This window comes from Armigeres subalbatus, chromosome 3 (genome assembly GCF_024139115.2).
Source record: "Armigeres subalbatus isolate Guangzhou_Male chromosome 3, GZ_Asu_2, whole genome shotgun sequence".
NCBI lineage: Eukaryota > Metazoa > Arthropoda > Insecta > Diptera > Culicidae > Armigeres > Armigeres subalbatus.
This window is the reverse complement of record NC_085141.1, coordinates 64013806-64085313: the sequence shown is the minus strand read 5'-3', so window position 1 is coordinate 64085313 and position 71508 is coordinate 64013806. Positions and strand designations below refer to the sequence as shown.

General features: G+C 40.5%; 6 protein-coding genes and 2 long non-coding RNA genes across 15 annotated transcripts in view; 5 read left to right on the top strand and 3 right to left on the bottom strand.

Annotated features, from left to right (window-relative positions):
• Window positions 1-621, top strand: part of LOC134223602 (furin-like protease 1) — an 800923-nt gene extending 800302 nt beyond the window's left edge. For all 8 annotated transcript variants that reach the window (XM_062702787.1, XM_062702791.1, XM_062702786.1 and 5 more), the window contains one exon: window positions 1-621. This exon is cut by the window's left edge and continues 499 nt beyond it. In XM_062702787.1, coding sequence (XP_062558771.1) covers window positions 1-361 — 361 coding nt within the window. In that variant the 3' untranslated portion in view covers window positions 362-621.
• A 3087-nt stretch (window positions 622-3708) lies between these two features.
• On the top strand, window positions 3709-23922 carry LOC134227681 (protein scarlet-like). The gene is made up of 6 exons (XM_062709339.1): window positions 3709-4203; window positions 21904-22772; window positions 22841-23068; window positions 23125-23366; window positions 23427-23527; window positions 23673-23922. The coding sequence occupies exons 1-6, from the start codon at window positions 3966-3968 to the stop codon at window positions 23843-23845; spliced, it is 1851 nt and encodes a 616-aa protein (XP_062565323.1). The 5' UTR covers window positions 3709-3965; the 3' UTR covers window positions 23846-23922.
• An 18638-nt stretch (window positions 23923-42560) lies between these two features.
• On the top strand, window positions 42561-44257 carry LOC134228114 (uncharacterized). Its single transcript, XR_009983840.1, has 3 exons — window positions 42561-42857; window positions 43006-43178; window positions 44108-44257. It is a non-coding gene; the product is annotated as an uncharacterized LOC134228114 (long non-coding RNA).
• Window positions 44258-55146: 10889 nt separating this feature from the next.
• Window positions 55147-56487, bottom strand: LOC134227964 (JNK1/MAPK8-associated membrane protein). Its single transcript, XM_062709679.1, has 3 exons — window positions 55768-56487; window positions 55521-55655; window positions 55147-55453 (listed from the first exon to the last, which is right to left on the bottom strand). Exons 1-3 carry the CDS (start codon window positions 56432-56434, stop codon window positions 55314-55316), a joined length of 942 nt encoding a protein of 313 aa, XP_062565663.1. The 5' UTR covers window positions 56435-56487; the 3' UTR covers window positions 55147-55313.
• Window positions 56488-57560: 1073 nt separating this feature from the next.
• On the top strand, window positions 57561-58422 carry LOC134220142 (uncharacterized). Its single transcript, XR_009981775.1, has 3 exons — window positions 57561-57687; window positions 58055-58133; window positions 58298-58422. It is a non-coding gene; the product is annotated as an uncharacterized LOC134220142 (long non-coding RNA).
• Window positions 58423-59675: 1253 nt separating this feature from the next.
• LOC134221678 (uncharacterized) lies at window positions 59676-62219 on the bottom strand. The gene is made up of 2 exons (XM_062700866.1): window positions 60121-62219; window positions 59676-60054 (listed from the first exon to the last, which is right to left on the bottom strand). Exons 1-2 carry the CDS (start codon window positions 62217-62219, stop codon window positions 59676-59678), a joined length of 2478 nt encoding a protein of 825 aa, XP_062556850.1.
• Window positions 62220-62496: 277 nt separating this feature from the next.
• Window positions 62497-64323, bottom strand: LOC134221677 (uncharacterized). The gene has a single exon (XM_062700864.1). The coding sequence runs from the start codon at window positions 64321-64323 to the stop codon at window positions 62497-62499; it is 1827 nt and encodes a 608-aa protein (XP_062556848.1).
• Window positions 64324-66569: 2246 nt separating this feature from the next.
• Window positions 66570-71230, top strand: LOC134223922 (myelin expression factor 2). Its single transcript, XM_062703146.1, has 6 exons — window positions 66570-66725; window positions 67005-67533; window positions 67856-67976; window positions 69295-70149; window positions 70216-70351; window positions 70419-71230. The coding sequence occupies exons 2-6, from the start codon at window positions 67073-67075 to the stop codon at window positions 70472-70474; spliced, it is 1629 nt and encodes a 542-aa protein (XP_062559130.1). The 5' UTR covers window positions 66570-66725; window positions 67005-67072; the 3' UTR covers window positions 70475-71230.
• Window positions 71231-71508: the final 278 nt, after the last annotated feature.

Here is a 71508-nt window from a genome sequence, read left to right as displayed (position 1 = left end):
GCCTAATGCCACACTATCCTACCAGGCTGATAGTCAAAAGTCCGATAAGAGCTGGCAATCGACTGACTACCTCATTATGATAACTGTCGTAGGGGCTACACTGCTGGTGGCGTTTGTGGTCATCTATCTACTATGGAGGCGTTGCTTCAGGGGTGTCCTGATAGGAGCCGGTGCAGGCGTCGGTGGCACAGGCGATTACCAGTACGATCGGGTGCAAACCGACGAAGCCAATGTTGGTTCTGAACCATCCTACGCCGAGCTGGTTCGAGACGAGATTGATGACATTTTGGCCGAGAGCTCGAGCGACGAGTCGGGCAGAAATTTTATGGCCACCCGAATCATTGCACCACTGGAGCGATAGGGGTGCAACGTGATTATATGCGCCTGGAGCACTTTATCCAGTATTCGAAAATGTATCGAACCGGTAGTGATAACAGGTGCTGTACGAAGTGTGTAGTTGATTGTGTATCCAATAGTCACAGGTGAAAGTGCGATGCAAAGGATTGATTGAACGCGATTGAATTCAAATGAACCAGTGTTTTAATGAAGCTTTTAAATTAGTAGAGTAGGGTTACGAAACAAAAATGATCTGATTAAAGTAGAAATCTATTTTTAAAAATATTTCGTTACTTTGTCTTGTTTCTTTGGGTGAAAAATATCACAAATCATTCTATCGATTAAAGTTCAAATCAATTTGAAATGAACTTTGCGCATTATACTGGGATTTTAATGTAGTTGAGAGGAAATTATTCAGACTAAGGCCGAAGTGGCCTGTGCGGTATATAAGAGTCTTCTCCATTCGGCTCGGTCCATGGCTACACGTCGCCAACCACGCAGTCTACGGAGGGTCCGCAAGTCATCTTCCACCTGATCGATCCACCTTGCCCGCTGCGCACCTCGCCTTCTTGTGCCCGTCGGATCGTTGTCGAGAACCATTTTCACCGGGTTGCTGTCCGACATTCTGGCTACGTACCCGGCCCACCGCAGTCGTCCGATTTTCGCGGTGTGAACGATGGATGGTTCTCCCAACAGCTGATGCAACTCGTGGTTCATTCGCCTCCTCCACGTACCGTCCGCCATCTGCACCCCACCATAGATGGTACGCAGCACTTTCCTTTCGAAAACACCAGGTCACGTGTTCGTAGAGGACTACCGGTCTAATGAGCGTTTTGTAGATTGTCAGTTTGGTACGGCGGCGAACTCTATTCGATCGGAGCGTCTTGCGGAGTCCAAAGTACGTACGATTTCCAGCCACTATGCGTCTCCGAATTTCTCTGGTAGAATTATGTCCTGCGCGCGTTCCCCCAGGTCCATCACCATACCGCCATCTTCGTCTGCCACATCGCCGTTCAGGTGCTCTTCGTAGTGCTGCCGCCACCTTTGGATCACCTCACGCTCGTTCGTAAGAAGGTTCCCGTTTATGTCCTTACACATATCAGGCTGTGGCACGTGGCCCTTACGTGAACGGTTCAGCTTCTCATAGAACTTTCGTGTATTAATAGCGCGGTACAGTTGCTCCATCTCTTCACGGTCTCGATCTTCCTACTGACGCTTTTTCCTCCGGAAAATCGAGTTTTGTCTGTTCCGCGCCTGTTTATATCGTGCCTCGTTCGCCCTCGTGCGGTGTTGCAGCAATCTCGTCCATGCTGCATTCTTTTCTTCTACTAACTGCTCACATTCGCCGTCATACCAGTCGTTTCTCTGATCCGGGGGCACCGTGCCAAATGCAGCGGTTGCGGTGCTACCAATGGCGGATCTTCAAGAGACGCTGCGCCTAGCTGCTCTTCCGTTGGAAGTGCCACTTCCAGCTGCTGCGCGTATTCTTGGGCTAGTCTACCGTCTTGTAGCCGCCCAATGTTAAGCCGCGGCGTCCGACTTCGACGCGTGTTGTACACCGTCGAGAGTTTTGAGCGCAGGCATACTGCAACGAGGTAGTGGTCGGATTCAATATTCGCACTGCGGTAAGTGCGGACGTTCGTGATGTCGGAGAAGAATTTACCGTCGATTAGAACGTGATCGATTTGGTTTTCCGTTTCTTGGTTAGGTGATCTCCATGTAGCCGTGTGGATATTTTTGCGGGGAAAGAAGGTGCTTCGGACTACCATTCCGCGGGAGGCTGCGAAGTTTATGCATAGTTGGCCGTTGTCATTCGATACGGTGTGCAGACTATCCGGTCCGATGACCGGTCTATACATTTCCTCCCTTCCTACCTGCGCGTTCATGTCATCGATGACGATTTTGACGTCCCGCAGTAGGTATCCATCGTATGTCTGCTCCAGCTGTGCGTAGAACGCTTCTTTCTCGTCGTTGGGTCTCCCTTCGTGTGGGCAGTGCACGTTGATGATGCTATAGTTGAAGAAACGGCCTTTAATCCTCAGCTTGCACATCCTTGCGTTGATTGGCTGCCACCCAATCACGCGTTAGCGCATCTTACCTAGCACTGTGAAGCCGGTTCCCAGTTCCCAGCTCGTTGGTGGTGCCACAGCTTTGGTAGAAGGTAGTCGCCCGATGCCCGCTTTTCCACACTTTCTGTCCTGTCCAGCAAATCTCCTGCAGCGCCACGACGTCGAAGTTTCGGGGATGTAATTCATCGTAGATCATCCTGTCGCAACCTGCTAAACCTAGTGACTTGCAGTTCCATGTTCCAAGCTTCCAATCTTGATCCTTTATTCGTCGCCTGGGTCCTTGCCGATCATATCAAGTCGCATTATCTCTTATATTGTTCGTAATTATTGGTTTTCCAGGCGGCTTATTGGGCCTGCGCAAACCTCCTGTCTCGCCGGAGGGCCGTGGTGTCAGGGCTGTTTAGCGTCCCACCTAACACCAGGACTTGGGCTTGTGCGCTTTGAGCGGCACACGGTCGCTTTGGCGGAGCCTACTTGCGGATACATGCAGCTTTTTATAGAGGTTTAACAGGGCCCACTGTCAAAGCCCACCACATCCTAGGCAGGTGCCACAACTCGCAGATGGCCTGGGGAGGTATCGTCAAGCCCTTGGACATAGTCCCTGCTGCCCGCTGTCCAGATTATTCATAAATATATTGTTATTGAATATGCGAATAGAGTAAACACGAAAAATATTTCTCCACTCGGTATAGTCTGTTTTTTTTATGCCAATCGTGAAATCTAAATTGAGGAAGTGCGACCACGAGCAGTATTAAAAAATGCCATTTCCGTATCATAAGGAACATATTTAAACGCCCATTTTTTCTCAGAAGGTATATACAGTTATTGATATTTTATGAACATGTTACGCTTAATGGAACCTTTAAGCACTGAACAAATATTATTTTCTTCTTTTGTCTATGACCACCCCCTCCCCTCACGTGTAGTGATGAACTTACATGTAAATATTCTCAATCCAGTTGAAAAACGGAATTGGGGGATAGTGAAGTTGGATTTTTCTCATAATCCGTACGTTAAACCTAACTTCGGAAGTGGTGCGCTGTTTTCATATCGCGAAGCGCTATTCAGCGCACCACTTCCGAAGTTAGGTTTAACGTACGGATTGTGAGGAAAATCCAACTTCGATAGCACCCTATTTCGGGTTTCAACTGGATTGAGTATAAAAAATACACTAAGCAATCCCATGAACCCGAAATGACATTTCTCAACACTGACCACGAGCCAAGGAAACATCACCGACCTAGGTAACTGATTGATAAACCTATCGGACCGAAAGTGAATGTATTTTTTTTTGTTACGTTCAAGAGCCGACTGAGATAATGTTTTCTTTCGAGAAGAAAGTATAATCGTACTTCCTAAGTAAACAAAAAAAAAAAGAATAAGCGATAATTGAACTTGGGGTAATCAAGGAAAAATTTGGGAATGCATCACAGTACTGTTTTGCTATCAGCCGTGCATGCACACTTGCCTCTCAAGTTGAAATAACTCTTAGCTTTTTACTTTAGTTTTCGAAAAATTTTCGAATAAGACAGTGAAAATTGATTTGCGCATTAGAGAAAGATGGACGCGACCACAAGACCATCTGAATCGACGAATATTAAAATAAGCACAACGGTTAACGATACGGCTACTTTAGTTTGGCAGGATTTGACCATCAGCAGCCAAACGCAGAACAGTGGAACTACAATTGTGCACAATGTGAGCGGGTCACTGCTTCCGGGAAGTTTAGTGGCACTAATGGGGCCCAGTGGAGCTGGAAAAAGTACTCTGATGGCAGCATTGGCACATCGAAGTTCAGGTAAGTTTTCGACGGTGGACAGCGTCTTAGCTGGGTGTCAAATGGGTATCAAATCAGAATCTAAATGTGAGGACCGTCACTATTTTTTTAAAGATTTTGAACGTTCATAGCACCTTTATCTTTCTATGACCAGGAGCTCTAAAAAAATTGTCAAGTCCATTGAAACTCAAAGTTATTGACGATAAACTATTGAAAATTCCAATTATTGTCCAGTAAAAATTTAAGAATCATCCAATCCCGTTCATTTATTCCCAACACGGACATCAGATTAATGTAAGATTTTATTTGTGTAAAAAAGAAACAGTGCCTCCCGTACGCGAGTCAGTCATTCAGGGATGAATGACCCCGAAGATAAATATCCCTTAAACAATAGACCGGTCCAGGGGTTCATCAAAATCACTCACCCAATGGATTTCGAGCTTTGAGCACGGGTTTGCTGTGTTGATTGTATCTATGGAACTGTCACTGCGGACCACATCTATCTCTTTCCCGTCCGATGTAACCCTCAGGGTCAGTGTCAATGTTGGCTACGAAACTAGCTGTGTTGGTGGAATACAAGTGTCATTCTCCCGCCGTTGACGGAGTCAGTGGAAAGTACTAAACTGTCAAAAAAGTTCATTCTACGAGGACCAAATTCATTCGTGACGCCATGCTGCAGAATGTAATTAGTGCATTAACGGGAGATACAACAAATCTCGCGTGATTTTTGAAAACGTCGTAAGTCCAAATGAGAGACTCTCTTTCATTACGCTCTCTTTTGCTAATATCTAGGCTAGTTTAAAATTTGTTGCAATATTTTCACCTCAGCACACTAGCCAAAGCTATTTTCTTCAGATCGGTACTGGAAAATCCAATGTAAATGTTAGTATGGCTTTGTAATAATCGAAAGAGAAAGTAAACAAAGAGAGCCTCTCTTTTGAACTTACGACGTTTTCAAAAATCACGCGAGAAATGATCTAACTGGTGAACTCAACGAAGCATGTGATAGATAGTGAATTTGATTTTCCTGGCTCAATGCGATGAAATAAAAAAAAACTTTTGCTTGATTGAAATAAACAGTGAGCAGTACTGTTTATGGTCACTTGAGATAAAATCAGATATCAATAGGAAATTACGTAACGCTTAAAGATGGATGGAGGTTGCGAGAAGCCTAACGATCCCACTAAATGTTCATTTGCTTTATACAAAATGTGTGACACAGGAAGAAGGGAGATAAAATTGGATTAGTGTTGTGTCACGCAGTTAATGGTCCTTCCAATATGAATTGACGAGACAGATATGTGGCAAATCTAAAGCCCGTAGTACATATCATACAACTTGACACATATTTGTCAGTTTGGTAAATAGTGTACTGATAGCCCAAAGGCATGTTTAGTTTTTACAAAGTGCCCTAGCAACACAATTGAGGCCGATTTGGTTGCAGCAACTTATATATGACTGGATTTAGTCGTAAATTTATTCAGACTAAGACCGAAGTGACCTGTGCAGTACATAAGAGTCTGCTCCATTCGGATCGGTCCATTGCTGCACGTCACCAACCACGCAGTTAACGGAGGGTCCGCGAGTCACCTTCCACCTGATCAATCCGCCTTGCCCGCTGCGCACCTCGCCTTCTTGTGCCCGTTGCATCTTTGTCGAGAACCATTTTCACCGGGTTGCTATCCGACATTCTGGCTACGTGCCCGGCCCACCGCAGTCGTCCGATTTTCGCGGTGTGCGTTGGTCCTCCACGAGTATCGTCCAGGTTTCGTGTCCGTAGAGGACTACAGGTCTAATGACCGTTTTCTACAGTCAGTTTGGTACAACGGCGACCTCTACTCGATCGGAGCGTCTTCTGGAGTCCAAAGCACGTACGATTTCCAGCCACTATGCGTCTCCGAATTTCTCTGCTTGTATCATTTTCGCCAGTCACCAGTGAGCCCAAGTACACAAATGCTTCTACCACCTCGATTTCGTCACCAAAGATGTAAACTCGCAGTGGATGGCTCACATTGTCTTCTCTTGAACCTCTTTCTATCATATACTTCGTCTTCAACGTGGTGATGATTAGTCCGATCCGCTTAGCTTCCCTCTTCAGTCTGATGTAGGCAATTTGGTCGTACATAGGTCACAGTAATTCTTCAATGATAATTGGGCTGCTAGGGTGAGTAGAGGAAGAGGCTCCAAAATGCATAACCCTCTTTTATTCATAACCCCTTGTTAATATTAAAAAGTCTAAACCACGCAAATTTGATCCTCTTGATTTAATTTTATTTTCTTAATTTTTATTTACTTGAAGGGTTGTGATGCTTCCAGTGTGGACATTGTGCTCCTAGTTTCAGTTAAAACTGCATCATCCTCATACTAAAAAAATCCAGTTTAATCCACCTAGCAGTGATGATGCATTTCCCGTGAATTATAAAATATATTGAAAAAATCACATAACAAAGGTCAGGAAAGCTCTTTAGGGGAATAGATCACATTTTATCGATCATTTTACATGTTTTTGCATTGATTAAAATGCATTGCCACCATTTCCGATTTTTTGTTCTATTTTTAAGTTTGTTTTCCAAAAAATAATGATTTTACAATAACTTCGAAATGCAATGTCCTATTGAACCAATTTTCAATAGCAAACAATGGGACCGCATTCTTCGTCGAATGCAACTTGTTGCGAGTAAATCGGATATTGCCAAGTTCAAAAAATACACACACACATGCAGACATCACCTCAGTTCGTCGAGCTGAGTCGATCGGTATACAACACTATGGGTCTCCGGGCCTTCTATCAGAAGCAGAGTTTCGACTTTTCGTTTCAATGAGACCAAAGCAAGCGTTTTTCGGGCCAATGGAGAATCTTTTTTCTTTGTTTATGTTGAGGATCATCTTTCACCCATCAATCTTTCTCCAGAATTAGCCTGGGAAGATAAACGAAAATCTTGCCTATTAGGGTCTCGCCGATATTTCTCACCAACACGAACGCAGGTTCGTGGTTGCAAACAATCCCATTTGATTTTGCCGTGACAGCTGCTCGTGGTTGCAAACAAACCGAGTAAAAGTGTGAGTGAAACGTGCGTGTACGTACACGATCGCTGAAAGCCTAATTAGATGAAAATCCTTTTTCGTTTCATCACTTTTACCCTCTCATTCACTTTTCGCGAGAATTATCGCAGAACAATTACAAAATTGTATGGCCGCGCCGGGATTCGAACCCAGAATAGTAACAATAATAGCTGTGGGGATGCGCTTACTCTAGCCACACCACCACGTTATCTGTATGAAAGCATTAAGTTATTTGGTCCACATAAGCTACTATCATTTGCATTTATGGTGCCACGAAAAGACTCGAATATGAAAGAAAAAGAACAAATCAACGTTTGGCAGCAATCGACGTGAGCGAAAAAGGCTGTTTTTCATTCCCGAAAAGCGATTTCTCCCCGAAAATTTTGGTGAGGGAGCATCCTGTGCTCCTGAGATTGAGTGAGCATTACGAACCCTGATCAGAAGTTATTTTTTGGAGCAATCATATAGACTTTTGGTACAACTTTGTTGTACGAGAAAGGCAAAACTATTAATCAACTTTTTACCAACTTTTTTCTGCCATGTTTTTATGCAGGTCACTGAGATAACCCTTACCGAAATTGGCTATCATCAAACGCAAACGGGAGGCAACCAGTAGCAAGTTAGGTTAGGCTTCTAACAGATAACGGCAACTACAAACATCACAGAGAGCGCTTGGGTAGTATCAGTCGCTCCAGGTTCAGACCACCACGTTATCAATTAGTTATGTGCATTTTGAGTTGAATGATTTTTATTTAATTTATGTTGTCTTCCCGATTCATTGCACAGTGGAACAGTTATACGGAAGAAGATGTTTCGAAGAATTTAAGAAACACTGTTGAATTCTTGGTTGAATTTAATCTTTTTTTGGTGGCGCAAAAAATCTGCTATATTTTACTCGGGCTCATCGTTTATATTTCACATAACTCAAAAAGTACTCGTTGGGAATTCAAGCAATTTTTATATTGCGTTATAGAAATTTTGAAACAATAATTTTTTTCTTTGTGGACTGTCAATCGGAAGATATTTAACAAAAAATTCGGACGGCCGAGTTGCCGAATAATATGCAACTAATCGTAAACTCAAGTTAAATTTACTTTATATGAGTAATTGTGTAAATGCAGATAAGAACACTTATTCACAAGCCAGAATAAATCCCAGTAGAAAAATAAAGCCACGGAAGTAAACAGATTAAAAGAAGAACAAGGAAACAAAGATAATACATAATGTAGCCATTTGATTCTACTGTGATCCCTGTGCGATATTTGCACGCTGGAACCACACTGTCACGGTCGGGTCGTTTTGTTTGTATACTGTTCTGTGGAGTCAGCATGATGATTTGTATTTTATTAGGTGAAGGGTGACCCCCCCGGAGCGATCCTTTGAAAAATGAGTTCAAAACATTTTAAATGGACACAGTTGAATTGAATACAACAAAATTTAAACAAAATTAAGGATTATCAAAATAACAACAAAGGCATATATAAATTAAGTATCTAATCTGAGGATTTCGGTTTTTAAAAAATTATAAACTGAACTACACGCTTTCGCTGTCGAAACTGGAATGATTTATTGAATACTATACAAAGCCTAAGTGCCCTGCCTTCGTACCTAAAACTGCTGACTTGACGCCTAGCAACGATGGTCCTCCGGTGGTCACGTAGTCCAGGTGGATATTGCTGATGTTGGGTGTCGTATTGCGTCCGTTCCACTTCGATGTTGCTGACTCCGCTGTAGCACTGACTTCTATCGGTTGTCCGGGTATTGCTGATTTGTCGTTTATGTTCGATTGAGGAGTATCGTGTTTAACTACTCGTCCCGAGCAATTTCCTGTTTTTGTGTATTTCCAGTATTTGCTGATGCCGATGGCCAATAGTATGATTATGAGAGTGATGACGGTGCCGAATGCTATGGATCCGATTCGGTATTTGAACTCTATGGTTTTCAAGTGTTGTCTGTTTTCCATGTAGTTCCGAAAGGTTTATGTGTCTTTCTACGTGCAACGTTTCGATTTTTGTAAGTTGCAACGGAAGGATTGATGGCTGTTCAAATCTTAGTTCATAATTCTCGAAAAGTTCGTTTTTGATGAACAGCGAACAGTTGTGAAACGTGACTAGATGAATTCCTCTCAACGTTTCTGGTTGAATGCCGCAGGTGCTATTAATGATTACGTCTTGGTGAACGGTTTGCACTAATAGTGTTCCTGGAGCTATCGTTTTAGTATTCGTTGATGGTGGTTTTTCTAATACCGGGCATTGCCCATATTGTCCTCTTAGGAGTGGAGCTTCACATGCATTGTTGCTGATGTCCACTAGTTGATTCCTCTCACAGATCGTTACTTGGTTGGCTTCTCGACATTGGGATGTAATAGCTAGTATTTGTTCCGGGTTTATGAAAACTGTGTTATGTGTCAGCATTACCGAATGGTTGTTACGGAATAACGGTTCGATGATAACTTTCTCGTAGGATGTAGGTTGTAGTCTGGGGATGTTCACGCATATGATGGTTGATGAGCCTTTATGTAATGTGGTGGTCGTTAGGTAGTTGCTAGCGTCGTCGAAGTGTTGAATTCTGAGGCCCTGATCTACGATCTCCTGAACAATAATTTGTATTTCTTTTGGTGTGAGTAAAAATTTACTGACAATATTTAATTTTGATAACATAATTGCGTATTCTATTGCTTTTAAATTTTCTAAGAATGCATCTAGTTGAAAAGCTATTGAAATTTTTTGATTCTCTGACAGAATGTAATCATCGTTTTTCAAAATTGAGTTTAACATGTTTTGGTGGTTTCTGATTTCTTTGTTCACTAGGTTAAGCCTGTTTTCAAATTTAGAATTGATTTTAATTTGCCTATTATTTTGTTTTATGAAGGAATTGCCTGATTTTCTCAATTCGTCTAAATTATTATTGATTATTTTAAGATCTTCTGCGTCAAGATTACCTGTTATGAATTTGATAGTACTTCCTAAAATGTCAATAGACCTCCTGTATCTATTTGATTTCGTGTTAAGTGTGCTGTAAATGAATTTCACTTCCCTGAGATTCATATGAATTATTTCCGAAAAATTACTTGACGAATTTTTTTTTTGGCTAATTACATTTTCTAAAATAGATATCGAAATTTCAAATTCTGAGAAATCAATCACATGCAATAATCTGTCGTATCCTGCAACCACTCGTCCGTCCCCCCTTTTAAGAAGCAACGCTCCTGCGTTGTTCGTAATATCGTGAATCTGTATGGATTGCGCATGGGATGGAATGAGGAGTGTGAAGGCGGTGTAAAGAAATAGAATCCATTGCTCGCTTGCCATATTGTCCTTCCTGAAATTAAATTCATGTTAGTTTGTTCTTTTAATGTTTTCTTTGTGTATTTCCCGTCCAGAGTCGTCTTTCAATAATCTACCTTGATCTTCGGCAACTATGACCGGTGAATACATGGGATGTGTTTTTTCTTTATTCCTTGCACTCTCTTGTATTTAGTTGAATTCTGTTGGAATTCAGGTATGGTTTCCTTACTCTTGTTGTGATAGCGTAAATTATCCTGTTTTGATTTTTCGTGGGCCAAAATGATCTCATCGTAAACTTTGTTTCAATTTTCTACTAGTATTTCCATATCGAGAGGCCTTTCTTGAGAATCTTTCAACCCATAAAAAGCTTCTCTAGGCTTCATTTTAATAGCGGAATGGATGGTGTTGTTATATTGAGTGCAAGCAATATAGAAAATTTGTTTTAAGTCTAGATCTTTAAATGTTGGTTAGATACAACGAAAGATTTCCGTAACGGTGGAGTGGAATCTCTCGACAGTACCGTTACTCTCACTGTGATTAGCAGGTGTGCAGAATACTTCAATATTGAGATCGTGAAGTAATCCTCTAATTTCAATCGATCTTAAGGATGGTTCGTTGTCACAAACTATTTTACGAGGTGTTCCATAAATTTTCAAAAACTTTATCAATCCATTTCTTACGTCTATGATATTACGGGATTTAATGTGTGTCAACGATCCGAACCTCGAGAATTTGTCAATAGCTGAAAGGAAATAAGTTTTTTCCGCGGTAAAAATATCAATATGTAGTATGTTTAGGGGTCTCTCCGGGTTAGGTGTACTGCCTAATTTCAAATTGAACGGGTGACGATCATATTTATTTTTATTACATGTTTCGCAAAGCTTGATGAAATCTCGAATCTTTGTTTTCATCCTAGGGAAGAAAAATCTGTTCGAGATTTGTTCGTTGTTTTCCCATATGCCTCTATGTGCGCGATCGTGCGTTTGCTCAATGATGAGGTTTTCTTCTTCTGGGGTTCTTAAGTCTATCAGCAACTTCTGTGATAAATAGACTTTGAATTGATTCGCTCTATTAAAATGATTTTTATAAACGGTCTGGATAAGGTTCATAAGATTCTCTGGGCAATAAATACAATTTATCCTTTTCAAATCCATATAATTCCTAAACATGTTAAATATTATTGGTACCCCAAAGTTTAGTCTTGTTATTGTTCTTCGGTAGACTCTTTGAAATATTTCTTCGTAATGATCAGGTTCAGTGGGTCCTATTTTCAAAATTATTTGGTTGCTGAAGGCATTTAACGGTTGTTCCGTGCATTTTATAAACTCGGAATCATCCGTATCGGCTGAATGAACAGTCATATCAGATGATGAGCTTTCATTGTTGTTGAGGTCATTTCGAATCCTTGAGAGGCTATCAGCGACTTCGTTTTGCTTACCTGGGCGGTAGCGTATTTCGTAGTCGAATTCACTCAGTGAAAGACGCCAATGGACAAGCCTATTATTGGTGTCTTTTAAGTTAAGACCATATGTGAGTGGCTTATGATCTGTGTATAAAGTGAATTTTCTTCCGTACAGGTACGGACGAAAATATTTGCAAGCCCAAACGACGGCTAAGAGCTCCTTCTCTATAGCCGAGTATTTTTCTTCAGATTTGTTAAGGGTTCGGGAAGCGAAAGCTATTGGCTTATCGTTTCCGATAGTCCCTTGAGAGAGCACAGCGCCAACTGCAAAATTGCTGGCATCTGTAGTCAAGATGAATTGCTTAGAAAAGTCGGGATACTGTAAAATATTACTTCCTGATAGTATTGTTTTACAGTGTTCGAAAGCGCTAACAAACTCTTCCGAGTGAGAAATGCTTTCACCTTTTCTTAGAGCATTAGTTAGAGGCTTTGCAATTTTTGCAAGGTCTCTGATAAATTTGCGATAGTATCCTAGAATTCCTACAATGATGTCATCCATATACACCAGGCAGATGACACCTATGTGTTCGCGAAGAACATTGTCCATCACACGTTGAAATGTTGATGGCGCGTTCTTTAGCCCGAAGGGCATCCTCAAAAATTCGTAGTGTCCATTTTCGACACTGAATGCTGTTTTCGGGATGTCCTTTTCTTCTACCTCGACCTGGTGAAACCCAGATGCGAGATCTAGCGTGGAGAAATACATACTCCTTCCTAATTTGTCAAGGATATCGGTGATGTTCGGTATCGGATATCGATCATCTACCGTTTTTTCATTTAACTTGCGGTAGTCTATTACTAGCCGCCATTTCTGTTTGCCAGAGGCATCTAACTTTTTTGGTACTATCCATACCGGGGAAGTCCAAGGGCTATCCGAATGACGAATAATCCCCTGATCGAGCAGTTTTGCTATTTGTCTCTGAACTTCTTCTCGGTGACAAAATGGGTACCTATAGGACTTAGCATGAATTGGAGCTTCGTCTTTTGTTTTGATATTATGTTTTATTGCGCTCGTGAAAGAAAGTTTCGAGCCTTCCATGAAAAAAATATTTTCGTGTTGAGAAACTAACTTAAGTAGTTTCTTTTTCTCATCATCATTAAGATGCTCTGTCCTAAGTTGATCGTATAAAGATTTTTTCAGGTTAGTGTTGCATTTGTTTGACTCTAACGTAATGGCTTCAAAATTATTAATTTCGGGTTTAAGGATATCGTTGTTAATTGTGACACTACAGGCTTCGGAAGAATGATTCATAATAGGCATTATAACATGAGAGTCTTCTGCTGAGTATAATCCAGAGTGAATTATAACGTGCGAGTTGATTTCCAAATCTTCCTCTAATAAAAAATCACCTTTTACTGCTATAGGAATCTTGATGAATTTTGTTTCGTGAGCATTCAGATGTAGCGATATTGTATCAGGGTACTTACATTTCATTTTAATCTTTCCTCGAGGAAATTGTAATTCGTTGCTACCAGTAATAATATTTGCTTTGAGATTTTTAAGGGATTCATAGCCTATAAGGCCATCAAAAAATGGGTGGAAATCGAAAACGAGAAATATTTGCTTTTTAGTATCAGGAATGGTAATGAAAGGGTTCAGTTCTACAAATTGATTAACTGTATGTGTGCCTCTTACGTTTCTCACAGTAGTAGGAGTTGTGTACCTGCAATTTTGTAAATTTACGTGTTTTTCAGAAATATAGTTACGATTACTTCCAGAGTCGATTAAAAATTTGAGTTCGCCTTTGTTTGTTGAAATGGTGATGTATGGAATGAAATTATTTATGTCTGACTCGATGGACCGCCGGTCTGCTGAAAATTTAAATCATCGACATGAGTTGGTTCACTTTGTTTTGGTTCGGGATCATTTTCTGCTGTCGGTTCAGGTGTCTCGACAGTAGATGCTTCTACTGTTTCGACGGCGTGCTCGTTTGAATTGCATTCTGCGGGTTGATAATAGTCGTAAAATTCTGACTCAGGATAGTAGTAATAATTATTGTAATAGTCGTCGTAGCTGTATGTATCGTGCTCTATATGATAGTTGGGTCTGTTCATATAATTTAATTTACTGGATTTGATGGAGTGATCGACTTCCATCGGGACTTGTTTTGGTTGAGGTGTAAATCGCGGAGCAAACACATTTTGGATGCGACGTTGTTGTTGGGGCAGGTTAAATGGATGCGGATTTGAATATTGCTGTCTGGGGAAGTTGAACTGAGGCGGATTTGGGTGTTTTCTGAATTGGTTGTTGAATGGATTAGGATTAAATGAATTCGGTTTGTATGTGGGGATTGGATTTCTTTGCATTGGCGTGAATGGCTTATAAGGAAGTCGTGGGAATGGTACGCGATGTTGCATTGGATGCATTTGGATAGGACGTTGGACTGGTTTGATTGGTATTGGAGGCGGTATCTGTTTGTTTGGATTTCTTGCATAGTGGTAATAAGCTTCTTCTAAACCTAGTCTAAGAGCGTCTTTTAAAGTTGGGGGTGTTTGAGCCCTAATAATGGGTCCAAGAGGGTCCTTTAGTCCACCTAAGAACACTTTTAGTCCCATTTGTTGATAAAGAGTGTTTTTAGAAGATTTTATCTGTGGATTTGTCTCATTGAGATTCAGTAGGTTAACTAATAACGAAAGAATGTGCGAGATCAGCGTCACTTCATCCCTACGATCGCTGTAGTGTGTAATTAAATTAGTTTTTATTTCATTCCATTCTAGCCTCGTCCTGTACAACTCTAACACATTATCGGCATCACCGATATTTTTTGAACGAATCGCCTGAATCCAAATTATGTGCATCGCGGTATTGCGCACAGAATTTACTAATGGCATGAGATTTTCGATAGATCTCAGAAACGAGTGAAGTTTCACAGGATTCCCGTCAAAAGATGGGAGGTCTCTAATAATTTGTGGTGTTTGTAATGCTTTTAAAATCGGTTGCGATTGCTCTATTTCCTGAATTATAGGCGCGGGTGCCGCAGCTGCGTTTGCTTGCCCGGCCAATTGTGCTGCATGTAATGCATGGGCAGCACCTTGTGCTTCTAATCTTAATTGTTGGATGATTTCATCCCTTTCCTCTAATTGCTGTTGTAGAACATTAATTTGGTGTTCATCCATTTTTATAAAAATTATTCACTTTTTTCACTTATTTCTTGGTAATAAAATTTTTAGTCACTTGCTGAATCTGTTCAATTATTAAAAATATTCACTTCTTAAAAATATATTAAAAATATAAAAATACAGACTTATCCTTGATTGCACGATGTTCGCTCGTGATCTAAGATGAGTTCTGGATTCCAGTTGTCGATCGGTTAGCACTTGTAGAGTTCTTAGAGATCACTAATTTATTTCTTCTGAAATTTTTAAAGATCACTTTTGGTTTTTGAAGAAAGGTTCTGCGGACACTGAACTTGACACTAATCCACGATGTTCACTCGCGGGTGCACGATTGCGGTACAAGTTTTTTCACTATCCGCGCCGACTGCGCCAATTAAGTTTCTAATCTGAGGATTTCGGTTTTTAAAAAATTATAAACTGAACTACACGCTTTCGCTGTCGAAACTGGAATGATTTATTGAATACTATACAAAGCCTAAGTGCCCTGCCTTCGTACCTAAAACTGCTGACTTGACGCCTAGCAACGATGGTCCTCCGGTGGTCACGTAGTCCAGGTGGATATTGCTGATGTTGGGTGTCGTATTGCGTCCGTTCCACTTCGATGTTGCTGACTCCGCTGTAGCACTGACTTCTATCGGTTGTCCGGGTATCTATTGCTGATTTGTCGTTTATGTTCGTTTATGTAGTGCTAAACTCGTTGGAAGTTTATATACAAAAATGTATGCAGAAACATCCAAAAACAGTGAATTGCAGTTGGACGGCACAATTTACAATGAAGAACTATGATACTCATTCGGATCTTGAAGAAATTAATACAGAATGTTATGCAGAAAACCGTGAGAAGATTAGAGTTTGCCCGGCTAAGTTATTAGCATTTCTTTGAAGTGGGTTTTGAGCAAATTTCGTTTCTTTTACCTTTGAAAAGAAATAAATTCACCCCTACAACACTCCAGTAAAATGCTAATATCTTTGCCTAATAAACTCTAATCTTCTCGCGGTTTTCAGCATAACATTCTGTATTTAATTCTACAAGAACTGAATAAGTATCATGGTTCTTGATCGTAAATTTTGCCGTCCAACTGCAAATTACTGTTTTAGGATGTTTCTGCATACATTTTTCCATATAAACTTCCAACGAGTTTAGCACCGCCCAAACGTTGACCGATTTGGCTGAAATTTTGTCCAGAGCATCAGGGCACCAAATAGAACCGAATAAGAGGGCGGCCCATAAAAAAATTTGAAAAAGTGTTTTTTGGGCCACCCTAATATATATATATATATATATTAGGCTATATATATATATATATATATATATGTATATATATATATATATATATATATATATATATATATATATATATATTCTTATATATAAAAATGAAATGGTCTGTGTTCGTATCCGCATAACTCGAAAACTGCTGGTTGGATTTTTTTCATTTCTTCAGCAGAAACATTCGTTATAGTTTCCGACGGGTTTATATGATATTTTCTAATGCGAAAATTACGAGTAAAGTTGAGCAAACCGTGAATAACTAAAATTGTGATTCCTATGCGAACTTTGCCTGGGCAGTTCGGAACAGTGTCGGGAAATGTACAGTAAAACACTGTGATTATGCGAATGTTTACATTTTATCCGGTCAAATTTCACGCACCGCACAAACCGAAACAGTTTTCCAAAAAAAATGTACGCCTCATTGTGACATTTTTTTACCGATGAGGCAAACTGTTTGTATGTTCCTGCCTGCTGCTGCGTGAGAGTCGAGCCGTCGGTACAGTCAGCAGATTTTTTGTTTCGGTTCGTGCGCTCGCAAACAAAACAGAATCGAGTTTAATTGCCTGTGGCGCAAAGCCTAGAAAGAATGCTACCCGTTGGTACTAATTCATTAGTTCTAGTCTCTAAAATGAGCAAGGAGTAAAGAAATAATCATTTACCACAAAAAACGGTCATACGTCGTGAAATGAGCGTACACAAACATTAATTGTGGGGAGAGAAAATAATAAAATCATGTGCTGACTGTCGTCTGCCTGGTCGTGGTTGCTGCTGCGGCTGCCGTGTTTTTGTTTTTATTTTACTTCGTGGCAGATTGAATGATAAAAAGAAATGTCAACCGTTCCCGTCCCTGGTTCGGAACGCACATTCTCGCCTACTGTGCAGGACAACGTCTGCCGGGTCAACTAGTATACATATATATATATATATATATATTTAGGCTATATATATATATATATATATATATATATATATATATATATTTAGGCTGTGATATATATATGAAGATCACTCCAAACCGAACTTTTGATATTAGGCTCGGAGACTCATAGTGTTATATATCAATTAACTCTGATGTATGTATGTATATAGGTATGTGTGTGTATACAAAAAATGTAAGACACACTTTTTTGCACTTAGCCTTATCCGATTTGCTTGCAACAGGTTGCATTCAATGCGAAATCATGCCTATTTGTTACTATTGAAAATAGGCCTAATCGGCCATTGCATTGCACAGTTATTAAAAGAACATTGTTTTTTTTCTCCATTTTTCCCAAAGGTTTTCCTCTTGAAAAAAAAAATAAAAAAAGTATTTTTTTTTTCAAAAACTGCTGCAATGCATTCAAATGAATGCAAATAAATGTGAATGCATGGAAATAACTGAATCTATCTCCCTAAAGTGCAATTTTGGCCTCTCTTATATGAATTTCTCGTAACATTTTAAAACACACGAGAAAGGAAGGCACAATCACCGATAGATGGATTATTCTGTTTTTTTTTTCAGATCGATTAAATAAAGTTTTCAATTAAGTAAAGTTAAAGATTGAAATGGATGGGATGCGATTTGAGGTTGTCGATGAATTCATATATCTTGAAGCACTCTTCGTGTGATAATGATGTTAGCTTCGAGATGAGAAGACGTGTTGCGGCTGCAAGTAGGACTTTCTATACGGTTTACGTAGCCAGGTAAAGTCTGACATGTTAAGGACACGGATATAACTGGCTCTGTACTGTGGACTGGACGAATAGTCGCCCTGTACTTCCATGGCGCATGGACGTTCAAAGATGCAGATTATGGAAATCTCAGAGTGTCTGTGTGGAAAATACTGCGTTCAATACGTGGCGGCGTATTGTAGCAGTATGCGCAAACGCATAAATCATGAGTTGTACCAAGTGTACAAAAATGCGGATATCGGCAGGCTGATAAAATACGGCAGATTAAAGTGGGCTGAATATGTAGTCCGTATGCCGGAAGAGAGACCAGTAAAAGTAATGTTTAGCAGAGAACCTGAAAGATAAAGTCGGCCCCGGGGCAGACAGTAGAAGCAAAAGTACTAGAACGCTAGTGGCGCTGTAGTCGTATAAACTATTCTGCCAAATTATCCTCCCACAAGCTTCAATTGGCAATCATTTATGCATCATGTTGTACTGCATGTTGGGTTTCATCAGCAACATCGGTTTGACACTTGTGGTACCGGTACTTTGGATGCCAGGTCGAAGTAATCTAGATGTTAGTCAGGCGAACAGGAACGACATTAGCAATCTTATACTTTTGAATCAACTGGGCAGACCCCGCACTCGCTTGCTGTGTGCAATCGAGGAAGTTGCGCATGCGGCCGTGTACTGTGCAAGAAGACTGGCGATTGGATTGGATTGTGGGCTTCGTGGCCGTGAGGTTAGCGACGTAAATCGTTTAGGCGCATGTGCTGTGGAGTGTGGGTTCGATTCCCGCCCCAGTAAGGAGAAAGCTTTTCGTAAAGCGAAAAGTTCTCCACTGGTCCACTGGATGTTGTGTGAATGTCCTGTCCGTTAGATGTTAAGTGTTCAGTCTGTGCGACCTTTGGTCGAAGACGGTGATTCTGTATTTTTTTTAATTTTCTGGATTCCATAGCTCCATCCATCTTCATCTCATAGCTCCGATATTCATCCCATGAACATCAAAGCGTGCTCATCATCGCATGTTAGCAAAATAAAACGAAGAAATTGGTGCTGTATTTCCTTGTTTCGCGATGAGAAAAATATATGTTCAGTGAGATGGTAAACGGAACAGTTCCCCTATTATCAAACATTTTCCGTGGTCTGCTTAACAGTCACTACCCAACCCACTTAAACTAAAATGTGGTACAACTGCGGCAGGAATCACAGACCCAGGACTTAACTTATCAATAATGGATAGTGTATATCTGTTTTCTTGCAGAAATACATATAAGGATTGTTCATGACAAAATCTAAACACCCTAGAACATGTAGAGGGAGATCCCTCAGTGCCGGACACATAAGCCATTTAACGAAAAACTCTCTAATTATTCGGATTATGTTTACTTGTATACCATAAACACAAAATATGATCATTGAGGGTTCTTACAAACTATATTTGATCATTTGAACACGTTTTTGGACGATGCATTTTGATGACGAATTTTGGTGCAAATTTTCACGGTTCAGAAAAGTGTCCCCGAGTACCGGACACTATTGGATCATGTTCAAATATGACCAAATTCCTATTATATGAGTAAAGACATCATTTAGAATAGTAATAATTTTCACTTGCTTCACGTTGTATATATTAACACGTGTTAGTAAAGCTTATTTGCCTCTCCAGCTCAATTTCTTACATCCTATTCAAAATTCCCTTCATATTCAATGACATCTTCAATTTTTGTTTCTGCTTATTTCTGTGGCTTTCTGATACATCAGTAAGAAAAAAACCAGATTAATCCACCTAGCAGTGATGGAGCCTTTCTCGTGAGTTATAAAAACAGTATTTTGACCATAACTTTTGAGCCCATAGTCCGATATAACCAATTTTCAATAGGAAACAATGGAACAGGATTCCGCGTCGAATGCAACTTGTTGCGAGCAAATCGGTAAAAGATATGTGCCTGAAAAATGAGTGACATTTTTGCATAGTTTTGCGCACACACACACATACATACATACACACATACACACACACACACACGCACACACAGACATCACCTCAATTCGTCGAGCTGAGTCGATCGGTATATAACACTATGGGTCTCCGGGCCTCCTATAAAAAGTTCATTTTCGGAGCGAACATATAGCCTTTACGTATACTTTGTATATGTACGAGAAAGGCAGAATTAAAGGAGAAATAACGGAATAATTTCTGTTGAAGTTTACGCAAATTATTCAGTCGTATTTCCAAAGAAATTTCTTCTGAAATTTCTAAAAACATTCCTCTGGAATTTTTGAAGGAATTTACGCTTGATTCTGACTTGCAAATCAACGGAGCTTGAGCAACTATGTTAGATTTTGTATTATTTGTTTCTTGATACGAATTCAAATGTTTGTTTTATAGAAGTATTGTTTAAAAAACGAAGCTTCATTGTCTAATTCCTTAATGTCTACGCAAGTTTGTCTTGTGATCAATAACTATAACAAAGCTGCATTATTAATTACTTCAAAAGAAAATGCGGTTTGGGCAGATTTTTTAATATTTGCCACGTTTATCTTAAATCAATTATGATCTATAGAGGTGAGCCAGCCTTGGGCTGCAAGCCTCTTTAATAAAGAAATAAAAAAAAAATATGATCAAATCTGGCCTTAACATTCATTTGTATATCAACGTACCTTGTGCCGAATATTATAATGTTTTATCAACAACAAAAATCCTCACAATAACGGAACAAAACATGCCAAAGCCATAATCTAATCCAAAAAGCGGTGCTTATGCAAATAGTAATGACTGTTTAGTTTAGTTCTTGTTCCCTTAGATTCAGTACTTCTAGTGGTGAATAAGGCCATTTAGAAGGGTTGTAGTTGTAATACTCACTGCGGTTCTATTAGTCCTATTAGCATTTTGATATAAACATATGTTGCAGTTTAAAATCATATTTGTAATCAGTTATATTGTAAAAAAAAACCAGATTAATCCACCTAGCGTTGGTGGTGCCTTTCTCGCATTAGTTAAGACACCAACCTTATATGGGGCTTACTAGGTTCGATGTACCATTGTCTTCATAACTTTTAAACGCAATGACCGATCGTTATCAAATTCAATAGTGATCGACAAGGCTTTGTCCCCTGTCGAATAAAATTTGTTGCAAGAAAATCGGTTGAGGATTGCTATGCGAAAAGTTGTCTAATGTTTTTTTAAGCTTTTGTGCACACACATAGGCACACACATACACACGGACAGACAGACATGTGCTCAGTTCGTCGAGCTGAGTCGATTAATATATAACACGGTGGGTCTCAGAGGCTTCTATAAAAAGTTCGTTCTCGTAGTGAAATGATAGCCTTTCGGTTCAACTTCATTGTACGAGAAAGTGAAAAAGAACTTGAAGAGAAGACGCTCAATAAATTGTTATACAAAAATTGACATTTGGCGCGGAAAATATTTCAGGATCTCCGTAGCAACCCTGTAATGGACAAAATACTATTTTTATAATGCACGAGAAAGGCACCATCACCGCTAGGTGGATTAATCTGGGTTTTTTTATATGAATATTTAAAATTATATTGAAATAATGGTGTATTGAATATTTCTGCGAAATGGGTTATTCCGGGAAATGTCATTCCGCGAGATAGGTAATTTCCGCGGAATGTCGCACTCCGCAAAATGGGTTTCCGCAATGGGGGACTCCGCGAAATGGAATTCCGCGGAATGACATTCCGCAATTTGCCATACAATCTTTATAACCCATGTTGAATAACGAAATTGATTGAAGGGAGAATGGGTATGGCAAGAATAATCATGGGAAAAATTACCCAACATATAAAATAGTTATAAGAGTTAATTAATACTTATTCTTATTCCTCGGAACATATTCCAGCTGATATCACAACGATAGGCGAAATACGACTAAACGGAATACGAACCGGTTCATTCATGTACAACATAAGTGGTTTCATCTACCAGGATGAACTGTTCTGCGGAGCGCTAACCGTCGGTGAACACATGCATTTAATGGCCAGTCTGAAATTGGGACCCACCCTGCCAACTTTCAACAAAAACCGTCTCATCAACGACCTGCTAACACAAACTAATTTGCTAGAGTGCTACCACACACAAATTGGAGGAGACGGTGAACGAAAAACCATTTCCGGTGGCGAGAAGAAACGCCTCGCATTCGCAGTGGAGCTTCTCTCCAGACCGAAGATACTGTTTTGTGATGAACCTACCACAGGACTAGACTCGTACAGTGCCGGTCAGGTAGTGCAAATGATGCGGGGCTTGACACGATCCGGAACTTCGGTCTTGTGCACCATTCACCAACCGTCGGACGAGTTGTTCTACATGTTTGATAACGTGCTGCTGCTCACTAACGGAAGAACAGCATTTATGGGTAAACCTCACGAAGCAATTGGGTTTTTCGATTTGTTAAACATAAAAAGGCCCTTCAACTGCGCAACGGCCGAGTTTCTAATTGATTGCCTTTCGACGCGCAGGAACATATCAGATCGGATCAAGCCTGATGAAATATGTGACCAATACGAAAAGAGTGATATCTACTATAAACAGAAGTTGATCATAAGCTCAAAAACTGTGCTGTCGAATTATGCTAATATAAACGCTTTGGGACAAAATGAGTTGATCCTGAAGCGAAACTGGTTCTATACATTGAACTGTTTAATCAAACGAAACTTTCTTCACGCTCATCGCAATCCTCAGTTACAGTACATGAAACTGGCACAACGAATCGTAAGAGCTTAACATTTCACGAATAAAAACAAGAAAAAATCGCATCTAACGGATTCTCATACTTCTAGGTCATCGCAGTTTTAGTTGGGCTCTGTTTTTCTGACACAATCGACCTCAGTCAAGTTGGAGCTCAAGCCGTACAGGGAATAATTTTCCTAATTGTTTCGGAGAATACCTTCTTACCAATGTATGCCGTTTTGTCAGTATTTCCGGACTCGTTTCCATTATTCCTACGTGAACGTAAAGCCAACTTGTATGGAACGGGCCAATTCTATATTGCCCAGATTATAGCAATGGTGAGTAGTCCACAAGCGAAACAAAATCTGGTTTTTATTCTGCCTAACTGTTTCAGATGCCGTTTGTTCTGCTGGAGTCTACATTGTTCATACTGATAGTGTACTTCTTGGCACATCTTCGACCAACCATGCTAGGATTGATGTGCACTGTTTCAGTTTCTGTTCTGGTGATGAACGTCTCTATGGCGTGTGGATGTTTCTTCTCTACTATGTTTTCCTCAGTTCCGATGGCTATGTCGTACCTAGTACCATTTGATTACGTTCTCATGATAACTTCCGGAATATTCATTCGAATATGGTGCGATCGTCAAATTATGTTCGTTTGAATGACAATATAACTATATAACGTACATTTCAGGACGATATCGAAGGCTCTCCGTTGGCTGCCGTTTATATCGTGGATGATGTTTGCAAGTGAAGCCATCTCAATCGCTCAATGGGATGGAATAGAATATTTGGGTAAGGACACAAAAATATGAACTTTTTAGACACCACAGTACGACGATTCACCATATCTATATGGTTAACATATTTAGAAATAATAATAATCTTGTTGCATACGGTTACATATATACTCAAAACTTAGATATTATCAATATTTCAGATTGTGAGGACATTCCGGATAAGGCTTGTCTACACGACGGAGACGACGTCCTGCAACAATACTCTTTCGGTAGCAGTCATTTGGCCTTGGACTTTATCGCTCTCATAGCTCAGTATTTTCTTTATCACGGCTTAGCGCTGTTATTTTTGCAAAGGCGAGCATCAAAAAGTTGATTAGAATAAATGTAAAATAAAATAATTTTTGCCGTTCACGTACAGCAAAGTTTTCCTCATTCCTCATGGAATGTACTAGAAAGCCAAACAATATTCGAAATCCAGTCATAATTTATAGGTTGATTTTTAAAATACCTATTGATCATTATTATGAATAATTGTTGAATGATATTTCATTAGTTTTTATCAGCAAAACGTTCTACCTAAGGTCAATGTGAAAGAAATCAATTTATGGAAATATTGTTTAGAACAGTATTGAAAATTATCGCAAGTGTGGGAAACTATTATTGAAATTCTGTTGAATGTTGAAGAAACCAGGTGTACTATGGAGCGTTAGAGAGATGGAAGTAATAGTGATTCGTTTTACTATGCTATAACAAGTACGGAGCAGACGCCGAAAATTATTAGAGGATGAAGCTATTGCGAAGAGTAAAATCGGCAAAATAACTTTGCTGTTTCACCTTTTTCTTTGCTGTCTAAACCTTTCAGGCCCAAATTTTTCTAAGCGGTAATTACCTAGTAAATGCGATATATGTTCCATTTGTTTTCGTGATTAATAATGGAGAAATTACAAAACATGTTGAAAAATATTTTTTTCGAAATGTACTAGATCATCCAAACTGTCCTTGAATCCAAAACTTGCGATCTACAACCACGACTCATGAAGAACAGGAGACATGTTCAGATGGTTTTGGGATATTCTGGGGCATCGAACCGTTCATGAGTTCAGAACTTGTGATCTACAGCCACGAAACTAGCTTTTTGCGGCACTAGAATCATGAATGTGTTGTTTATTCAACCATATCCATAACAAAACTCGGAAGTTGGTTTTCTTAGTCAGCAGAATCAGGACGATGGTTGTGGTCTGCAGAATCAGCAGATGGGTTGTGGCCGTATCGTATAGTCTACCGTCTTGAAAAAGGCCACAACCCATTGGCGCTCTGATGTTGCATAAAGAAGAAGAAGAAGCAGAAAGATGATAATCGAAAAAATCTCCACGAGAAACCATACGAAGGATTTTTTAAAACTCTTCTCAAAAATTCTAGAAATAATTCAATTAAAAACGGCAAGCAGTACGAGGTTGGACTTTTCTTCTACTGTGTATTAAGTGTAATATAACAAAATAAAATTTCGAATAGTAATATCGTGTTTATTACACAGTAGAAGAAAACCCGTACTGCTTACCGTTTTTAATTTAATTGCTTCTAGAATTTTTGGAAAGAGTTTTAAAAACTTCGTCGTATGGTTTCCCATGGTGATTTTTTCTATTGTCATCTTTCTGCTTCTTCTTCTTCTTCTTCTTCATGCAACATCAAAGCGCCAATCTGCCGAAACGTCGAACAAGTAAGGATCTGTCTCATTTGGAGAATTAAACTTAAAAGTGACAGTTCAAAAATTAGCAAATAACCCGGTCATAAGAATGGCTGGTGCTACCTAGCAATTTCAATAAGACATCGATGCAAAATGATTCGATATCTGTGAGCAGGGTTATTCGATAATTATTGAAATGTCACTTTTAAGGCTTTAGTCCGATTCGCGAATTACAATCAAATTAAACTTGAAAATGAGAGCTCAATAATTTTCAAATAACCCTGTCCGTGGAGCAAGATAATTTTTGACAGATATTGAATCGTTTTTAATATGTAGATGTTTTGTTGGTCTTGCTGGGTAGCACCAGCCATTCTTATGAGCGGGGGTTTTCATTATTTCTGAACTGTCACTTTTAAGTTGAATTTGATTTTAATTCGCGAATCGGACCAAGCCTAAGGGTCTGTCTCAATTGGATACGACGGAGTATTACGCTTAAGTCTCCCGGCCGGTGTGAAAATAGAAGGCTTCGCGGATGACGTAATGCTAGAGGTAACAGGAGACACTCTCGACGAAGTCGAACTGAAACTTCATACGCGATTGGCAGAGTGGAGGAATGGCTCAACTCGAGGCAGTTGTCCTTGCACACCACAAGACGGAAGTCGTGGTGGTGCATAACCGTCATGGGGTGCAGCGAGCGAGGATAAGGGTAGGGACCTGCACAATTAGCTCCGTGAGGTCTCTTAAGCGTCTGGGCGTGATGATCGGTGGTAAGCTCGATTTTACGAGGCAGGTCGATGATGCATGTCAGCAGGCTTCATTGGCGATACAATCTTTATCACGAATAATGTCCAACAGATCGGCGGTGCATAGTCAAGTGCGTAGGTTGATAGCGGGCGTAGCATTGTCTATATCATCCGCTATGAATTGTACCGGCATGGGTCGTAGCACTAAAGGCAGAGTACAATGTAAAAAAAACTGATCAGAGTACACCGGCTGATGTGCCTACGCGTCGCGAGCGCATATCGCACCATATCATATGAGGCGGTATGCGTTATAGCTGGGATGATGCCAATAGACATACTCCTAGAGGAAGATGTGGAGTACTACAACGAAAATGACTCGGTTCAAGTGCGACGTGTCAAGAAAGCAACCTCGGGACACCGCAGTCAAAGGTCGTTGGACCCACAGACTGATTCCAGATGTGTCCAACTGGGTCGATAGAAAACATGGTCAGGTCAACTTCCACCTAACACAGGTGTTGTCTGAACATGGTTGCTTTTAAAAATTCCTACACAGGTTTGGCTTCGCAGATTCTGCGGAGTGTCCAGAATGTGTAGGTGAGGTAGAGTCGGCAGAGCATGTGATGTTCGCATGCCCGCGATTCGAGGTAGAACGCAATGCCATGCTGCTTGTTAGCGGTATGGATACAACCCCGGACAACCTCGTCGAGAGGATGTGCCGGGAGGAAGTTATATGGAATGCGGTGAACACAGCATCTCAACAGATTATGTCGAAACTGCAGCGGTGGTGGCGTCTTGAACAAAACCAACGAATGCAGAATGAAGTGAACACTTTGCTCACCCCGACAACCAACATGTCGCGGTTGGGTTGCGGGGACCTTCGTATTTAGATATAGAGGTCATTGCGGTTCATGCGCGGTGGTTGTTGTCGGGGTGCTCGTCTCCAACGTGAGATTATGATACGGACCGCTAGGTTACTATCATAGCTTGCGATCAACGGGTGGTGAGGTTACCACCCTTGAAGTCGATGGGTATTAACGTCAAGTGCGTTAGCATATAGGCGTGAGCGTTCTCAATAGTCCCCCCTGATGTATTGATTGCGGGCCGGGGGTACGGACTGGCGAAAGGGTTTTGGTTTTAGTGGGTCGGGTAACATACCCATCCCCACACTACCTGAGTTAACCTCCTCAGGTGTCTGGATGCAGATTTCCGTTTACCCTTGCTCAAAAAAAAGGGAGTTTTTTATCTACCCGTGGTTTCCAGTATACACCATTTTACTCATATGGTTTTCTCTTTACTCCATTTTTTATTGCGCAAGCAATGCACACTGTTCTTAACTGATGTTTTACTTTACTCGCCATTTTCTTCAACAGTTTTCGTTACTCGCCGTTTTGATTTTGCACCGAGAGTTTTCTTTACCCATTGTTGTTTTGCGGAAGGTTTTCAATACACGCGCAGGCGGTTTACTTTACTCGCCATCTTTTTTCCCTTTTTCTGGTGGTTTTCAATACACACCGTTTTCCCCTGACGGTTTACATTACACGTCATTGTTTAACTGGCGGTTTTCTTTACTCGCCATTGTTTTTGAACCGTGAGTTTCCTTTACTCGACATTTTTCCCGGCGGTTTTCAATACACGCCGTTTTTCTCAAGCGGTTTTTACACTTTTTGTGCAGGCGGGTTTCTTTGCAGACCTGTTTTCATCGCAAAGTTGCAGTTCTGTTCTGTCTTACCTCATTACTTCCAGCTTTTTGCAATGCGACCACCGTCACTTCAATAAAAACTATCACGACGGTTCACTTTTTGACATTAATCACTGCGCACATTTCCGGTATGTCCCATGACGAGTGATTTCTTTTCAGATTTCTTATTTGTCCTGATTTTTGCCGGTCCTGTCTTTGGTCGCCAATGTAAATATCCATCAATTGTAAGGAATCACTCGACATGGCAGTCAATCTGTGCACTGCAAGTTATTTGCTTAGGAAGCTCCGCACTTCCTGATAGGATGCTGACGCTATGGTATGCACCTCACAAGGACGATGGTGTTTTAGGGTCTGTCTCATTTGAATAATTAAACTGAAATTAAACTTAAAAGTGACATTTCAATTAGAGTTTCCATCCCGGGACATCCCGGGACAAAAAATCCCGGGATTTAGGAAAATTCGGGATTTCCCGATTCCCGGGATATTATTTTTGAAATCCCGAAAATCCCGGGATACCCGGGACAAAAAAACTGTTTCACTTCCGGTTCGCAAACAGTGTAATTTTTCTTCTTACAAAAGTTATTTGTTTTGAACGCGAAACCCAACTTAGGTGATAAACTCATATCATATTTTTATACCTCCCATCAGACATGATTTTTTTCTCCAAGTTTGTTTATTTGGTAGACTCAGGCATGTATACGGGGCCAAGGTTTTTTGTGATGCACAATCGATATCATTTTATTATTAAATTGGTAAGAGAGGAACATACATGAAAATATCGGAGATAGTTAATAGAACACCTTCACAAAAAATATTAGATTCTCCTATACCACTCAATGGAGGACTACTGACTGATGCTTTTTACAGCAGCTACAGCTCTCTATTAATTAAACGACACGTATCTATAGTACAAGATCAGCTACATCTATTTGGCGCCTTCTTTCTACCCGTCTCCCGTCTACAGCGAGGTTGTGTACACTAGCTGATATTCGCCTTGCTAATCTCCTCGTGCCATCCACCATTGAGGCAGTCTTCCTGAGCTTCTTGCCTACAAAACAATTCTTAATCCAATTCATGTCCTTACAATCGACGTTCGTACAACAAACTTTCCAGCACATGCGCAAGTACAAGTGGTCCGACCACGATGCTCTACCTATTTTTTTGGTTCTTACTGCTGCTCAGCAGCTCCTGACCAAAGCTTCGCTTAGACTCCTACTGCCCAACTAGCAAGCTACCGAAAGTTCGAACCTCCCACTGAATTCTGTACGGCGCTACCCATGATTTTCGCAGCCAATGCACGATGCCACGAGACTTATGCGCCCGATCCATGGATCCCGAATTGTGATTACGTTTCTGTAGATAATCCATCGACACTATGTTTAAGATCTGAAATCTTCCTGGCAGTGTTGTAAAATGTCATTTGCATTCGTCTGCATATTTTTCCCAGAACTTTTTTCAGGCGATAGCTATCAACTCCTGAGGTATGGCGAACTTATAGCGCTTAAATGTACCTACAACTTTGTCCAACAAGACATTGCTGTAAATATGTAATCTGAGGCGTGGGAGGCAAAATGTCATTCAAATGACATTATGTCAAATGACACGTGACATTTTGGAGAGTTTTGACTTTCCAGCCGCAGATGTTATATTTAGAGTAATGTACCCTTGGACAAAAATATAGCCCTACTCAAGCGTTATGAGTACATCTAAAATTATGAAGTAAATTTGGCTTCTGAAGAAACCTGTCATAAGACGAGTTTAAACAATCCCATTGAATTCCACCACTTAATTGTATCCTGACAGATACGTATTTCGACCTCAACAGTAAGGCCGTCTTCAGTGTCTTGTACTTGACTCGACTTGTCGACTCGACTGTTGAGGTCAAAATACGTATCTGTCAGGATACAATTAAGTGGTGGAACTCAATGGGATTGTTTAAACTCGTCTTATGACAGGTGAAAACATTCCACTAAAAAGCTCAAAATAATTTTCTTATCAATTCTGAAGAAAGTTATGAACAAATTAGTCAAATGACATGCAGATGACATTTTACACGCCTGCTTCATGGACCATAATCTGTTCCAGGGTTGTTAATCGATAAAATATCGTCGTCAATTTAACGCCTACTTCGATAACGATAACGGTTGTACGATGATGTTTCGTTGACGATAAAGTGAGCGTTGATTTAACGTTGAGTCGAGTAGGTACTCGTTGATTTATCGATAATTATCGATTCCACTAGGGTAAAAGTTCCGATAGTCGTGGGTGTTCCTATAGTTGCGGTAGTGCTGTTCTTACACAATCTACGTATTTAACGCAGCAACCCATATAGTCTATCAATTTGTTGATCTGTCATTACACGAAATACAGGAAAAGAGGTTGAGAATTGCATCAAAATTGGTAAAGTATCACTAAAATACCATTTCCTTTCCTCTGCTTTGCACCAATAGTTGCGGTAGTGTTCCTATAGTTGCGAGTCCCATATGAAAATAATGGGATTCGCAACTATAGGAACACGAATTAAAAAATACCGCAACTATTGGAACACTGCACCAATAATTGGAGGTACCATTTTAGGTAACAATGATGGATGCTGCTGCAATCAGGACCCCTTTCGGATCAAATATAATTAATTAACTTCCATTTGCACCCTTGAGGTAAGTGAAATGAAGTATAGGCTTGGTGTGAACCAACAAATAGTGGTGGAGCGTGCTTAGTTCCTCCACTATTGGGTCTTTTATCCTACGCATCTTCCATCTTTCGTCACTATGGTATTGAATGCAATCCCAGCAACTGTCTAAGCCCAATGCATTTTCAAAACAATGCAGACAGTCAAGCCGACTGCAATCGCCAGCGAACCCTTCTTCTCGGACTCGGCGATCATATATTCCAAAAGGGCACTCTACCTTCCGAGAAAAACGTGAATATTATTTGCTTCTTGAAGTTGTTTTTTTTTCGAAAGAATCGATTCAAATTAGAATTGAATTGAGTTCCAATTTGAACTCTGTATTATCTGGCCTTTCTAAAATAAGAACATTACCCTTGAATTAAATCGTTTTTAAATAAAAAAATAAGTTTTCTAAAACAACGAAAAATCCCGGGATCCCGGGATTTCCCGGGATATACGAACAACTTCATCCCGAATCCCGGGACAACGAAAATGGCCGGGAAATGGAAACTTTAATTTCAATAATTACCAAATAACCCTGCTCGCAGAGCAAGATTAATTTTGACAGATATCGAATCATTTTCCATCGATGTCCTATTGGAATTGCTGGGTAGCACCAGCCATTCTTATAACAGGGTGATTTTTTAATTTTCGAACTGTCACTTTTAAGTTTAATTCTCCAAATGAGACAGACCCTAAGTTTAATTTCAGTTTAATTATTCAAATGAGACAGACCCTAAAACACCATCGTCCTTATGAGGTGCATACCATAGCGTCAGCATCCTATCAGGAAGTGCGGAGCTTCCTAAGCAAATAACTTGCAGTGCACAGATTGACTGCCATGTCGAGTGATTCCTTACAATTGATGGATATTTACATTGGCGACCAAAGACAGGACCGGCAAAAATCAGGACAAATAAGAAATCTGAAAAGAAATCACTCGTCATGGGACATACCGGAAATGTGCGCAGTGATTAATGTCAAAAAGTGAACCGTCGTGATAGTTTTATTGAAGTGACGGTGGTCGCATTGCAAAAAGCTGGAAGTAATGAGGTAAGACAGAACAGAACTGCAACTTTGCGATGAAAACAGGTCTGCAAAGAAAACCGCCTGCACAAAAAGTGTAAAACCGCTTGAGAAAACGGCGTGTATTGAAAACCGCCGGGAAAATGTCGAGTAAAGGAAACTCACGGTTCAAAAACAATGGCGAGTAAAGAAAACCGCCAGTGAAACAATGACGTGTAATGTAAACCGTCAGGGGAAAACGGTGTGTATTGAAAACCACCAGAAAAAGGGAAAAAAGATGGCGAGTAAAGTAAACCGCCTGCGCGTGTATTGAAAACCTTCCGCAAAACAACCATGGGTAAAGAAAACTCTCGGTGCAAAATCAAAACGGCGAGTAACGAAAACTGTTGAAGAAAATGGCGAGTAAAGTAAAACATCAGTTAAGAACAGTGTGCATTGCTTGCGCAATAAAAATGGAGTAAAGAGAAAACCATATGAGTAAAATGGTGTATACTGGAAACCACGGGTAGATAAAAAACTCCCTTTTTTTTGAGCAAGGGTAAACGGAAATCTGCATCCAGACACCTGAGGAGGTTAACTCAGGTAGTGTGGGGATGGGTATGTTACCCGACCCACTAAAACCAAAACCCTTTCGCCAGTCCACCAGTCCCGGAGCGCAATTAAGCAATACATCAGGAGGGGACTATTGAGAACGCTCACACCTATGCTAACGCACTTGACGTTAATACACATCGACTTCAAGGGTGGTAACCTCACCACCCGTTGATCGCAAGCTATGATAGTAACCTAGCGGTCCGTATCATAATCTCACGTTGGAGACGAGCACCCGGACAACAACCACCGCGCATGAACCGCAATGACCTCTATATCCACATACGGAGGTCCCCGCAGCCCAACCGCGACATGTTGGTTGTCGGGGTGAGCAAAGTGTTCACTGCATTACAGGTCCCCTTACTGCATTCGTTGGTTTTGTTCAAGACGCCACCACCGCTGCAGTTTCGACATAATCTGTTGAGATGCTGTGTTCACCGCATTCCATATAACTTCCTCCCGGCACATCCTCTCGACGAGGTTGTCCGGGGTTGTATCCATACCGCTAACAAGCAGCATGGCATTGCGTTCTACCTCGAATCGCGGGCATGCTTACATCACATGCTCTGCCGACTCTACCTCACCTACACATTCTGGACACTGCAGAATCTGCGAAGCCAAACTTGTGTTTTTTAAGCAACCATGTTCAGACAACACCTGTGTTAGGTGGAAGTTGACCTGACGATGTTTTCTATCGACCCAGTTGGACACATCCGGAATCAGTCTGTGGGTCCATTTGATCGCTGCTCTCTTGACACGTCGCACTTGCACCGAATCCCTTTCGTTGTAGCACTCCACATCTTCCTCTAGGAGTATGTCTATCGGCATCATCCCAGCTATAACGCACACCGCCTCATATGATATGGTGCGATATGCGCTCGCGACACGTAGGCACATCAGCCGGTGTACTCTGATCAGTTTCTTTACATTGTACTCGGCCTTTAGTGCTACGGCCCATGCCGGTACACCATAGCGGATGATATAGACAATGCTACGCCCGCTATCAACCTACGCACTTGACTATGCACCGCCGATCTGTTGGACATTATTCGTGATAAAGATTGTATCGCCAATGAAGCCCGCTGACATGCATAATCGACGTGGCTCGTAAAATTGAGTTTATCGTCGATCATCACGCCCAGATGCTTAAGAGACCTCACGGAGCTAACTGTGCAGGTCCCTACTCTTATCCTCGCTTGCTGCAACCCATGACGGTTATGCACCACCACGACTTCCGTCTTATGGTGTGCAAGGGACAACCGCCTCGAGTTGAGCCATTCCTCCACTCTGCCAATCGCGTATGAAGCCTTCAGTTCGACTTCGTCGAGAGTGTCTCCTGTTACCTCTAGCATTACGTCATCCGCGAAGCCTTCTATTTTCACACCGGCCGGGAGACTTAAGCGTAATACTCCGTCGTACATAATATTCCACAGAACCGGTCCGAGGATCGATCCCTGTGGAACACCCGCAGACACTACGATCGACTTTTGACCAGCATCCGTGTCGTATATCAGCACCCTATTCTGAAAATAACTTTTCAGTATCCTGCACAGGTAATCCGGAACTCTCAATCGGTGCAGGGAGTCAGCAATAGCTACCCAGTTAGCATTGTTAAACGCATTTTTAACATCAAGTGTAATCAATGCGCAGTACCTAATACCTCGCCTGTTCAAACCTCTCGCTATCTTGGCCGTATCCGTTACCGATCGAATTGCTTCGACGGTGGAACGACCTTTACGGAAGCCATACCAGTACCAGTACGCTCGGTATAGGTCGACAATCTGTTCAGAATAACCCTCTCAAGCAGCTTACCAACTCCGTCGAGGAGGCAAATCGGTCTGTATGCCGAAGGTTCTCCCGGGGATTTCCCAGGCTTGGGCAATAGCACCAATTTCTGTCGTTTCCAACGATCTGGAAAGTTTCCTTCATCCAGACAACGTTGGAGGCAGCTCCTGAACATATCTGGAGCGGCAAGAATCGCGTGTTTAAGGGCCAGGTTCGGAATACCATGCGGACCCGGCGCCTTATTGAGCTTAAAACCTCTTGCGGTTTCGATAAGCTCTTCGATAGTCACTAACGGGACCACGTCAACCGACCCATACGGTGTATCAGGCCAGTCTGGTGAATCATGCTTCGGGAACAGCCCTTCAATGATCCTAGCTAACATCTCCGGAGATCTCTCAGGAGGTGTGCTATTTGTTTTAGCCATCACTATCCTGTAAGCATCCCCCCATGGAGTGTTGTTTGCCATACTGCACACCCTTTCAAAGCATGCTCTTTTACTACACTTTATTTCGTAGTTTAGAGCTCTGCTTGCTGTCTGGAATGTCCGGCGTCTATCTAGTCGATCAATTTCGTTTCTTGCACGTCGTAGTCTTCTTTTGGGTTTAAGGCAAGATCTACGAAGTTCAGCTATCGCGTCAGTCCACCAGTATGCTGGTTTGCGGTTCCCATATGGCTTACACTTCCTTGGCATAACCATGTCGCAAGCTCGTGTCAAGACATCGGTCAATTCGTCACCATTAAGGTTCAAGGTCCAATCTTCCCACTGTAGTGATTCAATCAGCAGTTCTCGATCGAACTGTGAGGTGCGCCATCCTTGGTCAGCACCTCTGACCTTTCTCGTAGCTCTAGATCCAGTGGGGGTAACCAACCATAAAACGAAGTTCCTTATGGTCACTAGCTGTATACCCTTCATGTACTCTCCAATCCGGATTCAACGTCCATCCCGCGCTGCAGAAGGTAACGTCGATGCATGATTCACCGTTCGGTCCTCTGAATGTTGACACTTGGCCTTCATTCAGCAGGACTACCTTAAGTCCCGCTAGAGACTCTAGCAGTGTGACGCCGGTGACTTACGGATTTTTCGGATGTAGAAAACATACACTGTAGAACTGTGGTCTAGAACTAACTTTATTACTAATGCTAAGCCGTATATATAAATGAATGTACAATATATTCTACCTGATTTTGACTCATTATCTTTTGGGTCCCTTTCTTATTATCTCTACTTTGTTATCGCCGCCACTATCGGTGCGTCACTATTTTTGTTACAATTTATGGGTCTCTTTCTTGGTCCTTCGTAGAAGATTAGTTTATGACATAATTGTCTCGGGTAGCAGAGAATTATCAACTATGCGCATATTGCAACTAACAATATGCCATGCGGTGCGCTGTATAGCTTAACGAAAATGACAACTTGAGTTTGAAATGCAAATTGATTGATTCGCGTTCGTTACATTCCGGACCCCGTAAATCTACTAGATTTACAATAATAACTGTCGATAAGCGATTTATTACTTATTATGAAATGATATTGATATTGTCTTTTTACTTAGGACTAGACATTTGTGTTGATTTTGGATACACATTTCCTCTATACAGGTTCATTTCTGTTTCTTCTGTTTCATTGTTTGGTTGTTGATTCTCTTCTGAACATCTATTATTTTCCATTTTGTTTACCGTCTCCCTTCTAATGTTTTTATGCGACAAAAAATTAGTTAATGAGTCCCAGAATGATGCTATTAGTTTCAACTGAAACCATAGATGTCATATAATATCTGACTATGTATGATTGTATCAACAATAAATTTTAAACCTCGAGCGAATAGGTAAATACCGATGAATGTTGACGTAGTGTTTCCCAACCATGTGCTCCAAGACAACACTTTGTTCCAGTACTTATGTATTGCACCATCAATTATTTTCTCAGATAATAAAGCATCAAATCTAAAGCCTTGAGTATTAGGATTTTGTCCAGCTAAAATTTTATAAACTACAGAAGATGCTACACGTCTTTCGCCTTGTTCATATATCATGTTCCTCATTTTGATTCGGGATTAAATCTGGTGAATCTAGTTTCTTCGGTTCTGAAAGTGGAATTGTGTCATGCCTTCCTTGAAAGTTTTGAGTTTGTTGAAATAAATCATCATTTGTTTCTAAAGATGGCTTTGGCTTTTGAATTTTCCGAACATCTAAAACTGCCACTTTGACGGCTGGCCTTTTATAAATACCTTTAGATGTTTTAATTTCAGCAGATCTTACTTGTCCATCTTTAGCCATTCTAACACTGATTACTCGACCTTTCAACCATGTTCCAGGAGGTGCCTTATCATCAGTTATTACAACAATATCGTCAACTTTAATAGGTTCAATTTGATTAGTCCATTTATTTCGTTTCAACAACAATGGAAGGTACTCTTTCGTCCACCGATCCCAAAAATATTTCCCATAGTTTTGAACCTTTTTCCAATGATGTTTTTCTAAGTGAATTGCTGTTGGATCATAAGGTGGTACATATTCTCCAGCACGACCAATTAGAATATGAAATGGTGTCATTATTTCGTCGTCGATATCTTCTACTGGTATGTGTGTTAAAGGACGAGAGTTTAAAATAAATTCTACTTGGATCAGAGCAGATCTTAAAATTGCTGGTCGTGGTAAACGACTACCATACTGCTTCAGCATTTTGTATAGTGATAACTTTATGATTCTAATAAGCCTCTCCCATACTCCGCCAAAATGCGATGCCGCGGAGGATTGAATGTCCATTTTAAGGCTAATGCTGCCGCATCACCGTTTCTCATTCTTTTATCAATATTCACAATTAGTTCTTTTAATTCATTGTCAGCTCCAACAAAGTTCGTGCCATTATCGCTGTAAAGGTGCTTAACTTTTCCTCTTCTGTTTTGAAAATTACGCAAACAGACAATAAAAGAATCTGTATCTAACTTCTCAGCCATTTCGATGTGAACTGCTCTACTAGACATACATGTAAAAATCACACCCCAACGTTTTTCTCTTGATCGTTTTACTGCAACTTCAAATGGACCAAAGTAATCCACTCCAGTATGCGTAAATGGATACAAGAAAGATTCGGTCCGATAATCTGGTAAGGGTGCCATCATGGGTGGTACTGGTTTTGCGTTAGCAATAATGCATTCTTGGCAATATTTCTTGACCTTTTCAAAAGTGACCTTTGTTTAATAATCCAAAACTTTTGAAGAATAGCTGCAATTACGACATTGTCATTCTGATGCAAATACCGTTCATGATATGTCTTTACAATTAAAAAGAAATATTATGTTCATATGGTAATATAATAGGCTTTCTTGCTGATTCGGGTCTGCTTCTTGCCGGTTCCTATCTTCCTCTTGCTCTGAGTACTCCATGATTATCAAGCATTGGACTCAATTTTCGTAAGTTGCTGGATTTTTCTATTTCTTTACCTTCTTTCAGTAATGTTACTTCCTCCGCGAAACAATCCCATTGAGCTTTTTGAATATCGCGTTTTCAACCAATTTTACATCATCATAATTAGTGCTACAATCAAAATCTGTTTTATTTTAACCCAATCGGTAAACTTTTTATTATTAGAGTTCGCTTAACTAAACGCCACCAGTCCGAAAAATAATCGTCCTGAATAAAAGAGTAAGGATGTATTCTTTGATGAATGTTTACATAGTTTCTCAGCTCTTCATCAGTTTCCATACTTACTGTCCAGTTTGGCCAATAACTTTCTGATTTTCTTAAAAATGATGGTCCGTTGAGCCATAATGATGCTCCCTTTTAATTTTTGTACCTTCATCAGCAGGGTTTAATGATGATTTTATATATCTCCATTGATCCATTGAAGTTGTTTCTAAGATTTCAGCAACTCGATGAGCTACGAATTGCTTATACCGCCTATGCTGACTATTAATCCATGCTAGGACAGTTTGGCTATCTGACCACATGACGCATTTTGAAATCGAAATTCTTAATTCTTTCCTTACGGTATTCAACAATCTTGTCCCTAATATTGCTGCTTGCAACTCTAAACGTGGTATAGATAACATTTTATTCGGTGAAACTCTTGCCTTTGCTGACACTATATTCACATCAGTGCCATTTTCAGTAACACTTTTCAGATACACAACGGCAGCAAAAGCATTTTCCGAAGCATCTCCGAACATATGCAATTCATAAAATAATGCATTTTTCAAGGTCATACATCTTGGAATCTTAAAATGGGTGACAAGTTTAAGCATATCTATCCAAGAGTTCCAAAAATTTGATAAACTATCTGGTAACTGGCTATCCCAATCAGAAGATTCTTTATGCCATTTTGTAAAAGAATTCTACCATGAATTGTGAAGTTCGAAATTAACCCTAATGGATCGTAAATACTCATTACAAACGAGAGAGTTTCTCTCTTTGTAATCAACCTTGTGAATTCCAATCGATCAAGTTTTAATTGAAATTCGATCAAATCAGTTGATGTATTCCAATAGATACCCAATACTTTATCAGTTGGTATTTCTTTATTCTCGAACCATTTTATTTCTGAAACATGAAGTCTTTCTGAAGGAATAACGTTGGCAAGCTGTTGCGAATTTGTAATAAAACTTCTTAGATGAAATCCAGCATACTGTTGAATATTTATAACACCCTGAACAACTTCAGATGCTTCTTTAATTTCATCAAAGCTATCCAAATAATCATCAACATAAAAGTTATTTTCAGAAGCCTCAGAAGCCTTTGGAAAATCATCCTTAAAAAGCTGTGCATTATAATTTTTCACTGCTTGAGCACAAGCAGGAGAACACGTTGATCCAAAAATCATTGATTCCATCACATATACGCTCGGATCCCTATCGGCCTCACATTGCCTCCAAAGGTATCTTTGTGCAGGCTGATCTTCCATAACAATTTTTATTTGCTGAAACATTTCTTGTATATCCCCTGTAACAGCGATTTTGAACTCTCTGAATCTTAGCAAAACACCGAACAAAGATTTTACTGTGTCAGGACCTGAAAGCAGTGCTGAGTTAAAAGATACTCCTTCTACTGCTGCAGCTGCATCAAAAACAATTCTTGATTTAGGTGGGACTTTGTTTTTATTTGTCACAATAAAATGAGGTAAATAATAGGTGTTTGGATGTTCCTGTAGCAGGGTTGGTTCGCTCTGAGGAGTATTCAAGTGAAGGTGTAAAAACTTCTCTTTCTCCATCTGTTATCCGAGTGTATTGTGCAGAAATACACTTTCTCTTTGTATGACAGAGCGTGCGTCATACACACTCGTCATCACACAAGCTCACAAGTGTAAAGAGTACAGGAAAATGCCAATTAGCTGTTTACCAAAATGCATACATTTAGGCTGTATTCTAAATCTTCCATAAAAATAAGTTGTTGTAAACGCCTAAACATAGACCATTTCTATACACAATAGCAAACCACACACGTTCGAAAATATTCTCACTCTTTATCGATCATGTTTCTCTAGGCTTCATTCACACGCACGTATAAACGCTCTCGAGTGTGAATCAATACACTTCTCTTTACTTGCCCAATCTCTGCACATTTCAAGACGAAGTGTGAGAAATGGCCAACCCTGTCCTGTAGTAGCTCACGTGGGCTAAGCTTACGGGCATAACCCTTTTTAACAAATCCTTCAAATGACTCAATTGCCCATTTTCTTAGCTCTGGTTTCCTAGCTAATGTCTTCTCCAACATTTCCAAACGTTTGAAAGCATTATTAAAACTTGGAGGGAAACTCATACTTTCAGTTTTCCACAATAATCCTATTGAGTAATGTCCGTTTTCATATTTAATTGTATTTTTAATAATTGATTCAGCTCTTTCTACTTCTGCTGATTTTGGTAATTTATTAACGACGTTGACTCCAAAGTTTTCAGTAGAACAATAATTTTCAAAAATTGCTCTCAAATCTGTACTTTCATGCTCTCTAATGCAAAAAGAATATGAAGGCTCACCTCTATATACCTTACCGAAAATCAACTATCCTAGTTTGGTACGCGCTGCCATCGGCGAGTTCTCGTCACTTACCCTTCTGTCGGTCGTCAACAACAAATGAGCGTGCTCCATGCCAATTAAAATCATGGGCTTGGCGTTGACGTATCCCTGAACTGGAACATCAGCTAAATAAGTGAACTCCTTCTTCATGTGTTTAATATCCAATGTTTGCGTTGGAAGTTCAATGTTCTCGATGGTCCTGACATCCTTCATTGAATAAGTTTTTCTCCATGTCCGCGTATCCACAGCTGTACTCTCCGGCTAGGTGATTCCTTTGAAACGTTCTGCGTCCAGGTTAATTCCAGTGGGTCTGACCGTCCATGGAGCCCAAGTTTATCCGCTACCGATTGATCCAAAAGGCTTAATGACGAGCCGGGATCAAGGAAAGCGAATGTTTCAAAGAGAGTTTTCCATTCTGCAACGTTACTGGTACTATTTGATAATATACCGTTGATTTCCGATTTCCATGATGATTATTGTTAGTTTTGTCCTTCTCCAGATTTTGATTTTCCTTGGGTTTCTCGACGGCTGATTTATGCAATAAACGATTGTGCATTCCCTTGCAACCGTCTATTTTGCATTCTCGCTTGCTTCTGCAAAACTTACTACCGTGTCCTTTGTTCAGGCAAGAAAAACACAGTTTCAATTGTTGAATTCGTTGTTGCCTTTGCTCAACATTGAGGTTTTTCAATATGTTGCACTTGAACGTTTGATGCTCATGCTTACAAACGTTGCACTGCATTTTTGAAGGATCGTTATGAATATTGATTCTGGGCTTTTGTTCCTTTCTTGTAGGTGGTGCTAATCTCCGTAATGTCGTTGCGTGAGTTTGCAGCCACTTATTCAAATCATGGAGAGTTGGCTGACTGACATTTCTTTGAAGCGCTTCTGTCCATGTTATCTGCATACTAAATGGTAGCTTTGATACTATGTCAGTAATTAACCGATAATCATGAAGGAATTCTGGCTTGGCCAATGTTTCCATTGTCACAACCAAATCGTCCAATGCGTTAGCAATATCGATTGTATGGAGTTTGGGTTGATTCAATGTTTTTGTCAGCTCGTTCAATAATTGCTGATAAATAGCCTCCGGTCTCCCATAAATTTCTCCAAGCCGTTGCATTATTTTAGGAACATTAGCTGCCCCTATCATCAAATTTGACACGCTCTTGGCAGCTTGGCCATACAGAGCTTCTTCCAATCTTGATAAATTTTCGAGATTGGTAAATCTACCTTCGGCAGATGTGTCATTAAAAATGCTTTTGAATTTCGGCCATTCACGAGCCTCTCCACTAAATTTTGGAAGCTTGATTAAGGCTTGCCTCGTCACATTTAAAGGACCTTCAGACTGACGTCTGTTTGCCACATCTTGTTGAATTTTCAGCGATTCATTTAGCTGGTTCGCTAAATCAAATTTCATTTTACGTCCAATAATTTCGCTCGTTCGTTTTCCAGATATTCGCATTTTGCGCAAAGGAATCGCTCTTCTTTTGTCGGCGTATGCTTAAGTTGCACACAACTAAGGTGGAACCACCTATCACAATCGTCACAAGACACCATATTATCCTTGGTGTCAGCTTCCTTGCATAAACGGCAGTTTCCGTTCTTATTTTCCACGAATTGGAACATAGCTTTTGATTTTGCCATCGCAAATGTTCACTTTACTATCACCTGGTTGTTTGCTGCTACTTTGCTTCTCTGTTTCCTTTTGCCGGATCTGCGCGTTCACTTCTGATGACAGCTTACAAAGGTATTTCCAACCTTTTGTTAATTCACACACTGCAGTTTCACTATTTTCAAAATGTCCAATGTCCTAGTTTCACTTGAATTACCACTCTGGGTTTTAATATTCAACACACAAGGTATTTTAGACACGATTCGTGAATATCTATTCACAACTTTCGAATGTTTGCCACTATTGGCTCAAGATTTGTAACAGTTAAATTTTGTGACAATGCACAACACTCAGACTGCACTCCTGGCGACAGTATACCACGTTACAAAATCAATCACTCTAGCTATTTATTACGACAATTTTTTTTTTTATTTTTGTCGGAGTCCTTTCCACTTATTCTAGTTGATCTCCGCGCGCCGGTATCACTGCACAATTTCAACACAACGTCGCGAGTACTTTCCTCTCTGGTAGTTCACCAAAATGTGACGCCGGTGACTTACGGATTTTTCGGATGTAGAAAACATACACTGTAGAACTGTGGTCTAGAACTAACTTTATTACTAATGCTAAGCCGTATATATAAATGAATGTACAATATATTCTACCTGATTTTGACTCATTATCTTTTGGGTCCCTTTCTTATTATCTCTACTTTGTTATCGCCGCCACTATCGGTGCGTCACTATTTTTGTTACAATTTATGGGTCTCTTTCTTGGTCCTTCGTAGAAGATTAGTTTATGACATAATTGTCTCGGGTAGCAGAGAATTATCAACTATGCGCATATTGCAACTAACAATATGCCATGCGGTGCGCTGTATAGCTTAACGAAAATGACAACTTGAGTTTGAAATGCAAATTGATTGATTCGCGTTCGTTACAAGCAGAATATGACCTCTAGCGTTGGTGTACCGGGATCCCCAGTCCACCGCCCACGCGTTGAAGTCCCCTGCTACTACTAACGGTTTTAGACCAGTTAGTTTAACCGCAAGAGTGTCCACTACGCTAGTATACTGCCCTATACTCCATCTAGGAGGATAATAACAGCTACAAAAGTAAATTCCGTTTACCTTTGCTATAACGAAACCCTCATCGTTAGGAGATGATATTATCTGAATGATTTGTTTATCGGCTTTATCGGTCATTTCTACTCAAAGTATGAGGGAGTAGATAATCGAAAGATAATTGAAAATCATTAGATTGAAAGCAGCCGGGTGGCATCCCTATATCACCCTATGGATTTGTTTTGCAGCCAACATTGCGCAATCGTATCCTTCTGACGTTTCTGGTTCCCACTCGGAATCAACAAAATTTTTGGTAAACAAAACAAATCCAACGAATCGTGTTGATCGTGTTGAACGATGAGCAAGTTGAGTGTTTATTATTATGTGAATTTCGGAAGTTTTGATTATTGTAACTAAAAAGTTGACTGGCGATAAAAATTAAACACTTTACCACAGCCGGGAATCCCGATGAAATCAAAATTTGTTGATGGAATCGCGAAAGGTAAGTGAACAACGTAAAATTCAAATACTTCTGTTTTGTTCTTTAGCAATCTGAAACTTTACCTTCAATCATTCACTCTACCATCCCGAAAGGTTCTCGATCTATTTCCGTCAATGCTTATCATAGAATTATATCTGCTTTATTCCAGGGTGTACCTATTTAATCTCTACAGCAGATGCTAAACGGATTGTTTACCTCGAGATATACAAAGTTCTGAAGAAACAATCAGCATGAATCTCTATCTGCTGGAAAAAGTAAAACATTAGCTGGTAAAATAAAACGAGGGGACGGAAGTACAAGTACATGGACACAATTTATCTGGTGAGTGGTGGAACTACATAAAAATGGATGTTTCGTTCGGACCGCTAGAGTCTCTGGCAAATAGTTGCTCTGCAAAATTATCTTTTATATAGTGAGAACACCACACCTGGCTTAGAAATCTTTTTTTTTTCACGGTAAGCATAGTAAACAATTTCACAAAATCAGAACTAAATACAGTGATTGTTTGATCGCTGCGGGGATAAGGCTGGAAGTATACTACATACATTAAATGCACACTACCAATAATCGCATATAAGTCCTATCGATCCTGGATCACATATTCATATAAGACAAATATGCGTTTGTGTATATTTCCAACTGTACCTGCGTGGGCGACGATGAGAAGCCGTGAATTGATATTCGTTGCATAGAACAATGGATATGTTTGCGTGTATAAAGAAAAATTGTACCTGTCGATTGCTGCTTCTGGCGCCGTTCCGCTGTAGGGCCGATGTCCACGTGGCGTTTTTCAAGCTGCGTGTAGGCCGCGTCCACGCAAGGTACCCAGCATCAAATGTAGTCGTGCACACGTATACGTGTGCATTACTCCATTTGATGCTGGGTAAATACCTTGCAGGGACGCGGCGTGCACGCACGTAAAAAACCGCTACGTGGACATCGGCCCGTGTCTTTTTAGATTAACCATAATAGCAGACCACTGCGTAGTATAAGTCGCGAATATGGAAGTGGGCTCGAGGGATGCCGTATATATACGCGTGTACACGCGACGTTATTGAATTTACTTTATGTCTGGTAGTTTCAATCTAAGTCGGTTAATTAATAGGAGACATTTATAAAAAGCCAACGAATTATTATTAATTTTTTTATTTGTTTTTGTATTTTTGTCATTTGTTTTTGAAATAGCAAAGCATACACTTAAGAATAACACAAGTAACCAAATTTATTAAACAGTACTGCTTTTCTTGTAGGAAATGATCTTCAACCCAAACATAATGAAGCCGGATTTACATTACGTGAGGACTGCTCTTAAAAACAGTATGCATGTGATGCGAAGTAGAAACAATTGTTAAAAGAGATAATAAAAAATAAAGATATGTACATATCGAAAATCTGACAATTCGGAACACGAGTAAAGTTACTTATCCCAGCATCAATTTCCCTCAAACAATATAAGTTTGGTGAGCTTTTGTCGGTTTGATGGTTTGAATACTTTCATTCCTCTGCAATAAAGTTTGATCTTCATGTTGAGATACACTGTAATCGTCTTTTTGATCATTCTAATCTTATGATCATCGATGGGGTTCTCATGGTCACCAAATGTTTCGAATAAGTTTTCTAATTCATCCTGAGTTCGAAGAAGCGCAGCGGAAACAAGCAAATCGTAGTATTTTCCGATATTTACGTCATGCTTGTCGCCAACCAGGTTCTGTAGTTGAAGAGAATAGTTGAAAGGTTAAATTGGATTCAAGACATGACTCAACACTAAACTCACTTTAAATTCATATTCAATTGCAGTGCAGATGGTTACGAGAGACTCAGTTATATTCCTGCTAGCAATTAAAGAACAAGATTTGCATTTCAGCCCGGCCACCAGTTTTCGTTGAACTTCTGTGATGTTTTCTCTGATCGCTAAATTGTGACCAGCATCACGTGTAAACAGGATATAGTCATTGTAGCGTGCATCCATGCCACGAGTGGAAGTTAGTGATCCTGAATCTAGATGCTCGTATTCATCGTGTGCTGAAATGTTTTGGACATCGTTTTTGACAACTTGAGCCTCATTTGAGATAGTCAAAGATTGCACGTCTTCAAAGTTACTACAGTTGCTACTGCTAGGATTCTTTATCTCATTGTTTACTATTAAACGTTTGTAGCTCGCTTTAAATTGAACACAGTTCGGATTGTCATTTGACCCATTCTTAGATCTGATTGCACCGAAGAAATTTTCCAAATGATCTTGACTAAATCTGTATGTAAAAATTTGTGCAAGGTCTGCATTTTCTTCCACGTAGGTCTTGAAAATGCCTTTGAAACTTTCTAAGGCAACTAAAAATCCCATAAATCCTGTCTTGCAGCGCGAGTCGAGTATGCTTGAACCATTTTGCAGACGAATAGCCCTAATATACAGATCGATATACTTGAATGCCTCGTAATACAAGTCGAAGTTGTGTTTGGAAAGAGGTCTTTTGAAATCCTTTGCGGTTTCGTTCATGCTGTTAGTTAAATCAAACAGATCGTTGAATAATGAAATGAATTCAACTGTTGCACTACATCCTGCGAAATCTTCATGTATGCCTCTCAACTGATCCAATGCAACTGCCACACTATTGCTTAATACTTGAACTGCAAGAACCACTTTCATTTTAGAATTTTCGAAATGCACATGCCGGTCACTGAGTTTTGGTGCCAGTTTTTGACCAATGGCATTCTGATATAAATTCAAGTTCTCTATATATTTCCACTCTACGACGCCATTAGGACCAATAAGTGATTTTTGGGCGTTTAAAGTGTTTCGTACTAACTTTAGCATATGAACGGGGTCCATCAGTACGAACACGTCATGATCTGACGCAGGGTGCTTGAAAGTAGTTTTAATAGGTACTGAACTACCACGAATAGAGCAACCCAATGCATTCGCAGTGGCTATGTTTGTAGTTGTCCCGTCGAACGTAAACGCTATTATTTTAACTCCCGCGTCATGAAGACTTGTCAGTACTGTTTTAATCAAATGTTTCTTCTCTTCGGCAGACATTCCGTTAATGAGAAAATAAGCTACTGGGATCTTCCAGGTGGTTTGGTCCTGATCTTGAACACTCGTCACCATGAATACAAGTGCTTCCTTAGCTACTGCTGTCTGTTCAATCGGTGCTGTATGACGATTGGAATGCTGGTGTACTACTCCTTCTAGCTTTTTGGTTTTCTCGTCCCACACCACTTGTTGTCGTATGGCCATCTCATCCATCATAAGGCAACCAAGCAGATGCTTTCCTTTGTCCTTCATTTCAGCAGCTTTTGTTTTTAATATATCCAAAGATTCTTTAGTAATACCAGGATCACCGTTCACCGTTTGATACCATCGAATAATGGTTCGAGGATACGGTAACGTGTTATTAAATGTGCGGCGTACATACGCATAAGCCTTTGGTGAATAAAAGTGTAGCGTTACAGCAAATCTGCGTAATTCTTCACTGCAAGGCCGGTTACGTGTGCGCGTGGTGAGCTCATGGAATAAAGCATTGCTTGTTGAATAATTCTAAATAAATGATATGAAATTGATTTAACAATGGAAGCATTAATCGGCTTAAAGATTCGATCCGATTTAGAAATACACACAGGTTTTTTTCACGTGATATATTACCCAGGTTACTTTACCAGGTCCCCAGGTAACTTTCACAACTTTTTAAATACCATTCGAATTATCTTTGATTTTTTTTTCCTGGGCTTAACTCATTGTTTTATTGACGCTAAAGGTGTTAAGCCCGTAGTCCACTTTTTGTAATATTGACACATATTTGTCAAGCATGCAGACTGATTGAATATCGTCATGGATTTGAGATTGACTTGACACATATTTGTCATTATGACAAACAATGTACTGATAGCTTCAATCAACTAAAAACAAAGCGTAAAAAACCCTGGGTGTACCTAGGTGTGACTCAGTGCCAGTCATAAGTCATGGGATCGAATCATAGAACCTACCTGCAGTACCGAACTACCTGTTTCAGAGAGGTAATGCTTTGAATTAAGTTTATTGATAATCTGCTGCATGCTTTCTAATTTTTCTCGGAGACGTTTTATTTGACCTCTTTGCAATTTAACAGTTTTTTGCGATTTCCTAAGTTTGGCTTGAACCTTAGGGAGTAGCACAAGTGCTTCTTCTGCAGATATATCTTGGTTGGCCACATCTCCAGCGTATCGTAAGGTCCTAATTTGATTGGAAAGGGCATTGAAAGCAATTCAACTAATTTTAATTGTTCATACCTTCTACGTTTCGGATTTGGAAGATTAACGTCTTCGACTTTTCTCGATGCGGATGTGCTTGGAATATGCAATCTACGTTTTTGAACCGAGGTTATTACGTCTTCGGAGAATTGGGAAGCGGATTTAGCTGGAATCTTCTGAATTGAGAAATTTGCATCTTCGATAGTTCCGAGAGAAGATGTGGAGAAAATCAAGCTTTTATCCTTTGGACGAGGAGGAATGATGTTTTCAGAAATTCGCAAGGTAGATGCAGTTGAGACTTGGAATCTACGATTTGAACCCGGAAGAACGACGTGTTCAGTGTTTTCCGAATCGGAAATAGGCTTATTCAAGCAGAGCTTAAGCGAGGGCATGAGGTTTGTGGTGATTCTTGAAGCGGATGTAGCCAGCGCATTTAATCTACGCTTCTGACTTCCGATTCCGAAAGCGAGTGTAGTTGGAATCTGACAATTTTGCTTATGAACCGGGATACTGGTACCTTCGAAGACTTCGGTAGGGAGTGTAGGCCAAATCAGGTTCCTACGCATCGGAAGCTGGGGATTTATGTCTTCGGTGATCCCTGAAACGGCTGTACTCGTATGATATTCTTGTTTTTGTATCGAAGGACTGGTGCAATCACTAATTCCGCAAGCGGATGAAGCTTCAAGCTGTTGCACTGAGGAATTGGCGGCTTCGTCAATTCGGAGAGCAAAAGTAGAATGAATCTGATTTTTACACTTTAGAAGAGGGGTGATAACTTCTCCAGAGATTCCCGAAGCAGATGCAGTTGAAGCTTGAAATCTTCGCGTTTGATCCGGTGAAACGAAATGTTCAGTGTTTCCGGAAGCGGAAATAGGCCGAATACTGAACTCCGAAAACGAAGGCAGGGTGTTTGGGATGGTTTTCACAGCGGATATTGTCGGTGCATTTAATGTATGCTTTTTAATCGGGCTTACGTCTACAGTTATTCCGAAAGTGGATATAACTGGAATCTCACAATTACGGTCTTGAACCGGGAGATCGATATTTTCGATAGCGCCTGTTGACCAAATCAGATTACTACACTTCGGAAGCGAAGGATTTTCGTCTATGCTGGTTGCTGGAACGGTTGTGTTTGTTTGAAATCTGTGCTTTTGGTTTGGAAGATTTACAAACTCGGTGTTACCGGAACGGGAAGCAGACTGAATTTTGTTCTTTGGGAGCAAAGAACAGATGTTTCTGGTAATTACGGAAGCAGGTGTAGCAGGAATGTGAGAAATACGTTTGAGGACCGGATTGTTGGTCTCTTCGGTGTTGCTACATACGGATGTCATGGCGATCAGAACTCTGGTATTACCGTTGATATGCGTAGCTTCATCAATGGCTCCGGAAGCGGATGGCAACGGTTTTTGAAGACCATCGCCAACTTCGTCGAAACCAGAATCTCTCAGATTACTAAAGATAAAATTATATATTGTGTTGCAGGCAATATCTAACGAAATAAATATATCATATCACACCTATCTGTTTCCCCAGAACTTCCGAAAAGTGTAGGGATAGCGGATATGTTTAGGAACCTTTTCCCGTTTTTTATTAAGAAGTCGGTTCCTCGGAAATGCATGGAACAAATTCTTATAGCTTTGAAATTGATTTCATCCGGATAAATTATTCTATTCTCGGCATTGGCTATTGCTTGTAGCCACAAATGTCTCCGAGTCGGATCTTCCGGAATTCGATGTGCCGAAATTTTTTCTTGTGGAATATCGGGAATATCATTTTCGTACTTGTAATTATGAAAATCACTTTCACATGATAAAACGAAACATTTCATATTTGCGCATAATATAGTAAACGAACCAGGCAAATTTAAATACAAATTATACAGTTTGTATACAGAATTTAATCAAGAAATATTGATGTTTATCTTTGTTTGTTTAAATCCAAATTTCAAAACAAAAACATGAGTTTGACACATGAGATGCTGGAGATGCTGGCATCAAAAACATGGCGTCGTGCCATCCACCTGATTGAAAGCCGTTCGCTAGGACGCGAACAAGTATGAAGCGATAGAAGGTGAAAGGGAGAAAGGAAGACCATCTATTGAACAGCACACAATCGAAGCGTGTATCTTCTTGCCTAACCCCCTGGTTGTGGACGGCTTGGTTAGTGGTATGGAAACCACCGTGCCAAGATAACAAAAAAAAATGAGGTTCTATCCAATAAGATCGAAATCAGGTGATTGGAAGAACACGTCACGATATGGACATACCGCCATGAGTGGTAGTGCGAATTCCGCATAAACCTGCCGATCGATAGAACTAGATATAAAACAAAACAGCACATGGGGAGATCGTTGCCTGGATCTTTTTGCCTGTCTTGGCACGGTGGTTTCTATACCACTAACCAAGCCGTCCACAACCAGGGCGTTAGGCAAGAAGATTCACGCTTCGATTGTGTGCTGTTCAATAGATGGTCTTCCTTTCTCCCTTTCACCTTCTATCGCTTCATACTTGTTCGCGCCCTAGCGAACGGCTTTCAATCTAATGATTTTCAATTATCTTTCGATTATCTACTCCCTCATACTTTGAGTAGAAATGACCGATAAAGCCGGTAAACAAATCATTCACCACAATTACGGTCGTAAAATCTGTTTCAATTATGATGATATTATCTCCTGAATGGGGAACCGCCCGCAAGTCCTCCTCACTGACCTTCGCCGCCTGACTTATCGCCAACTCCTTTTCCTCAGTAAAAAGGCGAATCTTCCGTTCTGCCTCCTTACTGACCTCTAGTAGGGACCTCCACTCCGACTTCGCCTCAACCACCACCGAGCAGAGGGTTAGTACGGCCTGTTTGAAGTCCCTACTATATCTGCAACGGTTGTCCAGAAAAGACATAATCACGTCCGTAATGTCCGTGATCACCTCCATTTTCTGGCCGCCGCCTTCCTCGTGGCTGGTCATCAACGACTTGATGACCCGGGTTAGAGTAGGGCCGTCGATTTTTACCTCAACCGGCATATCCTCTGACCCACCACGAGCCTTCCCGTCGCCTTAGCCCGGCGATCTTTGGGGTGACCTATTAAGGCTCCTTTTCGCCAGACCTGCCATCAACATCCTCAACAGTATTTTTGTAGGTTGAAAAAATCATTGCTATTGGGTCCCCCTTACGGCTGCTGTAGAATCCTGCTGGAGTAGTCGCCTATTGTGATCCCATGCTTATCTATACATATCTTGCAGAATGCAGGGAGGCCATGCGAGGGTTGACACTTGCGTGTTCAGAGCCAGATCAGCGCAAGTCAGGAATGTGCATCTGAGCCTACTCCCACGCAGTTTGTCAGACTGGTGACAGAATTGTACCGCCTGCTATAAGGCCCGCCTCGGTTTTACGGGACGTAGACAGCCTGGCCATTAGCCCATTCGCCAATTCAGGTCAGTGTCACCCAGCCTTACTAAGAGAATAGAATGACCCGACTACCAACCCTCGCTTCACAGTATTACAATATCCAAAGACAAAGCCAGTAGACATGCAGCCAGTATGCCATAATCAGGATATCTCTGGCGTTAATCCTGATGTGCCTAGAGTTTCCATTTCCCGGCCATTTTCGTTGTCCCGGGATTCGGGATGAACTTGTTCGAATATCCCGGGAAATCCCGGGATCCCGGGATTTTTCGATGTTTCCTTAGAAAACTTATTTTTTTATTTAAAAACGATTTTATTCAATGTTAAGGGGTAAAGTTCATATTTTATAAAACTCTCAAACAATATTTGATGCAGCGACCTGCATTACTGCATTCTAGCAGCGAGTAAAAATACTCTCAATGCATTGGTGAGCTAACTTCGTCCCCTATTCAGTATGATTCGGTTAGGCTGAGGAATTTTGTCCTCACTGTTGGTCATACAATAATCGTTTAACTGGGTGTTTTGTTAATAAAACCAAACTAAACAGTTAAGACATTTAAAATATTTTATTACTATTGAAAACTAAGACTCTTTTTTTTAATGATTGGTAAATTCGGTGACCTTCTCGAATTCCAATTAAATCCACGATTTAAACGCGATTCTGAATATTTGAAGGCGATGCAATGCTTGAAATAAGTTTTGTAAAACCAACTTGAGAATATTTGTACTTTTAACTGTAGTATACGTTACAGTTAACTCGATAATTATCGATAAATCAACGAGTACTCGATAACGATATCGTTAAATCAACGCTCACTTTATCGTTAACAAAACATCATCGTACAACCATTATCGTTATCGAAGTTGCCGTTAAATTAACGACGATAATTCATCGATTAACAACGCTGGAACAGATTATGGTCCAGGAAGATTTCGGTTCTTAAACATAGTGTCGATGGATTATCTACAGAAACGTAATCGCAGTCCGGGATCCATGGATCGGGCGCATAAGTTTCGTGGTATCGTGGGATCATGCATTGGCTGCGAAAGTCACGGGCGCCGTACAGAATTTAGTGGGAGGTTGGGGAGTTGGTCAGTAGGAGTCCAAGCGAAGCTTTGGTCAGGAGCTGATCAGCAGCAAAAAAAAATAGGCAGAGCATCGGGGTCGGACCATTTATACTTGCGCATGTGCTGGAAATTTTGTTGTACGAACGTCGATTGGAAGGACATGAATTGGATCAAGAATTGTTTTGGAGACATGAAGCTCAGGAAGACTGACTAAATGTTGGGCGGCGCAAGGAGATTAGCAAGGCGAATATCAGCTAGTGTAAACAACCTCGCTGTAGACGGGAGATGGGTAGGAAGCAGGCGCCAAATAGATGTAGCTGATCTTGTACTGTAGCTGCTGGAAAAAAAGTATCAGTCAGTAGCCCTCCATTGAGTGGTATAGGGGGATCCAATATTGTTTGTGAAGGTGTTCTATTAACTATCTCAGATTTTTTCATGACTGTTCCTCTCTTACTAATTTAATAATAAGATGATATCGATTGTGCATCACAAAGAACCTTGGCTCCGTATACATGCCTGAGCCTACCAACTAAACGAACTTGAAAAAAAAAACATATCTGATGGGAGGTATACAAATATGATATGAGTTTATTACCTAAGTTGAGTTTCGCTTTCAAAACAAATAACTTTTGTAAGAAGAGAAATTACACTATTTGTGAACCGGAAATGAAACAATATTTTTTGTCCCGGGTATCCCGGGATTTTCGGGATTTCAAAAATAATATCCCGGGAATCGGGAAATCCCGAATTTTCCCAAATCCCGGGATTTTTTGTCCCGGGATGTCCCGGGATGGAAACTGTGCCATTGGCACTCCCTGGGCTATTGCGTGCTTTGAGCGGCACACGGTCGCTTTGATAGGGCCTGCTTCCGGACTCATGCAGCGTTTTATAGAGATTTGGCAGAGCCCACTGCCAAACCCCACCACTACCTGGCAGGCCCCCTGACTCACAGATACCTAGGGGAGGGGTCGTCAGGCCCTTGGACATAGTCCCTATTGCCCCCAAGAGAAAAAACTCCCTGTGCATAACAAAATGGCGAGTAAGGAAAACCGCCGGAAGACAAAAATGCTAAATAAAAAAACATCCTGCTGGAAAACAAAATATGGCATATGAAGAAAACTACCGGAGTAAAATGGCGTGTATTGAATACCGCCAAAGAGAAAAGGCACGATGATTTAAAAAAACAAGAGTGGAATGTGAACAAATGACATATGCTGAAATCCGCCAAAGAGGAAAAATATAGCGAGTCAAAAAAATGCCGTTACAAAAAGGCTTTATAACAAAAATGTGATAAGTAGTTGAAAGGGCCCGGGTGTGACGAGCTCGGTGTTCTAGTGGCTACCGCTTCTGCCTTATAAGCAGGAAGTCGTGGGTTTAATTCCAGGCTCGTCCCTTTCCTACTTTGTATTTCTATCTTAGTTCTTTCTGTGTTTCACCTTCTACCAAAACGATTTCTACTGTTATGCATCGTACACACCAGTCAAGCAGTTTGTCGAACATTGACTCCGCCCCCAAGAAAACGCTTCGATTGCTGCTTTGTTTGAACGTGTGTGAAGCTGTTCGAATAACCATTTGACAGTTGGCGGCTCGGTTGGAAAAAAATTAAAAACGGTTTGATTTTGGTTTGAGTTGTCGGGGGTGCAGTCAAGGTTTGCCGAACATGTTTGAGCATTTGTAGTGAAGTTGCACAAACCCCCATATATTTTTTGATGGTTGGTGCTCAAGTTGGTGCTTCGGTCGTTCGTGTGTGATATTGTTGGTCGAATAAATTGATTGTTCATGCCGCTGTTGGTAAAACTTGATGAATGTTTGAATAAACGAGAGGTGGAGTCAATGTTGGTCAAACTGCTTGAACGTGTGTACGTTCCATTATAACCTCGCACACCATCCCAAAACCTCCCGTGGCACCTATGAGAGTTCGTAGAGTTATCTGCATCTTTCTTAAGTAGATGTCCAACTAACCATCCTTCTCCTTCCTCAGCATTCGCAAGGACGTGGCCAGGACAGATCTCGACTATTGGAGAGTGCATTGCTTCCATCTAAGAGATACTGATTAGTGATTAGTCCCAATTTAATACCTGTGGTAACGGAAAAAAGTGATGCTACTCTCATACAATAAGTAGTCTTGGTTTGTACCAGCTACGAATTTGTGCGAATTCCTCAATGCTAATGCTATGGACGAGCTCGGTGGTCTAGTTGCTACCGCTTCTGCCTTATAAGCAGGAGGTCGTGGGTTCAATTCCAGGCTCGTCCCTTTCTTACTTTGTAATTCTATCATAGTTCTTTCTGTGCTTCACGTTCTACCAACACGATTCCTACTGTTATAACCTTCCACACTAACAATCCCAAAACCTCCCGTGGTACCTATGAGAGGTCGTAGAGTTCTCTGCATCTTTCTTAAGTAGATATCCGACTAAACATCCTTCCTCTTCCCCAGCATTCGCAAGGACGTGGCCAGGACAGATCTGGACTATTGGAGAGTGCATTGCTTCCATCTAAGAGATATTGATTAGTCCCAAATCAATATCTGTGGTAACGAATGAAAGTGATGCTACTCTCATATAATAGTTCAGGCTTGTACCACCTACGAATTTGTGCGAATTGCTCAATGCTAATGCTAATGCAATGCTAATTCCTCAATGCTAATGCTAGTAGTTGAAAGAGCCCGGGCGTTTTCAAACAAACGTTAAAGAAGGTTGATCAGGCGGATAATATTGAGGTGAGTGGCGTTTTGTCGCACGCACACTTATTTTTGCTTCGTCATGTGTAAATACACTTATTTTCCTGCGTGTAACCTCAAAATTGATCTCTCACCACAATTGTCGTAAAGGAGTCAAAAAATATATGGAATTGGAACTCAAAGCTTCGAGGAATTGCCTCAGAAGCGTGTATTTTTTTTCCTTTAACGGCTAACGGTAAAATTGTTAGAGCGGCAAATTTAAACCAATTTGATAAAGAAATAACATTTGACTAAGAAAAATGAGATTCATGAAATGTGTTTTATAAAACGTTAGATCGCGATGTTGAGCGTCGTCATAAAACTTGTTACAATAAAGAGTGCGATAGTTTTGTTTTCATGGCTTGTTATGATTCAAATATGTTTTTGCCTCTCTTTTATTGTTATTCGTTATCTATTGAGAGCGATTTCTGCAAACCCTGGAAGCAAAACATATCTTACAGGGCAACAGCGAACATTTATATAAGGCGAAACAACAAACTTTACTTCATACCGGCAAAGGCAAACTATTAAAGAAAACAACGCATGACATTTCGCCTAATACCGGGTGAACACTAACATTTAAGGAAGGTACATTTTGCCTTACAACTAATTTGCTGTCATACCGTCTTCTGAGTTGTAACAAAAGACAATAGCCTTAACTTAGAGGAGGAGCCTTATCATATGATATCATGTATCTTGACTTGATGACAAAGTTCCCATATCTTATTTTCATTGACAATAATACTTTAAAGGGAAACGCATTGAAAGCACCAAATGGAGATGAGGAAATAAATGGTTGGTAGGAACGGATTACGAGCTACCTACTTTAGAATTAAATGTCACCCTTATAAAATACAAAATACAAAATAGTAAAACAAATACAATATACCCCGAACCTGTTTGTTTATCCATTCTGTCATATTACCAGGCCTTTGTGAAATTTCATCTACGTTAAAAAGAAACTTTTCTAATGCAACAGCAAATAAAACACATTATGTCTATATAATACTAAAAACGTATTCAATATAAATATTAAAGCTAAAAATTCATTTAAAATTATCTGGATCGGTATACTTAGCAGTAAATATGTAAAATAAAGCAGGAACGGGCACGAGTAACAGGGAAAAGTAGGATACACCATAGCGAATCGATATGATCCCATACGCTAGCAACAACCAATGGCCCACTAGAATTGTAGTTGTGATTTATATGAGTCATAGTTACGATTATTCAAATCGGAAGATGCAACTTACAGATAATGGTGACATTTCGCATCTGAGTGACGGAGTTTTCCAGCAGCGACTTCATCGTCTGGTCTAGTTTGAAGGAAAAATGAAGTGCATTCGAGACCACAGAGATTATGATTCCAAGGTAAGGGAATAGATGATCTGTAAATTGTGTTAAAAACATTGTTTCAAAGAATAATGATATGGATATTTAGAATTTTGGGTAAACCAAATTTGGTTTACTCGATTAGGCTTATTCTTAGTATGAACTTACAAATCAATCCTCCTGCCACAGCATGAAGCAGACAAAGTATGGGGAAAATGTACAATGCGTAATATACTGCCATTTTCCCGCAAACTGGTAGAGCTCTTGCATTTAGCACCGGCCGGATGATCATCATGAACGTAACACAAAATAAGTAGAACACGAAGATCATCGTTTGCAGAGGGTAAACTGCTTCCTGTGTACAGTATAGCGTCGTCTCATAGTTCGGTGTTGGATTGTGGAACAGTGTGTACCAATCGGATAGCCGGCGCACACCGCAAGAATTGATCCGCATCTCCCAGATTGGATCCGTAAATAGGATGGTTAGGAAAGCGGACAGCAGCACCTCGATGCAAGCGCTCGCGTGCAGGATCATTTCTCCCTTGGTGAACTTTCTCTGATTTTGACGGTTTAGATCAATACAGAACCAATGGATGATCAACGGAAGGATGGCCATGAAGCCCAGATACAACCAATCGTACTGGCTTAGGTCATTCTGGCAGGGCGAGCAAATGTACTGCTTGTCCACGCGGAAACCCCGCATACAAGCACCACATTCGCTGTAGGATGAGTTTTCCAGAAGCGTCCGACCACAGTATAGTCCTGGGCACTTTTCCACCGTTTTCTGCACACTTTCACCGATGAAAACCGCGGATCCAAAATTGTTTTCGTCCATAGCGAAATATTTTTATCAACTTTTTGTTTTGACATTTGCTTGAACAACAACAAACGATTTGTCCATCATAAATTACGTAACATTAAAATGGGCACGCAAAACTGAAAGTATGCTCTTTTGCAGGAGAATAATTCTAGAATAATTATTGGACTACCCATACACGGTTAGAAAAAAGTACCTAATTTTAGGTACTTTTTTTCTCTTGCATCTCCCACCCTCCCCTTTGTTGTCATCTGGGTGGTGCGGATAGAATCGATTTGGTTGTCAAACTGAAGCCAAAATTTTCTATTGTGCCGGAGCCAAACATTGAAGATTGTGGTTATGTTCGTTTCTGATCTAATATTGAGAAGAATACTTCATAACAATAGTTATTATTTTGGGAAAAAATAAAAATAAACTTTGTTTGAGTTTTGTATTCTTTGTAACAAATTAATATTCTCACATTATATTTCGAGTGGAAAATTAGTGGGAATGCAACCACGACCTCGGCCCAACTAACGAATTCGGTTTTTTGGTTGGGCCAACTGACAGCCATTTGAACACGTGTATTTCGACTTGAACATCACAAATGATGTCCAGTGACGCCCAATCCCGTTTTCCGTGTTTACATTGAATTTTGACGTACGGTTGCTTTTTAGTTGGGCCATGGCCCAACCAGCGGAGGCCCAACTAAAAAGTGACCCAAGTATTAAAATCCCAACCAGCGAATCCCGACTGTATGAGTTACCCATATGAAAAAATTCACAAAAAATCAAAGAAAATTCAGGTGCACGTGAAAAAGTGTAATGATGTTTATTATTATAAATATTTCTAATACTTTTTTGCCAAAGCAGGCGCTTAACGACATGTATAAGAAAAAACTAATACATCGCATTACCCGAATAGAAATAAATGGTACGCCGAATGGTTGATATTATTGGCATTCCATTCCACTTATAATCATTTTAAACTGTATGATACTTGTACAATTATATGATTGACAGAAATAAAACCACGATCATATATAATAATTTGCAGATTATACATGTTATAATAATGATTACCTGATATCATATTATTGTGTACGAATCTCACCATAAATAATTTAGATATTCACCAACACAGAAATGAAGTTGTTTCTTTTTCAGTGTGATAGTGACAATCGCATCGGCAACAGATCCAACTGCCATTCAAGTTTTTTTTTTCGAAGTTAATGACGGTGTGCATTGTGTTTGTGCGGAAGAAAACCTAAAATTAAACGGATTATAATGCATGTAAGTATAAACTATATTATACAAATCATGAATACCCAAGTAACACCAAGCATTACAATATTGCACATATATCATTCATAAATCGGCATGCTAAATGCTAATTGCATTAGATCTGTTTTAACGATGTGTTGTTGCATTTATTTATCAACTGTCAGACAACGATACTCTAAATCAGCAATACGAATGCAGCGATGCATTACTGGTGCTTTATTTCAACATGCCAAAGCAATGAACCATTAATTCGGTCTTATAATTGCCCTTTTCCACTTTAAATCAACTTTTAGGGCTGTGTTTTTTACAAGCATATATAGCTTCATGGTTACTTGGGTAATCTTGTGAATAATATATATTTATTGTTTATTTCCAGAAATATCAACCTCATACCGGGAAACAGTACGCCATTGCGCGAGCGGATGTGGTTGAGCAGCGAAAAAACGCTTGCGAAGGTGAGAATAGTTTATGATGGGCTTAATAACCATGTTATATAAAAATCAGCGCTGGCATTCTAATTATTCCATGGGGCATGCTTATCAAAAAATCGGGGCATGAAAAATGCACATCCAGGACTGATTTCAAGCTGTTATTCATTGTTTTCTTTGATTTCTTATAGGAACATGCAGCACCATCGAAATCTGTGAAGAGACACTGATTATCATCAAAAATCAATCAACAAAATTTCAATATAAGATGGCAAATAATAATTATATAAGATGATAAATTAAATGTAAATAAAACTTGTTTGATGATCATTTATTTATTATAAACTGAGAAAACACCTTCTGAACTATCATATCCAGTATCGTAGTTCATAGAATAATATTATACATCCTATAATACGGTTATCATATAATTAAATAATTATTACACGCTTTTCAATCTAGATTAAACACTGAATAATTATTTGGTCCGGAATTCGTTTTACGAAATCTCATACTACTAATCTTCTTTGTTAAAATCGATTATACTCCGAATCATTGCAAGAAAAATAAATGATGATAAACTAATGATATCTGGTAAAATCGCCCAATAAAAATATATGAAAAAATTGGCCTTTTTGAATGGTAACGATACTTAACGACCCATTGAGTGTATCATCTAAAATCAAATTATTATAGACGCTATCATGAATATTATTCGTAGTATAATTATTGTTTGATACTGATCATCAGAAAATTTAGCGGACTGTACTGTGGAGGGGTTTCTGTATTCAAGAAAAACGACCGATCTTGTACGTGGTAGATTAACAACTAACTTTATTTAACAAGAAAGAAAAGGCATGTGTAATATGTATGTTTGTCTCTTTTGTCATGTTGAGTGGTAGGGATGCACAGGTTGACGAACATCCTCCCCGGCGTTGAAATGTCGATTTCAATCCTCTTCATGGTCGAACGGCAGTAAACAAACCTCCGTGACGGCACGTTTAAACTCTCCTCCGCTTCCTAGCTTTACGGTTACAACACGGATGATTCCATCAGCTCCAGGGTGCGTAGCTACGATCCTTCCAAGCGGCCATTGTAACGGAGCTGTGTTCTGGTCTACCAGCAATACTAGCGACCCCTTCTTTATTTTCGTTGTCTTGAGCCATTTCGAGCGATTTTGAAGCTCCGGAAGATAATCCGATGTCCATCGTTTCCAAAAATGTTGTAACATAACTTGCACTAACTGCCACCTTGACAGTGTATTTTCTTTCAGATTCGAGTATGACGGTTCTGCTACAGCTTGCATTTCTCGACCGATTAAAAAATGGGCTGGCGTAATAGCTGTGAAATCGCTGGGGTCGTCTGAACTCGGCGCCAAGGGTCGAGAATTTAACACAGCCTCAATTTGTGTCAGCGTGGTGTACAATTCTTCATAGGATAGCCTTCGGTCACCGACGATACGCTTGAGATGATATTTAACCTGTTTTACGCCAGCCTCCCAAATACCACCAAAGTGTGGGCTCCGTGGTGGAATGAACGCCCATTCAATTCCATTATTAGCACAGTAGCTCAAAATTTTTCCGGTAGCGCTCTGGTTTTGAAATAACTGCCACAATTCATGCAACTCAGAACATGCACCAAAAAGTTGGTTGCGTTGTCGGAATGCATCGTTTTCGGTAATCCTCGTCGACTTGTGAAGCGCCTTAGAGCCGCTAGGAACGCATCGGTCGTCAGATCAGAAACTAATTCTAGGTGTATAGCACGGGTCTGCATACACACAAATAAGCTTACATATGCCTTTGTTATTTGGGGCTTGCGAGCAGCTGAAGAAGATTTAATAAAAAATGGTCCGGCGTAGTCCACACCGGTGTTCGTGAAGACAGGAGCAGGACGGATGCGATATGATGGCAGGTCACCCATCATTTGCGTTGTCTTCAAAGGGTTTGATCTGAAGCAAGGTATACAGCTTCGAATTACCTTGCGAATCGTACTTTTTACATTTAGTGGCCAATACCGTTGCCGCACAATCGCGAGCAGACCCTTCTGCCCGATGTGCGAGTTTTCCAAGTGCAAATATTGTATGAGTGCTTCGGTGACTGGATGTTTAGAAGGCAGTAGCATTTGATGACGACTATCATATGGTATAAAGGCTCGTTTGAGTCTTCCACCTACACGTAAAATGCCGTCTTCGGGGTCTATGAAAGCCTTCAATCCGTTGAGACGATGTTTGGTATTCTCGCCACTCATCAATGCAAGGATTTCTGGTTTGAAAGTTTCCTGTTGAATCAACCGCACTATCAAAAGTATCGATTTACTAATTTCGTCAGCAGTGAGTGAGCCTTTGATAACATTCTTCTTCTTGGACATAATGTAATTCAGGAAACGTGTTAAGTAGGCCATGCTACGAACGATCTTCAAAAAACTGCTGACCTTGTCAAAAATAGACAGTCGTTCAACAGGAGCGGTCGCAGTTAGCACTACACCAGAACGCAATTCCGGCAACTCTTCGTCTAGCATCTCGGCTTCTTCGGCCTTTTCAGCTACAGAAAGGCAGTTGAGCATTGATGGTCCATTCCACCATATATTCGATTCAATCAATTTCTTCGGATGCTCGCCGCGAGATATTAGATCGGCGGGGTTTTCGTTGGTGGGAATATATTTCCAGCTGCAACATTGTGTCAGTTTTTGTATTTCGGCGACCCTATTCGACACGTAAGTGTGTAACGTGTTAGGAGCTTTCTTTATCCACGCTAGTGCAATTTTCGAATCGCTCCAAAGAAACTTCGACTCGAATTCCAATTCCATGGCATTCAACAACTTTACAACCATTTTAGATAGCAGCAATGCCGCCAGCAGTTCAGCCCGTGGGGTTGTGATGGCTTTATTTCTAAACTTTTTCTTCGGTAGAATGCGAGATTTACTGTATACAAGCCGCATTTGGATTGAGCCATCAGGAAAAATGGCACGCGTATACAGGCATGCTCCGTACGCCGAATCCGAAGCATCCGCAAATCCGTGCAGTTCAAGTTTGAGACTATTATCCCAGGATATCCACCTCGGCAGCTGTACCTGCTGCAGCATCTTCATCTCGATTCGAAAACACCGCCATTTGGAACCAACGTCGGAAGGGACTAGATCATCCCAATCAATTTGCAATTCGCCAACCTCTCGCAGAATAAGCTTCGCTGTTGTTATCACCGGACCAAAGAAGCCCAGAGGATCGAAAATTTTTGCTAGTTGACTCAGGAGCCTTCTACGAGTTAATCCATCCACATCATCGTAGTCTGGAACTGACACGGAAAACCAATCCTGAATTGGATTCCATGCCACGCCCAGAGTCTTTACCATCGTTTTGGAATTGTCGTCCGTTACTTCAACAGAGTTACCTCGTAGCTCTTCAGGAATGTTTTGAACAATGTCCGAATGATTAGCACACCACTTATGAGCACCAAAACAGCCCTTCGCCAGTAACTCCGTCACATCACGTTGAAGTTGACACGCCTTGGGTAAAGTATCGGCGCCCGTCAGGATGTCATCCATGTATGTACCCCTTTCAAATATCTTAGCTGCTTCTGGAAACTCATCCTTGTGGTCAACAGCAGTTTGCCTCAGCGCCATGGTTGCTTGAAACGGCGACGGCCCCAAGCCGTATGTAACCGTCAATAGCTCTCGTACGGTCAGAGGATCGTTTCGGTTGTATCGCCAGAATATACGTTGATAGCTGGCGTCTTGCGGATGTATTCCAACCTGGCGGAACATTTTCGGAATGTCTAACGTAAAGACGTATCGAAATCCTCGAAAACGAAGAAGAATTGCAGCCAGATCGTTTTGGATTGTCAGTCCCGTCATAAGTACATCATTGATCGAGACACCTGTGGTCGTCTTGGCAGATCCATCGAATACGACTCTTAGCTTAGTCGTCGTACTGGTAGGCCTCAGCACGCTATGATGTGGTAAATAATATACCGATCCCACGTTCTCGTTTGGCTCTTCCTGTATCTCTCGCATGTGGCCTAACTGCTCGTACTCTGCTATAAACTGCGAATACTGTTCCTTCAGTTCCGGTTGCCTTTCAAGTTTGCGCTCCAAGTGAAGGAACCGTTTTAACGCCATTTCACGAGAACTTCCCAATTCATTTTTCCGTTCATTAAAGGGGTGTCGCACAACATACCTTCCCTCCTTAGTTCGTTGATGTGTTTGTCGGAAATGCTCTAAACACATATCTTCGTCCACTCCTACAGTTGGCCGAATCTCATCACAAGCCTCTACGCTATAGAAGCTTCTTAGTAGCTCTATGAGTGACTCGTCACTTATTGTCTGGCAGAAGGTATGTGCAATGATTGGCGCATCATGCCTTATTATTCCTCCAGCAATCCAACCCAGCTTGGTATTACTTAGTGTTGGGAGATTGGTTCCAAGTTCGAATCGGCCTCTTCCAATAAACTCCAAAGTATTCGGCGCCGATAAGCATATCGACACGTCCTCGCTTGTTGAAGGTCGGATCAGCTAGCGCCAATTTGCTCGAGATTGGCCATCCAGAAACGTCGAATGATTTCACCGGCAGATCGCCAGTGATTTTGGCAGTTACCAGCAAGTCCAAGTCAATAGATAGGTTTGTATGGCAAGACCTGACCGTAGTGTGTAGCATTCGACCAATCCTAGTTTTGTTGCTATTGAGTCCACTAACTGTGAAGTCAGCGGGTATCATTTTCAACGAGAGGAGATTCGCAAAACGCTCCGTAACGAAATTCATCTGCGAAGCGGAGTCGAGCAGCACTCGGCATGGGTAGGGAGTACTGGCTAAGCCATCGACCAAAACAATGGCCGTTGAAAGTAGAGTCTGCTTCTCAATTTCACCTGCTCTTGCACACAGGGTTGTCATCGTCCCTGCTGGAATAGCGGTCGTTGAGTTAACATCGGGTTCTACAACGGGTGTTGCAGTCGATTCCACTGGTATTGTGGCACGATTCGTAATATTTCTTCCGTTGTTCTCATGAAGCGTGGTGTGATGCCTTTTTCCACACTCTCGGCAGGAATGTGATGAAGAACACGCGTTTGTTCGATGACCTCTGCCAAAGCAGTTAAAGCAAGCGCCGCACTTTTTAAGCAAATCGTATTTTTCACTGACAGTTTTGTTCTTAAAGGCTTCGCACTTCCAAAGTTCATGGTTTGCCTTACACACTTGACACTTGTGTTCATTTCTTTCAGTCTTCGATTCACTTGATATTAACGTATGGCTTCTAGCCATCGTTTTTGGTTTGGCACTTTCAGCTGATGGTTTCGTACAGGTGTCGAGCTTCTCGTATATACGGCACTGATCTTCCAGGAAATCCATTGTTGCCGGATAGGTAGAAAGCACATTCTTCGTCTGACGAGCTTCCCAAGCCACTCGTAGCTTCTTGTCCATTTTTCCGGCAATCAGGTTCACTAGCATCTGCTCACCAAGCCCATCCACAGGTAAGTTCTGGTGCTTCAGAGCCTCCACATTCTTGGTGCAAGTATCGATAATTTTCCGCAAGTTACTTGCATTTTCTTGGCTTACCTTTGGTAGGTTGAAAAGGTTTTCAACGTGTTTGTCAACAACGACTCGTTTGTCTTCGTAACGTTGGGTAAGCACCCTCCATGCAGCATCATAGTCGTTATTGTTAATCAAGTCTTGGTCTATGATACCAGCTGCTTGTCCGACAAGACTATTCCGTAGGTGAAACAATTTCAGCGCTGGATCTTCTTGGCGATATCGGTTCATAACCGTGGTGAAGATTGCTTTGAATGAATACCACTTCTCGTATGATCCGTCGAATGTCGGCAAAGGAACTTGTAATGGTGGAAGATAGGGCTGGTTCGGATGCCACGCTTGAAGAGCGGGATCGGTTCCAATAGGAGAGATCGCGTTAGCTACTTCGGATTTGGTCACCGCTTCAATCAGCATACACAATTGAAGGGCAACATGATTGTAAAGCGACTCGAACTCGATGTAACTCCCTGTTTCTTCGGCTAGCCGATCTTCAGGAAGTGGCAGAGCATAAATCTGATTTTGGATGCCATTACATTCATGGTAACAGTTTTCCACTGTTTTCTGTTGTATCTGGAGGAAGTGAACGTTTCCTATGTTCGGATTAGGTTGGTTTGCACTGTGTTGCAGAGACGTTTTGACACGATTGAGTTTTCCGTGTACTGCCACTCTCTGATTGACAAGTCCTCTCAGAAGATCTTCCATTCTTTTCACTCCTTCTTTTTTCTTTTTTTCAACTTTTTGTTCAGCAACAGTAGCATGTACAGTTTGGGTAGGCGTTCTTGGAGTCTTTTGCGACCTAAGACAAGGTGGCGATAACATTTTCCTTCTCACTCGCGCACTGTATCATGTTTGTTTTACTAAACGAAAACGCACTGTCCCGAACAAACTTTCCGGAACGTTCGATTTATTTTTCTTCTTGGTACAAGAGCGGCTTCGACGACTGCGACTGCTTCTTGATTCTCAAATAATGCGCAGCGATTCAAAAACACTGCAGAAAAGACGCCACACGTCCTTTCTTCACTTCTACTTGTAGTGAGCTCCACGAGATGATTCCCCAGCGCGTCACTAACACCCGTCCGGCAATCGGCCAAGCTGGTGCTCTAGTTGAACTCCGATCTGTTTGATTTCACGGAATTTATCACAGAACCACGTCGTTTAATCCCCTTTCGCGTATCCGGCTCTAGAAGGACCACAATGATCATCAGAAAATTTAGCGGACTGTACTGTGGAGGGGTTTCTGTATTCAAGAAAAACGACCGATCTTGTACGTGGTAGATTAACAACTAACTTTATTTAACAAGAAAGAAAAGGCATGTGTAATATGTATGTTTGTCTCTTTTGTCATGTTGAGTGGTAGGGATGCACAGGTTGACGAACAGATACTTTTTATGATTCCATTAAAAATTCTATTACAATTCGCTGTAATCAAAAAACGATAACTAGAAAAATAGATGTATAATATCATTCTATTCGGGTAGTCACATACATTCGGAAACTTATATTTTCATTAACTTCCCGCATACAAATTTACCGTTCTTCGTACAGTTACAAATATATCATGGACATAGTTGATATCGTTACCCATTAACATTAAGTTCTTCGAACAATACATGTTTATGGTAAAACAATTATCTCAACCTTAATAAATGAAGTTTACGGTCTACGAACCATAATCAATATAGTACTGATACAAACTTTCCTCAAAAAATGTATGAAGAAAATCGTTTTTTCTTACGGTTAACATTCCTAACAACCCGTTGCTCATACAGTCCGGTCTACGAAAACCATAGTCACTATGGTCAAAACGTTATACTAAGGACACACCTGTGGTACTTGTACCATGGTACAAGAGGACAAGAAAATTATTACAAGGCTATCTTTAATAAAGACAATAATTGATATGGTACTTATTTCAAGATTCTTGTACCATGGTACTTATACCACCAGTGTGTCATTAGTATTATCAGACTACAGTACGGTTATGGTTAAGTACCATTATCATTATGGTTCAACCTGGAACGTATATCGTTCCAATAATGGTTCGGCTATCGTTTGGATTTATGCGGGTTATGAATGTTATTAGCTTTTTGATATGGGATCATTCATTAGGTGGCATAAAGAAGAGTATAAGTATTTTCGAATGTTTTTTTGCTATAACATATAAGGTTATTTTTTTTACGTGTGGTATTTAAAAAGCTGTGAAAGGCTCATGCCGAATTGCACATTAGTGTGCGAGCGCTACACGTCACTCATCTCTATTGACCTTTCCCCGAGCCTTTCCCGTCAAACTTTTTTTTTGCTCAATCTATTCGACATGACCTTACTTAACGTTTGGTTCCCACACAACTGCCCTTGTTGAGTAGTTTTGCTCTTCTTTTTATGACAACAAATAGAAGAAAGAGGCCCACATAATTAAAAACTGTACATGGACATTTTCCCGTGTGGTCGGCAACAGTATCCTTTACTGTTGACAACTGTATATGAACAATCTCATATAAAGTTCCAACAGTTTGTGGTATGGTTATTTGACAAATAACAATATGTTGAATGGGTTGTTAAGTTATGTGACCATAAAAAATCAGCCGTTTTCGCCTGCAAAATTTTCGCTAGACAGTATGATAAAATGTTGACATATAATGCAGGAAATATAAAACATTTTCGGGACAGCATGTTATATATTGACATTTAGTGTTGATGTCGAGCAGTTATGGTTGAATCGGCCGAAAAGTATTTGATAACCGCAACGTAAACTGTGAAGCTTTATCTTACATCGTAATAATGATTCTGACCATATAACATGTTGTATTTTATTATGCGGGGGGGATTTGCAAGAAAAAAAAAGTACCTCAAATTAAATACTTTTTTTAACCGTGTATTATTTTGAGTGAAAACAACTTACTTTTGGGTAGTTTTGGTTTGCAGTGTACTCCCCCTTCAGAATCCTCGCCACTCACGAAGTCGGCCATCTTTTTTGCAACTTTCTTTCATCTTCGTCAACTGCAAAGTGCGTGTTCGCGTGGTGCCGGTAAAAAGTGCAAATTTGTGCTAGAAAACAACGCTTCCGTTGCATCAATTGTCGGTTATTTCATCACTGGTATCATCAGGTATTATAATACTTTTGAGTTTTTAGAGTAGGTTTGTTATTTGTTCAAATATTCGAGAAACATTGAAAACGCAAAATTTTCGTCGCCAGGTAGTGAAAATGTGGGGCCCGGGTTTCGCCCGTTTCATTTTCCGCTTTGTCCCGTTTTGATTATTTTGGCTCCGGCTTGTTTACCTAACCTGCAACATAGCGTTGTTTACCTCCGGTTTATGTTTAAATTTTCTACCTAAACGTCGTTGGTTCCGCAGTCTAATCGAAAAGTTTTTGATCTATTTTCTAGCAACTAGTTTGTAGTTGGTTCTCGAAAGGTGTGCATCTCATCCTTGATTTGACTAAGTTTTGAAAGTGATGGATAACGATAACGATCAGCAGAACAACCGGGACCGTTCCCGCCGTAGCGATCGTGGCCGTAATAGTTCCCGCTTTAGCAACGATCGGGACCGTAGCCGTGATCGTGAGCGGGGCGATTGTCGCAGAATTTACGTCTCGAACGTACCGTACGAGTACCGTTGGCAAGATCTGAAGGATCTGTTCCGCAAGGAGGTCGGCGATGTGTCGTTCGTCGAGTTGTTCCACGATGAGAACAATAAGCCCAGAGGCTGCGGAATTGTGGAATTCGAAAAGGCCGAACACGTACAATCCGCTCTGGACAAAATGAACAGATTTGACATCAACGGCCGACAGTTGGTAATAAAGGAGGATTATGGAAACGAACGGGACAAGTACGGACGCGTCGTGCCCAAATCGTTCCGCGGAGGAGGGGACCGCGACGATAGTAGCCGACGACGAGATCGTGATGATGATCGAATGTGCGTGTTGGTTTGGTATTTGTTAGTTTGTAAGAACACGATTCCTTGGAAGGGGATTTATTCGAAGCATGATCATTTTTTGAGAGAGGATTATAGTAATTGTTTCCTGGACTTCGAATAGGTTTCCTTTGCAGGCTGTTCCTCTTCTTTCAGTATTTAGATATTTTCATCGTTACCTCGTTTGAACGTGTCCGTGTACCAGGAAGCGTACCCTTGAAATCCTATCTCTTGTCCAACGAGGAGCTTACTTTTTTCTATTCTCATTTGAAATGTATATTTTGTTTCTGTTGTATGTTTTTTGCTGATTCGATTCGTCGTATAGTTCGGGACGTGATGATGGTGGTGGTTTCAATCCGGACTTCAATACCTACGGTCTCAGCATCAAGTTCTTGGAAGGTCTCGGCATTCAGGGGCCTCTGCATACCCGTATCTTCATTGCCAATGTGAGTATGGTTTGTTGTAGTCTATTCTCATTTTAAAGTTTTAAACTAGAAGCTGTTTTGTGGGGTCATTGAAAATTATGGTGTGTGATAGGAGAAAACATCGTTTCCGTTGTTGCATTGGGACATTGTTTTTAACTCAACTTCGTCTGCCTATCTTCGAAACTAACGAAGTTGTTGGTACATATTCATAAATTTGAAATTCATTCCCTTCGGTCCTTCTTCATATGTCACTTTTCAGAGATAATCAAATGATGCTACCTTTGCTAAATAACCCATCTGATTTAAGGATGCATAGAACCTGATTTTCTCTATATTCTATTGTTTTTGCCTTTCTCATACAACAAAGTTGTACCGAAAGGCTATATAATCAATCCAAAAATGAATTTTTGATTGGAGGGTTTTCTAGAAAAATTTGTAGGCTCAAAATATTCAAAAAATGATTGAAAACAACACTATGAATATGAATCTCACGGCATTCTTACAGGACTATAATATACAGTGGTTTTCGGAATAATAGCAGCAAACAATAGCTTTTGTTTTGTAAATATCTGGAGAACTATTGAATGAATAGCAGTAAAGGAGGGGCCGTACACTTATTACGTCAGCACTTTTGAGGGAGAGGGGGGGGGTCTATCATTTTCTTACACAGCACATGAACAAAAATTAATTTGTATGGGAAAAGTCTTACATGGGGGGAGTGGGGGGTTGATAAAGCCATAGAAAATCCTTCGTAATTAGTGTATGACCCTCTAGTATATTATATAAATAATATAAATTAATTGTAGATTATGACATTTAAATCGGCCAATATATCAAAAATAAGCACTGCTATTATTTCGAACAATTTGACCTAGTATGTCAATTTTTAAAAGCTGTTCAATAAATTTGATATTTCCTGTATGTCAATTTCAACATATTTGTAGTTCACTGGCAATAGTTTGTAGTTCACTTCAGATCAATCGATCATTGGGTATTAAAGTTATGGCATGCCAATGTTGTATGAAGTTACGGCTGTTTTGAAAGAAAATCGGCCTTTGCTGCTATCATTTCAAACACCACTGTATGTATAAGGTCATGAGAAAATTGATTCATATTCATGAGGTGACTATAACGTGCAACTCATCCAACGATGTATTCAATGTCAAATATTCCGCATTGCATTAGAATAAAACCCGCAAAACAGTTGTTTCCAACCTGAAGTAGAAAATTTCTCTTGAAATGGTAATCAGCTAATCGTAAGGATATTGTTTTTCTTTCTTTTCCATCTTTCGTCTTGTGTGTGGAATTATGCCAATCGTTTCCCGTCCATAATCTACAGCTTGATTACAAGGTCGATGCTAAAAAGCTTAAGCAGGTCTTTAAGATGGCCGGAAAGGTCCAGAATGTGGACTTGTCTGTCGATAAAGATGGCAACAGCCGGGGTTTCGCAGTCGTTGAGTACGATCATCCCGTCGAGGCTGTCCAGGCTATTTCAATGTTCGACAGGCAAATGTTGTTCGATCGTCGCATGACTGTCCGTCTCGATCGCGTACCGGAGAAGGGTGAGCTTAACCGTCTACCGGAGGGGTTGAAGGGTATCGGTATCGGTCTAGGTCCGAACGGCGAACCATTGAAGGACGTGGCTCGTAATCTTCCCACGTTGCAACAGAATAATCAGGTTCAGAACAATTCCATCCAAAACGCTGCTCCGACTCCAGTTCAGCCTCCACTTGGTGCCAACTTATTGAGCGCTGCGTCCGGATTGAACAGCAATCTCGCCGCTCAGCTTAGCAGCGTCGTTGGCTTGTCCAATCTAACTGGTAATTTGCAGAATTCGCTTTTGAGCAATGCTGCGGCTGGTTTGTCGAATTTGACGGGCTTAGGTAATCTCACCGGAGCCGGTGGTGGTGGTCTTGCTGGACTTGGTGGATCCGGTAATTCCGGATTAGCTGGTCTTGGCTCTCTTGGCGGAGGAGGTAATGACGGTGGTCTTGGTGGCAACAACTTCAATCAGAACTACTCTTCTGGAGCTTTTGGAGGCAGCGGTGGCGGAAACCGAGGAAACGATTACGACATGGGATCGTCCAACGTTCGCAATTACAGCACTGCGCCTAATGATGATTACGGTCGAAACTATGGCAGCATGAACAACGGAAACAATCGTAAGACATCTGACACGATTGTAATCCGCAACGTAAGTGAACCATTACTGGAACATTGTTGAATTGTTTAATTTGATTGTTTCCGCTATAATTTACAGATGCCCGTTTCCTGGACATGGCAAACTCTCCGTGACAAATTCCGTGATGTCGGAGAAGTAAAGTTTGCTGAAATTCGTGGACAGGACACCGGCGTTGTTCGCTTCGCCAAAGAGCGAGATGCTGAGGTTGCCATAAGTAAGTTTTGATAACATAGTTGAAATTCAAATCTTATATGTTTATTCCTCCTAATTTCTAATTTCAGAATTAATGGACGGTTCTCGGTTCGATGGTCGTACTGTTGATGTAAACTTCTTCTAAGCACTTAGACGCGGGGGTCATTCGCTACCGTATTCACTTCCAGTAATGAGAAACATAGCCCTTTTGAGCTACATTAGCTATACGTTTTAGTAGGATGAGTTGGTGTTTTAGTCCCTCGTGTAGGATTGTACATTGAGAATCGTAAGGACGGCTCTTGCTATTCTCTTTAGATCAAATTGCTCACGGGAATCCCTTTACATCGTTTTGGTTGTTTTATCGTTTTATTTTTGTCGATATCATCAAGAGCTAAATCGGGCTGCGAATATTTTTGAGAAGTATCGAAATATTCGATATATTTGATTCTTCAGCGTTGTATCAGTTGACACCATCTACTAGTATTCGCAAGGTTCACTTCTGGGTCTGAACAATTTTAGAGACAATTATGTTTTTGGGGCACCGTCTTTGTTTCACTCCAGCAACTAAAATATAATCGTCAAAGGCAATTGACAGTTTTACACAGCATAGATTAGAATTATCCTTAAGTTAAAATAATGCAATGATTTTGAACTGAATATTTTGGCATTAGGAATAAACACACAGAGTTCAGCAAATGACAATATTAATTGTCTTTACTCTCCCGGATCTTTTCTGCATTGATGTCGATTCAGTTTTTTATTGTTGAATTTCTGGCTTCATAAAGCAATTTGTATGAGAAAACGCTACCGTCTACGAATTAATCATTTAGGTACCTACTCGTACATATTCAACTGAGGTATGCATATAATTGATAACAAATAAAATTAGACAAACCACTTCCGTGCCATGTATTCTTTGTGATGACATTGTAAAAATCCCAAGTAGGGGAAATGACAGCTTTGGCAGGTTTTGTTCTATTATAGTCAGGGGGTTTTTGTTGACCAAAATTTAAGAAATTTCGCCACAATATTCTTTGATATGGAAACTATGCTTAGGCTAAATTTGAGCACAATTAGTTATAGAAAACCCACCTGACAATAATAGAACAAAACCTGTCAAGGCCGTCCCCTAGATAATTCCCAGGCATCTTCTGAGTTCTGGTGAAATGAATTACTATA

Coding starts and splice junctions, on each gene's coding strand:
- LOC134221677 (XM_062700864.1), bottom strand. CDS start 64,323: ATGGAAGATCTTCTGAGAGGACTTGTCAATCAGAGAGTGGCAGTACAC.
- LOC134227681 (XM_062709339.1), top strand. CDS start 3,966: ATGGACGCGACCACAAGACCATCTGAATCGACGAATATTAAAATAAGC. Junction 4,204..21,903: donor ATTGGCACATCGAAGTTCAG/GTAAGTTTTCGA, acceptor AACATATTCCAG/CTGATATCACAACGATAGGC. Junction 23,528..23,672: donor GGATGGAATAGAATATTTGG/GTAAGGACACAA, acceptor TCAATATTTCAG/ATTGTGAGGACATTCCGGAT.
- LOC134221678 (XM_062700866.1), bottom strand. CDS start 62,219: ATGGCGTTAAAACGGTTCCTTCACTTGGAGCGCAAACTTGAAAGGCAA. Junction 60,055..60,120: donor CTCGCGATTGTGCGGCAACG/GTATTGGCCACT, acceptor ACCTTGCTTCAG/ATCAAACCCTTTGAAGACAA.
- LOC134227964 (XM_062709679.1), bottom strand. CDS start 56,434: ATGGACGAAAACAATTTTGGATCCGCGGTTTTCATCGGTGAAAGTGTG. Junction 55,656..55,767: donor TGTGGCAGGAGGATTGATTT/GTAAGTTCATAC, acceptor CACAATTTACAG/ATCATCTATTCCCTTACCTT. Junction 55,454..55,520: donor GCGAAATGTCACCATTATCT/GTAAGTTGCATC, acceptor CTACAATTCTAG/TGGGCCATTGGTTGTTGCTA.
- LOC134223922 (XM_062703146.1), top strand. CDS start 67,073: ATGGATAACGATAACGATCAGCAGAACAACCGGGACCGTTCCCGCCGT. Junction 67,534..67,855: donor GATCGTGATGATGATCGAAT/GTGCGTGTTGGT, acceptor TTCGTCGTATAG/TTCGGGACGTGATGATGGTG. Junction 70,150..70,215: donor ACACGATTGTAATCCGCAAC/GTAAGTGAACCA, acceptor TATAATTTACAG/ATGCCCGTTTCCTGGACATG.